The sequence below is a fragment of the Lepisma saccharinum genome, unplaced genomic scaffold (genome assembly GCF_977018435.1).
Source record: "Lepisma saccharinum unplaced genomic scaffold, izLepSacc3.1 HAP1_SCAFFOLD_449, whole genome shotgun sequence".
In the NCBI taxonomy this organism is placed as follows: Eukaryota; Metazoa; Arthropoda; class Insecta; order Zygentoma; family Lepismatidae; genus Lepisma; species Lepisma saccharinum.
Window position 1 is genome coordinate 1 of NW_028143146.1, and position 72,089 is coordinate 72,089.

The following is a 72,089-nucleotide window of genomic DNA, read 5'->3' on the forward strand; positions in this document are numbered from 1 at the left end:
GTGTGCGCTCAAATAATATAGGAGCGCTTAAATTTTTTCCAACAAAGAAGGAGGGGAACATAACTCATGTGCATAATCAATATTTTAGTGAGGAAGCTGAAATGTAACTTTATATGTCAAAATAATAGTAATTGTAACATTTATTGCATATTACTTATTTATGCTAATATACTATTGATTTTGTTTATTTCACTTCGCTTTTCTGCAACTTTGGCTAATTACGAAAATGGGGATGAGTGATGATGTGATAATATTTTATTGTTGCATGCATTATCTACTTCTCACAAATTTGATCAATTTACTTTATGTGCTCTATAATCTCTGGAGCAAGCGAAGGAAAGCAAGTGTCTGCGCAAGTGGTGACGCTAGACGGCTCCACCAATGAACAGGTGAGAGGAAATGGCATTGCGTGAGAGGGAAGACAGTCTGTCGTTACCAGTCTTCATAGCAGCGTGTACTGCTTCTTTCTACCCACTGGATTTTTATTGTTCTCTACGCCCTTAGCCAGGAATTCTTAGAAGGGGAAGGGGGGATGCAAACTTAATCCAAGAGGGGGAAAATTTTTAATATATGGTGTTGGATTGGTGAATTTAGCGGAAGGTATGTGGATACGTAACCATCCTCCCCCCCCCCCCAGTGCTATAGTCCCAACATTTTCAGAGAGTATACGCTAATTTTAGCCAAACGCTAGGGCAAGATAAAAAATGCTGTTGATGATGGAATATTAATGATGATATACACGTAATTGAATTGGCATAAATGAGGAGTAGAAGAGAAGAGGAGGCATTTTAAAAATACGAAATGCGTATTTCAATGATTGAATTAAAGCACTGGCATACATAGATATTTCTTTAGGAGGGGGCTGCTTTCTAGTAGGAACGGAATACACAATCAAATGTTCCGTAATTAAAATTTTTAACCTTCGATTTGACAGTTGTTCAATGACAGAAATGGCAATCTGGGGTCATTTATAAAGAGTTCGGTTTTTCCCTGAGTTCTTTACGGCGTTCATTTGGAAATGTCGATTTCTCATAATTTCGGACGAGTCTTACGCCAGAGAAAGTAAGGGATGCAGTGCTACATGTTATTGTGTTTTATTTTCTTGTTGATATTGCTTTTGTGAACTGCCTTTTTGTTTACTGTTAATAACTTTAATTATACTTCTAACAATACTAAAAAAGCCGGCCCCGTGGCGGAGAGGTTACCACATCGCACTACGACGCCAGGGGTTCCGGGTTCAAATCCCGGCCTGGGAATGGATGTTTCTAAGTGTCCATCCATCTATTCCATCATATCATCACTTATCCCCATATACGCAAACTCGCCAAGAGTGGCACAAAAGCGAAGTAAAATAAAACAAATCAATAAGAACAGCACTAAAAAAATTAAAACTTGAAAACAATCATCTGAAGACCGCATTGGCTACATTACGCAACAAAGTGATATTCTAGAACTGTTTGTATACCTAAAAAATGTATGTTTTGATACATTTCAACATTTGTCACTAACGATTTGCACAAACTCTTGAATTGAATTAGCCATATCTTCATTTATTTCTGAATGTTAGATAAGGTGATATTTCCCCATACATTGAAGGTTGAAAAACGGCCTAATGTGCCAACGCACCCAAAAATTTTAATTCAATCACTTAATCAATTAAACATTTATTTCCGAGGCTATAACTGATCGATGGTTGACTTTCTCGACATTATGTTCATGATCATGAGAAAGCAGAAATAGCAATTTGACAGTCATAATCTCACTGGAGTAATGGCCAAGTTACATTAAATAAGTAAATTAAACGAAAGTAGATGAAATACGCACTGTAGAAAAGGTAGATCCTAATGAATAAAGTATACCTTCGGCTACAGCCCTGTAGTGCCACCCCCTCCATCCAAGTGACAAGTAACCAGAAAGGGGTGATATCGTGAAACTCCAGCGAACGAAAGAGCCCAAGCAAGATCGAAAAAAAAAGGGTTTGATATTAACATTTATCGGACTGTCAAGGAATACAACGAAAAAGTTTAACATGAATAGGCTACTCGGAACAGGTTCTATTTCGAAATTAAATGTGTCTCCACTGAAAATCGAATCTCAATCTGAGGCATCTTGATTACAGATCGATAATGTTACTTTATATATAGCGTTAATACACATCAGCATTTTTGCACATAACTGATTAAGGGAACCCTTTATAAATCGATTTTCATAATTTTTCCCCTTTATTTTTTAGTACGTAATATTCTTACACATAAGTAAATCTAATAACAACCTGATTGATTGCAATTAAAATTGTTATTGCGTCAGCACTTAGGCTATTTAGTCCCGTTACATTATACGGGGTCTAGCCCCTTACCGTAGTCTCTGAGAACTAAAATCTTCTTTGGGCGTAAGGGGTGAACCTTCCACGTAGTACACCCAATTGTCAACCTCACTTCCACGTTGTGCACCCTGGACTGCATTTTGCAGACTAACGAGGCTCTGGCGTCTGGACCTACGGCCAATATAATCCTCTTAGGAGTGTGTGTGTGTGTTTCCTGTGATTCGTCCTTGTATATGCTGAGTGTCCAGGTAAGGATATTTTAGTCTTCAAACACGGTTTCATATTTGTTACAGTATGAGGGGTGCAAAATAGCCTAAGTGCTGACGCAGCCAAAAAATTTAAATTCAAATTAAAAGATCATCTTTCTTAGTTAAACGTTGGGGCTGTAACTCAGCGCATATATGGGCAAAACATAGAAAAACACACCCGCACTGATGATTATACTGGCCGTAGGTCCAGACGCCAGACCCTCGTTGGCCTGCAACATTACAGTTACCCGGGTGTACAGTCATGTAGAAAATACTTCCCCATACAGCCTTATTACCAATAGGCATGTGGCGGAAGTATTTATTTCCACGACTGTACTACGTGGAAGTGAGGCTGACATATGGGTGCCTTCTCAAAAGGTCAACCTTTACACCCCAAATCTAATTAGAAATCCAATAACACAATTTAAATAACAATGGTTACGTTACTTATACTTGGATGAATACTATGAAAATATGTAATGCATTCTTTTTTTGTCCTCGCTGAAATATGGGTTTCTTAGTCTAATTCAGATCCTTTTCCCTACAAAGGGAGACTCTTTCATCAGTACTGGCAATGTAGGCCTGCTGGGTATGGTTGTCTTTTTGCAAGATATTGTGTACATTATTAGAAAAGTATTATTTTGTTATTGAAATACATTTGTGTGACGTAGGACAAAGAAATAGGATCCCCGTGATTAACCAATGGTTTTATATTAAGTTTCATGGACATTTTGTATGCCTTTACATTATGAAAAAAACAAATCTTCCTTAACAGACCGGTATCCAGGAGAGGCGCCATGGGGCCATTCTAATCATAGAATTATCATGGCTGTTCGACGGTACTGCTATAAGAAAATTGAAGGAAATTTGAAATCATTGATAATTTGCGGAACATTGTACTTACTATTAGAATACTTCTGACAATTGAATCCAATCAGAGCAAGACCATTAAAATATGTACCAACTGAGGTACCGAAAATCGGGAAGCCATCCCGAAATCTGGATCTCAAGGGATTTTTCCCCCAACACTGGTATGGTATTGCGGAATCACGCACATCTTTATAAATCAACAAATCAATAAGTGTCTTTGTTACATTGCTAGAGCAATTTAGGATAAAATTGTAAAGATCAGTGAGAATATATAGTAGGAATGTATTCGATATTTTTCACAGGGGGGGGGGGGCAAAGCCAGTTCTCAGGTAGGGCAGTTGCCTCACCTACCCCTCTAGCTACGGGCCTGCCCTTCTCTGACGCGATGCACAGTTTTGCTCCACTTGCGTCATGTGATGCATTTGTGGTGTGTCTCTTTTACGATTAAAAAATATATTTTAACCAATTGCATCAAATATGAATCTTATTCTTCGCAAAGACCTGATGCGTTCTGGTGCATGAATTACTATGATACATTTATTTTTCTGTGTGTAGCCTTTTCCACATATATTCTGGCTACAAAAATCCGCTATGTCAGTGTTATATCTAAGGATAAGGCAACTGTGAATTAATTATGGAGGTGAAACAATCATGATTTTAACCAATATCGTTGTTTACGCTTTGAAACATTCCTTCCACTGCAACTGCTTACTCATGATATCCGATTACGTGTAAACATGTTGAAGGGAAAGAACGGCGCCACATATCACAGATGAAGAAGGAAGTTCAGCCACAGTGAAAGATCTCGTGGGTAATCGAGTCGAAAGCAGGTTACAATGATTTTTTTTTAATGCAAATGCCATTTTTGTCTTCGGTTCGTCCATTCGGCACTACGAACATTCAAAAGAGGCCGCTTTTATGACATTGCTTTCTGTGTTGAAACCGCGCGTGCTAGTGGTGCAAGTAACACATATTCTGACAAAAAAAAACAACAACGTGATCAGAACATCGAGCCTTCGGTTAGCAGAACCGACATTTTAATTGTTTCAAGTAGTGTTTGGCGACATATCGCCCAGACGATAATACCGCAATTTTGAAAATACTATTGTCCAGACGATATCAACTACACGATATTACGTCACGATATTTTTGCGATATATATAGTTCGAGAGGTAGACGATACCGACAAATATCGTATCGTATCCTCTGTGACTATATTTTATTGACAATATATCGGGATATCAAATTTACGATAACGTCGATTCCTAGTTTCAAGTCCAATTTATGCACAGACATTAATCGGCCGGCCTCTGCGTCGGATACGCTGTTTGTTTATTAAATTCCACGTCATTCGACGTTACGGTTTAATTATAATGACGGGGATGACTGACGAACTCAGGAACATGGTGATTGAACAAACACAATGACGAGGGTTCGAAAATGGGACCTCTGACATACTACCAGCCGCAAAATGATTTTTTAACTTATCAAGAGAAACGTCTGGTAACCCAACGGAAAGCAGGCTACAGTTTGCGGGATCCAGAAATCCTGTCCCGGTCCAAACTTCGGGAAATGATTTCCCTTCTTTCGGGATTTCCGATAGGTTAGGAATTTGAAATGATCGCGATGTAAGAATTCGGGATATATCAGAGTGTTCTTTACTGCAAGTAAGGGAAATCTAGAAATGGCATCACAATCCCAAAAAGAATATATTTGGGGACAAAATGTTCGTCGAACTCAATAATTTCAGGAGTGTCTGGAAATTCTGAACATTGCCCATCCCTAAAATTTCCTGATTTGGTTTGGAAATACGTGAAATTTTCTGTCCTGAATGTGGAATAGTTTTCCTTACCGTCTCGATCCCGTCCCGTACCAATTGGGGAAGGGAGGGAGGATCGCAGGGGAGCAGGGGAGCACTACCTGAGATGTCTGGGAACACTTAATATAATTTCAATAGTGAAATTGTTGCGTGAAAACATGGACAAGGTGTGTCTTCAAGACCCAGAGTTGGTGGTCTCTAATATTTGAGTTTTTGTTTTAAGCCCACTTTATGAACAGATAGGCTAATCGGAACTTGACCGACAGTTTTTAGTGGGATCCGAAGCATTGTGTGCCTACGCTGACTACCGAACCCGAATCACCTTCATTACAAGGACATGCCATTACCACTAAGCCATAGGGTAGGCCCTAGTCTCCGACATGAGCATCGTGAAGAAATACAAATAGACGCTGAACTGTTCATAAAAAAATTGATAGATGTGTATGGAAAGGAAGCAAGTCGAAACCAGTTTCTATCTAAATATTGGACTCAAGTCTGAACTTAGCAACAACACCACCGTATTTTCAATTCAATTTAAATTTTATGATTTGTAAAACAACGACAATAATAATAATAATAATAATAATAATAATAATAAATGTAAAGGTGATTTTGTATGACTGACGGGCAAGATATGAAATCTTACCCTGCCCCTTAGTGCTCGAAATAAAAATGCTTTGCCCAGTTTGGGGATGCTTGTAGTTGTATGGAGCAATTCTGAGAAATGCTGAAGGTGGAGGAATGCCTATGTAAATTATCCCTGTAGTGGGTGCTTTGTGAGAATTATCTTAACTGAGGATAGCATTACTGTATGTTTCCTCACTTTGAGCACTGCTGCTCCCCCTGAGGAAAAAATCTTGGGGACGGCCTTTTATGTTAATATCACAAACCATCTCATAAGAAGAAAATATCGAAGAACGCACGCAAAATGCCGGCGCTCGGGGGAGGGTAACCGTGGGTAAGGTGCCAGAATATCTAGCTGCGGGGATGATTACATATTTCATTATTGACAATGTAATTGTGATTGGAAAAAAGGAACTCGTTGGATGCATTACTGGTATTAAATATCTGAATTCAAAACACCTGAAAAAATTGTACGTGGATCGAACTCAGAAAGAAACCCATTGGAATGAAAGTGGCGACAGGTGAGCTGCATTCGCGATCTTTCGTTGCTGATCAGTTAATGTCGACAAATAAAGTCAAGGTCGACAGATTCAGGGTCGCGTGAGTGTGTGCAGCGAAACGTGAACTGCTGACCTGTCACCTATGATGTAAGCGCTCTCTTTTTGATAGGAGTGTTTGGGACTGATTACGTCAGGGAAAAGGATATCCTTACTCTAACTTAGCTGATGTGTAGGTGTGAAGTATCAACTAGCAATGAAGTTGATGGCAACCAGAATCACTTGTTGTGTGTACGTAGAGGTTCAATTATGCACACGTGTAAATACTTCATGAATTAATTATTATGGTTGATTTGGTGTTTTAAGTCCACTTTATGCACAATAAGGCTAATCGGAATTGAACCTACAGCTGAAAAGTGTGACCCGCACCACTGTGTGTGCCTCCACCGGGTATCGAACCAGGGACCCCTTGATTACAAGACAACGACCCTACCACTGCGCCATCGAGGAAGCCGAATTAAATATTATCATGAGGATTCATAACAACAACTATTTAATAGCCAACTTAATGACCCTATTTCCAAGATGTCTCAACTTACAATTTTACATTAAACAACTTCTCGAACAAGTGAATGTCGATGCTAAATTATGATGTAACACAATTCAAACAAGTTTCACATGTAGCAGTTTGCTTCTTCCTTGCTCAATGCATTCAACTTAAATTGATAATGTGTACCAGGTGGTTAACCGTGGCGGCAAACTAAGAGAGTGATGGAGAAAGTGATAAGAAAATGAGAAGCGTTTGTCTCAAGTGACGGTGGAAAGTCACGGAGAAACATATAGTTAACGTCCACTGAGACGCGGAAACAGATCTTCTGTTGTCTGCTTCTATTGAAATCAAATGGTGGAACGCCCACTACAGGGAAACACGCGGAACCGAAGCGGGAATTTCCGTACCAGAAGTCTGCAGGTTATCTTAAAGACTCACGCCCACTGACACGCCGGAAACGCGTCTGTTGCGTTCTGCTGCCGTTTACAAGCTTCTCATTAGGCGTTAAGCTTAACTCGTGTAATTACAACGGATTATTTCAAAAAATGAGTCCGTTTTCTTAGACTTTAAAAGTTAACATGGGTTCTGACAGACCCGAGTGAAATTTAATGAGCTACAGTGAGTCTAAATTGTCTTGGCGTCCCTCGGACCCACATTACCATTTGAGTTACACTTCTTGACACAAATGCCTCTGCCTTTTATACCACAGAAGTCGAGATGAGTTGAACTTTAAGTTTTGAAAGTGAAAGTAATTAGAAGATATTAACTAACTTTCTGGCATTTCTAAAGTGTAAAGTGCGTGCATCCCGTTGTAATCGAGGGATCCCGGGTTAATCTGCGTTCTCTGGTATTTAAGAGTCACAGTGAGTCAATAGTTGAATGGTGAATAAAAATAACACGATTGCAAGATCGAATTCTGTCAGACGGGAGAACGGATCACTTTTTGATGGCTTGTCCACACCAGAATCCAAAGAAAGCCAAGCACATCTGGAGTACGCCATCATACTTGCAAGGTAAAGCACTCGAAAATATAAATATGTGTCAGATGTTTAACATTTCTTTGCAAAAATGGCCATGACCATTATTTGCAGTAACAATAAGATGATAGAAATATCCTAACCCTGTTTTTCCTAGGCCTATTTGAGATTGATTGCTTGATAATAGGCTATTTTACAACGTTTTTCCACTTTTGGCTAATCGCGAGAATGAGTATGAGTGATGATTTTATGAAATTGATGAAGATACACTCACAATGATAAATCATCACAAGGACCAGAGCGTAATTCTTGCCCGGGACCCCTGGTGTCGTAACGTATTGTGGTAACCACTCCGCCACGAAGGTCCGCTTCAAGGCCTTCCGTGAATTGAAATTGGTTTATTTTGGGAATCTCGCACACAGTATAGTGTTACAAGTACAGACTTTTACAAGAAAGTTCTCTTTTGTTTGGTACAATAATACAGAATCTTTTACAAACATACTCTTATCGCATAAATTCCAAAAAATATATATACAGTGGCGTGCCAAAAATGGTTGGTGGAGGATATCATAGCCCCCTTTTGCCCAGTAAAAAGAATGTCAAAGGCAGGAAAAGGTGGCAAAATGATGGCTGACTATTAAAAAATGCACATGTCCCCCTCCCCCATTTCAGAGTTCTTGGTACGCCACTGTATGTAGAGTTAGGTAGAGTTTAGTTTTTAAACCCTCTTTATGCACATAAAGGCTTATCGAGACTGGTGACTTGCACTTTAAAGTGGAATCCGAACAACTTGTACCTCCACCTTGCATCAAATCCGGGACCCGTTGATTAGAAAGAGGTGGCATTAATACTACGCTACCCATCAAAGAAAGAAAAACTGTCCCAGACACGAACTGTTCCATTTGGAACAAAGAGGGAGAGGAGAAAGGGCAGTTCCTCTTTCCGATATGGGAGGAAGTGTGATAATTTACATTGACATTTATTTCTTAACATTTTGAAAAACATTTTCTCAAAAATGGGAGAAGACCATATTGACTTTTCATTCTCATGTGTTAGTACATACATTCAGCTACAAGATGTTATACCGAGTTTTCTCCTTCCCTTTTGCTGTTTTGAGATAACTCTAATTCTAAAGTTTCCGATTTTGCAAATCTTTTGTATTTAAAGGGTTATATCTGCTAACAGCGTCAATATCGAAGTAATTTACTATTTCAGGAATCTTGTTCTAATAGTAAGCTTCTATGTCTAGTAAACAAAATTTTGGGTAGTGTTGCTTAACCAAGATATTAAGGGCCGAAATCAGTCAAAAACTGTATTTTGGACTCTCTTTGTTGCCACATAACAATGGAAAGCAACAATGCCCCATCAAAACGCTTGAATGTATGTACTATATCAAAATAGAAGTTCAGGTTGTTGTTGCTTTCCAAAAGATATAGTACTCCGAACTTACCATGCTTCACTTTCACGAAAAATGAACTGTGATACCTTGAATTTTGACATTTTCTATACGGGAGGGAAAATTGTTTTAGGGTATGAAATTGCACAATATTCATTTCTCACGACATTCTTCAAGATATAAAAAAAGGAACAAAAAATGTAAAGTGCACCCCTGTGCTATGCACCACGCCACGAAGGCGTATAGGGGGTGTGGGGTTAGAGTCCCACACTTTCTTGGTCACGGTCGAAGGTGGGGGTGATGTGATACTGATCAGCATCACACCCCTGGCCGCCTTTACCCTCCAGAGTTTCCTCCAGGTACCCACTTTGTACGACGCTGGGTGGGCGCATTAGCGGTTTGAACAGGTGGAAAAAAATCACGTTTCTCCCTCCCCGGGGATCGAACCCGGGTCTCTCGCATGGTAAGTAAGCGAAACAAAAAATATAACTACCTCACTTTGTTCGAATTTCAAAATAATGATAAGCTGTAGTAGTTAATTAATTATGAAAAACACACAAGGGCCAGAAGCTGAATTGACATAAGTGGAAACAATTCTTAAAACAATAATGACGAAAGAAGCACAACAGTTGCTGATCTTTGTAGAGACCGCTGCCAACACTAAAGTAAATGTGGCTTTAATGTCACATTAGGATTAATGGCTTGCTTACCTGTTGTATGTCTCACTTCGAAAGTGTTCTACGCTGAATATGACATGGTTTAACAAGTAATAATGTAATATATGGGTTCGTATTCGTAACAATAAGAGTTCGGTTCATCATGGTTGGTTGGTTGATTTGTTGTTTTAAGTCCACTTTATGCACAGTAAGGCTAATTGGGACTGGACCTACAGTTTAAAGTGGGATCCGAACCACTTGTGCCTCCACCGGGTATCGATTACAAGGAGAGGACGCTACCACTGCGCCATCGGGGAGGCAATGGTTCATCATGGGTTTTCATCATGGGTTTTGAACAAGGGTGCTGCAGTGGATCCTGGCAGCGCTCCTGATTCTAAGTAAACCCAAACTCATACACGAAGAAAGCTATCGAATTAGTAACACCGAAAACGTGACCAAATTTATAATGCCAAGTTCATACTTAATGCCAGTCTTACCTACCTACAAGTTTCTTGTGAACACTTTAATACGTGTAAAATATCAGGACTATGCCATGAAAACTTGAGTGGAAAACAGCCTTCTGTTGTCTCGGCACGGTGAGGTTGTCAGTTTCAGAATGGTGTCCTTCCTTAATCCACAAAGCTACATACTTTTGGCCAGAAAAATCTTATGACTGGACCATTAATGGACAAATGATTTTTCAATCGTGTCTGTTATATAGCTAAGACTAGAGTACTTTCGACGTGGCCTTTGGCCACGTCTTGTACGCTCACATGCGTGACCTTCGGCCACGTTGTGGGCGTAATCTTATTATGCTAGTAGATGGGGCAAAATGTCTGCATGTTGTATTGGATGAAGGGAACAAGTGTATATGTTCGCTAATTTGAAAAGTTTAGAAAGTAACTTTATGTGTGTATGGGCTCTAATAAGGTACAAATATTCAAAATTGTATTGTTTAATTTCTTAATAATAAAATGAGTAAGTAATAGCCGTTTCAAGATAATTAGTTGGATGTTTTGCATAAACGAATTCATTAGCGACACTAAATTGAAAATGCAATATTTACGTCTTTTGTCATTTTCACATTTTTAAAGGTAATTGGATAATAATTGTTTTCCTTCATTCCCCTCAAATTCCTACCTTGCATCTGTAATAAATTCTGACGCTCGTATTTTGAAATTTGAAAAGTCTAGCATAATTCCCTTACAGTAGTTTTTGGAGTAAAAATAAACTTTCTTTTAAGTTCTCTAACAACGACCGTTTCCTTGGACAACATCAGGCACGGCAAACTATAAAGTATTGTGTTATTATACTCCTAAACATTTAGTTAAAACAAGCGCGATGTAGATATTCTCGCATTGAGTATAACAATGCATACGTAATTGTGTCTGGGCTGAAACTTCTTCTTGTGTAGACGCCAACCTTGTTTGAGCCACTTTTTCAAAGCCAGGAGTTGATTCATCTGTGTGTTGTAGATCTGTGAGAAATATAATGTATCTCGACAATTAAGAATTGAAGGAAACAATGTGTGCTGCAAAAAATGCCCGTGGCAACGGTTGCTAAGGACGTGAAAAAAGGGCATTTTCACCCTTAAGGAAGGGCCGATTGAGCGATTTCTTAATTTTCTCGGCCTTTTGGGACGATTTCATGGGTGGTCGTAATCGGGCATTTTTTGCCTCCGGGGCTTCCTTCATGGAGAACATTTATGTCAGTGAGTCAGTGGGATTGGGGCTATATAACGTTATATATTGGACAAGGAATACTACATATATTCTTTCAATTCCATTTTCATTTAGAAGGATAAAAAACACCCTGGCATGGATAATAACAACTTTCTTTTGCAGGGTATAAAATTTATTGCGGCGGAGAAATCCCCGGCATCCTCACCACCCCCGTTAATTCGCACACTCCGAAACTCATTTAAAAACCTTCATAAAATTCCACTCTTTTTCCCCCCTGTATAAAATTCCACTCTTTACCCCCTGTCTTAAAACATCCCCCCAACCTTCGTTTTATTACTAACACAAAATATAAAGTGTTCCCCTGTGCTTTGCACAACGCCATGAAGGCGTATACAGGGTGTGGAGTTAGGACCCCACACTTTCTTGATCATGGCCGAAGGTGGGGCTGATGTGATCAGCACCACACCCCTATCCGCCTTTACTCCACAGAGTTTCCTACAGATACCCACTTTATACGACGCTGGGTGTGTGCCGGAGCCGCTTGAACAGGTGGATAAAATCCCGGTTTCCCCGCCGGAGATCGGACCGAGTCTCTCGCATAGTAATGAGACGCTAGCTTAGCAACCGCAGCTATTATACTATCATACAGATGCCATTACTTTTATTCAATTAGCCGACCCCAGTGGCGGAGTGGTTAGCACATCGCGCTACGACGCCATGGGTCGCGGGTTTCGAATTCCGGGCCTGGACATGAATGTTTGTGAGTGTCCATTCATCCATTTCATCATATCATCACTCATTCCCATCTTTGCAAATGAGCTAACAGTGGCACAAAAAGCGAAGTAAAATAAAGCAAATCAATCAATCAATCAATGCGGCAACTTTCTAACATTCTCATGAATTTCACAGGGCCTCCCCATGGTGCAGTGGTATCGTCGTCGCCTTGTAATCAAGGGGTCCCGGGTTCGATACCCGGTGGAGGCACAAGTGGTTCGGATCCCACTTTAAACTGTACGTCCAGTCCCGATTAGCCTTACTGTGCATAAAGTGGACTTAAAAAACAACATATCAATATCATGAATTTCACCTGATTAATTTTGTGAATAGAAGGTAGCATTGGTGTTATCGAGAAGTAGGTCTGTAGGGACTTCATTCTATGTGTCCTCTTCTCTATTAGAATCGACAAAACGAAAGATGTTTAATCTTTTGTGTATTGGAATTCAATAAAGTCCCAAAACGTGTAATTTGGTGTGCGAGAGGACGCGTTGAACATAAATTTCTCTCGTCAAAATGTTCTCTTTTGGTTCCTTCCGTTAGTCAATTATCCAAACAATAAATTCCTTCTATTTGATCGGAAACTGTTGGACATTCAAATATAACATTTTGTGTACTGAAAGTTGTATTACATGATATGGTATTATAACATATTTTATGTCTCGCTCAATCTGTGTCTTCAAATGTGAGATAAAAAATTATCAAAGATATCAAAAATTAATGAGATTTCAATGGTTGCCCATGGATTGTTTGATACTAATACACAAATGGATATCGACATCCTTTACGCTGTATGCTGCTACATACTTCTATTAGGTAGGCATTGCGATTTTTCTATCTTACATAGTTTCTATGTCCAAACTAAAATGCAATAATACGTCATGTTGGTTGGTATTTTGGACATCTTTAAGTTCAACAAATCCCACAGCCATACTGCAGGGTCGAGTGTAGAGTACTGTGGGAACTACTTTCTCTCGCTCGTACTTGTTCGAGGCTCCCACGCTCGAGTGTTTACAATGGAATAACATTTTAATCTGACAATAAACGTAGACACATGTATGTAAAATAACTGTGCTTTCAGTTTCAGCCCATAACCATATGTTTCATTTTCAAATACCATATACATTTTATCAAGGAGATAATTACAATGTTTACTTACGTTTCAATTTCAATGCGTCTCTCACCTTACGATGCATATTTAAGGGTCCACTACTACAAATATATGGTTATATCACTCGTTTTTAGAGTTATTAGCTCGAGCGAAGCTGATCTCAATTCCGTACGCTATCCAGCGTCGTCCGTACGAACTATTTGGCGCTCGAGAGAAACCCTCTTCCAGCACTACTCTACTTCAAAGGTTTCACAAATTGTTAAAGCAAGGTATAGTGATATCCATTGTGCAATAAAACCCATAATTTCCTTAAGGAATTTAATTCCGTGTATATTCCATAGGATTTTTTTAATGCTAGCTCTGAAGTTAATTTACATATTATGTAGAACATTGTTAAACTATTAATATCAGAATGCACAATAAACACTTATTTAAGTGATTGAATGTTACATATATGGCATATACATAGAGCAAATACAGAATAATGTCTACCTTTCATTTTGAAATTGTACCTTTCAACAAATTATACAATATTGCTAGTTTCTTTATGTAATATTACATCTTTTCAATATCACTACGAATCATATACAGGGTGTCTCAAAAAGTCACTTAACACCCTCGGTACAAAGCCACTGCAGCGCGCAACATGAAAATGGTGATGACCAATCGTTATCAAGCCAAGAGGGTACCACATTGACACCACCCGCATGGTCGGCGGCCATCTTGATGTTCGACATCTTGAATTCAACTTCAGAATTTTAAATGGGAAGGGGGTGATATGATATATCAAATCAGGCTAGAATTTCACGAGAAATGCAATGGTGGAGGTTTTTTTTTATGGATCTTTAACAAGTAAAAAGTTATGACTGAATTTTGGTACCAATTTACTCCTTTTCGAGGTGTTAGAAAAATGCCTTAAAATTTGTTTAGCTCATCGGTAATGCATCGAGATCAAAGAGACGTCTAGGGAGAGAAGTTCGCATGCCACTGCACAAGATTTTAATCGGATACATCCATGATGAGCTGTGCATTATGAATGGTTGTCGCGAAGAATTACAGTGTGACGCTTCCATTAAATGAAAAGTCCTTCACAGTGACAAGGCTAATGTTTATGTTCATAAGGAAGTTCATAAACAGAATATTCGATGCTTTTTTATCTGATAACCCATTTTCGACAGATCAAAGCTGAATGGTTAGTGCTGGTAAGTTAATGGTGTGCCGTGCTGTGTGGAACACGACTGGTTAGTCAATTTTCTATCAACGGAACCTTAAGTGCTTAGGGCTACTTGGAATTGTTAAATAAACAGGTTTTTTCATCCTTGCTTATGGAAGAAGGTACTTTTTACAGGTTTTTTTTTCAATAGCGAGGAACACCAGAACACTATGGGAACGTTGTGAAGCAGTTTCTGTCCAACGTTAGTTATCAGATGACAAGGGTCGAATATTCAGTTTATGAACTTCCTTATGATCATAAACATTAGCCTTGTCACTGTGAAGGACTTTTCATTTAATGGAAGCGTCACACTGTAAATTGTTCGCGACAACCATTCATAATACGCAGCTCTATGTGGATGTATCCGATTAAAATCTTGTGCAATGGCATGTGAACTTTTCTCCCTAGACATCACTTTGATCTTGATGCATTATAAACAAATTTTAAGGCATTTTTCTAACACCTCGAAAAGGAGTAAATTGGTACAAGAATTCAGTCATAACTTTTTACTGGTTAAAGATACATCGAAAAAACCTTCACCATTGCATTTCTCGTGAAATTCTAGCCTGCTTTGATATATCATATCACCCCCTTCCCATTTAAAATTCTGAAGTTGAATTCAAGATGGAAGACATCAAAATGGCCGCCGACCACGTGGGTAGCGTCAATGTGGTTCCCCCTTGGCCTGATAACGATTGGTCATCACCATTTCCAAGTTGCGCGCTACAGTGGCCTTGTACCGGGAGTGTTAAATGACTTTTTGAGCCACCCTGTATATTTTCTAAAATCGACACTTCCGATACACACGTATCAATTTCTAGTAACTTCTATCATCATTCAAAGTAGAGATATTATGTAAACATTGTATGACAAGATCAGATGTAGGTAGACTATGACACTTGTAAGTAACATACACGTTTATATTTTTAAAAAATCACCTTGCGAACACAATATAAAAAGTTACAAAATTATGTGAACGGATGAATGAATATTTGCCCCAATAAATTCTGTATTTGGAGTAAGACATTTTGTAAACACACTTACATAAACTAAGCAATTGAAAACTAATTATTACCACGAGGTTTTTAGATGTTGTAGCAGTTCGTGATTATTCTTATTTCACAACATCAAGACTCACATTTTGAAGGTAAATACTTATTGTCCCAAAACATAAGTTAAAATTAAAGAAAATCTGTGACTGTGACATTCGCGTAGAACCCCATGCTGCGTTTAACTATTAATATCGGACTATAGAGCGCTCTATTGCATTGGTTGACTAATAGGATATAGTAATATTGTAATTCCCTCTTCACTTCTAGTGAATTACTTAACATTACGTACCTTACATCTCAAATTTGAAAGGGAAAACATTATTAATAGGCAGGCTTTTATTATATTTAGAAATATCTGATGAATTAACATTTAAAAAATACTAAGTTATATGAATACATGTAGCTATGAATATTTGCTTTAGAAACGCTTTACTCAAAGCAAGTTTTTTTACACACATTATAGAAATAACTAATTGCAAACAAATTAGGAATAAATTATTCCTAACAAAAGCTACAATGAGGAGTATTTTTTACTTTTTATGGCGCAGAATGGTGAATCTTATTGTACCAAAATGCACACTTATTTATCATAGCAACACAAGATATTCTTCTATGTGTTTACACAAAATTCTCTGCCATATGATATTAATTTACAGTTTCATGTTGGATTGAAGATTAATGAACTATGGACATAAAAAAGAATTTAAACATTTGTTTTAATAATTTAATATTACACTCCTATAGAAATATCGCTTGTGCGTATAGAAAGTTCTCAATTTAATGCAAAAAGAACACTAGCTTCATGTGAGAGAGAAACTCTAATAGTTTTTATTTCTTCTGCAAGAGTTCTTAACTCCTCCATTCACTGCAGTTGGTGTTGCTTGTCAATATTTAGCAATTTTCTACAATTGCAACTGCAACCATGTATGAACGTTTGCATTCAAGCACGTGATATTTGTGACAATAAATATTAAAATTAACGAAATAAAAATTTGGTGACTGCAAATATTTTTTTTCTTATCACAATTCTAACAAAGATCAGAAGTAGTTGTTCACACTCTACAAAAACAACCATTAATTATTTGCTATTTTAAAATAATTTTTCTTTCTATAATTTTAGAAAACTGTGCAATTGAGCATTATGTTATTCTCTTTCTGACTATGCGTCGGACAATATAAACATTATATTTACTCTCAATTTATTCCTTAAACTTGTGTATAAAATGCATCAATCACATGAGAGATTCATTGTTAACTGATTCTTTTAATAAAACATGAAAATACTTTCTAGTTTCTTTCAAATTCAGATTTACTTGAGAATTGTTTGAGTTTAAATTTCTTGTTCTGAGTTATTCTGGAATAAATAAAATACTTGACACCCTTCCATTCTCTATCTTTTAGGATCCCATTACTTTCTTGAATACACCTCTCACACTCATCCTTCTTGGGAATTATTTCCCTAACTAAATGCCTCTTGAAAAAGTTCGACACTACTTCTACTTCCTCTCTTGACCACCACTTCTTTTTAGATGGCTTTCTCTTCTTTTTAAAAATGTTTTCTATTTCAGGATGACTTTCAGCAAATGTATGCATATCTGTATGTTCCTCACTTGTTTCAGATAAACGTTCTTCAACGCTATTGCAAATATTGCCTTGTAGTTCCTCAAATCTTTCATTGCTGACCATATCTGTCAAATGAAAAGTGATTTTTATTAATTGTGTACATGTAAGAAAGGTAACAATTTTCTAACTGAAAATTGAATTTAAGATACCATAGGACGGGACGTGTATGATATAAAATCAACGTCAGCGTAATGAATGACTATAAATTATAAACATAATTTCATTGAAATTTCAACACATGTATTCCTGCTCCAAAAATAACAATACGCCCAGGGTTTTTTTTTTTTTTTGTTATTAGCGATAAACCCGAAATGTAACGGAGAGACGCAGCAAGTAGTATATGCACGATTTATAACAAATGTGACTGATTCACGGCTGTAATTTTGTCGCGAATTTTAGCGAAATTTACCGTTTCTGCGAACATTTTCATTTTTACGATAAAAACGAAAAAATGGCATTTTTTACAAATTTCTTTTTAAGAAATATATTCGATTTGAAGATGTTGGCTGCAAAGGAATGAGAAATCATTTGGAAAGGCACAGTAACCTGAAAGTTTATTATTTTTTATGTTGTTTTATGAATGAAAGTAAATGAGAGACAGATTGTTTTGTACATTCCACTTTTTCTAAAATATAAATATAACTGAGTAAGGCTGATTTTCAGAAGGTGAAATTTATTATTTACTATTTTTAAGCTTATTTTCCCATAAATGTTGCAAACATTAAGCCTTGTATAAATTAATAATTCATTGATTTAGTAACATTATGTATAAGTGCATGGCATTAAAAATTACCACGAAATTTTCACGAAATTACTGCCATATTTTTAACTATAAACACGATATTTCATATATTTTTCACGAAATTCTTGAAAAAATAATACAAAAAAACCAGCCCTAAATATACCCATTCCATGGGTTTATAAATTTATGTGGTAATTTGGAAAATTGTAAATCTTTCTACACTATATGAAAGGAAATATTCATTGAAGAGTACATGAATCGAGGTTTCCTAATCATCCGAAAATGGAACACTGTCGCGTGATTTAGAAGATTCAAAGGAAAAGATGAATTTGAAATTATTAGATATATTGCCTAAAAATAATCTAAATTTTTACCAATGACTTGCAAACCAAAATTATGGGAGTGTGTGCATGTGCATGTATATATATGTCTGATACAGAATAAGAATTTTGAGAAATGGTACTCTGATCATTGTATAAAGTAACGATTATTTGTAAAAACGAAAATCATTTACATATTTGATATCCCTGCATTCAACGTATAATTACTTGATATTTTGTATGTATATATTATAAATAAAAGTTGGTCTCGATTTTCATTTTAAGTAAATTATGCTACAAAGATGATAACCTCCCCCCTCGAAGTCTGAAAATAACAATAACTTTCAATTAATATTGTGAAACAGAGTCATTAACAGAATGAGACCGGTGTCAAACAGGCGAACTATGGATGAGTAGCCTAATCCGATCACGGAAGCCTGCACAGGCTGGGGGGTTCGTCGTACTGACCACACGTGACTCCCACCTCTGCTGAGAGCAAGTGGAAGTATGAACAGCAGTCGGTGAGTTGGGCAAGGCTCTCAAAGTGTTACCTATTGATTGTAACAAAGGAAAGGAATACGTATGATCAACACTCAGGTTTTCAAACATGTGTTCTTGGAATTACATTCGTGTAACGTAAGAATAGAAATAGTTCTTTTTAAGAATAGTGGCTATAGTCATTCGTTCTTTTTATCGTTGCCAAACCTGACTGAATCAATGTAATCAATGAATGTGACATCATCTAACATGTTCCGCGCCCGTGGCGAAATGGTGTACATATCGCGCTATGACGTAAGGGGTTCCAGATTCAAATCCTGGTCAATACATGAGTGTGTGTTTGTCCCGTCATCTATTTCATTCCTTTATCATCGCGATTACCCCAAGTGGCTGCAAAGTGTAGTAAAATAACCAAAATTAGCATCTAGAACTTAAAGGCATGCATAAGTTTTATGTTGTTGAAGGTACGATGATAGTAAAATAATATGGAATTGTGAGTATATTGCGAGTGGAAACTTAGTCCATGCTACAAATATAACATAAGTGAAATATATTATAAATGTGGTATTCATACCTGGGAGTTGAACATCAAGCTCGCTCAGTGATTTGCCCCTGCACTCTTCTAGTCCTCCTCTCTGATCCAATGTAAGGAGTAATTTGCTGACACTGGCGAGCTGCACAGTTGACTCTGGCAATCTGTAATATTCTCTGTGGATCTGAATATCGTGTCCCATATGTCTCGCGATTTGGTCCAGTTCACAGTCCTTCAGATTAAGCAATTGGGACATGGTTGCAATATGTTTCCTTAAACGTGTAGATCTTAATGCAGCTGGGTTCTTTGCTCCACATTCCTGAGAAAACTTTCTTAGGCAATCGTGTGCCCTCACACAACTATCTTGGGTTGAAGGAATGGCAAAGAAATACGGATTACTTTCACGGATGTTTCCAACTGTTCTAGTATGGATTAATATTTGCATGCATTCGTCAATGCCAGGTGTTAGAAATAAAGGAACGCCTCGGCCTCTCTTCCCACGTATTTCTATTCTTATTAAAGACTGACACAATTTCTTTTCCAGATCAGTTAAGCTGTTGAATACATCTTCATTAAATTTATTATTTACCCTGTGCTTAGTGTAAGTTTCTGTTAACAGTCTTTGAACTTCACCAACTCTTCTCCGATTGAATAATATGAGGTACGTTAACACAACCTGACAGAGCGAAGTCCATGTATATTCATCGGGATTGTCTTTCATCTTCTGTGTGAGGTCCTGTTTGGCCTTCTTAAGATACGACTGTAGTTTTAGCAGATCGTCTCTTAGTGGCAGCAAAACATCCGTATTCCATTTCTTTTCCTCCAAAGTTTTCAAGGCATTCCTTGAAATTTCAACATTCCATTCAGATGTCATCAAATGAAGGAAATCATCTGCATTCTCCTTCATTTGTATATCATGAGTTATTATAGCGTCGGCCTTCATTATCTTTGCCGTCTCAGATAGGGAATTGCCAATTTTCAGTGCTAAGGAGGGAGCTTTATATGTATTAGATTCTCCCTGGAAACCACAAAGAATACGTACAGCTTGAATCACACTTTTAAATTTTGCAGGTGAAATACAGTCTCGTAGTGTGATTATTGTATTGTCAAGTTTTCTAATTTCTATCAAAAACCTTCCGAGTTCTCTCATTTTGCTACTGATGGTACTGTGCATATGTTTTAGGTGACCATGGATATTGTGCAGTCGGCTTCCTAATTTGAGAATCAATTCATCATTTCGAACCACTAGAGATACTCTGTCCTGAACCATCCTACCAAGAACATTCTCCTTCAGACCTTCAGTGGCTACTGATGAAATGGGCATCAGTAGCGAAGCGCGTGCTTGGTGGCGATACTTGGAAGGTGGTCCATTTTTCGGAGCAAATTTACAAATTTTCTTGTGTCTCCAGATATTAGATTTTACAAGCAATGTGAAGCAATATTCGCATGGCAAATATTCTGGTGTTGCTAATTGGATATATGGCCTTCTATTAACAATGAGTTTTCCTTTCTTATTTTTCACAACTTCAACATTGTGAGTATAATTTCCACGGTTCCTAAGTAATGTTAAGGCTTCCTTTCGTTCCTTTGAGTTCTTAGGAAATGCAAAAGCTGCCTTGACGTCTAATTCATCTATGTGCTTTCTGTGTAGGTGCCGTGAAAGTTTTATCATTGTATCTCCACAGTAAAAACAATGTTGTCTCTTATTAAATATTCTTTTAGTTCCATTCTTTCTCGTAATATCTACTTCCAACGTGTCACTACTGGAAGACAAAGTGTCTTCTTCATTAATCCTCTTTGATCTATTACAAGTATCGCTATAACTACACTTTTTACTCTCCTTATCAGAATTAACTGACGCCAAGGCTTTATTTTTCTTAGTTGATTCAAGACAATTTTCAATTTCAGTATCAGAATTATCTGTGTCTGGAAGATATTCAGATTCTGAAGGAGTTAAGTCTATTGAAGAATCTTCCTCGACCTCGTTACTTTCCAAGACACGATTGGTTGATTGAACATGTTCTCTTCCTTGCAATTGTAAGTCATCATGAAGGGATGACCCAGCTTCGTTTGTTGTTGTATTTTCCACAGAAAGCACATCCACCACCATGTTTCCTTTCTTATATATAGCTGTTTTTCTAAATTCCGATAATTTTGGAAAGGATGGAGCTGTCTCTCTGCATGTAGATTTCTGATCATTAAAATTAAGTCTCTCTGATTTGCCTGACCTTTGCTTGATTGTTGTACACACTTCTACCTTTTTTCCGTTGTGTTTATTAGTACTGCTCTTCTTAAATTTTCCCACGGACGACGATAAATGTTTTTGTCTCAAAGATCTATTTATTTGTTGAATTTTACTTGTTTTGCGATTTTGTTGCATTCTTTCTACCATCCTTGTTTTATCCTTCTCTATTCTTGATGAAATGTTTCCAATTATATTTTTCTTTGCATATTCTTTGTTTCTATCAGAACACTTTGAGTAGTCTTCCATTTCAAACTGATTATTTGCAATAGGTATACTGTTAGAATTTGATACCTTTATATTTTCTTGCCATTCACACCACTCAGTTTCCCTTGAACATAAAATAATTGCATTTTCCACTCTGTGGTTATTAGCTAAATGTGTTACTTTGCTTTTCTCTGTCAAATCCGGTTGATAATTCGGACGTTTTACCCCATCACACGCAGTTGCTTTACAAGATTGCCTTTGTTGGTAGGAATTTTCATGTTCAGTACTAGATATTTCAGTTTTATCTTGTAAAGGAGAATTGTTCACTGTCTCCACATGTGGCAATTGCATATCTTCCAATTTTCTCTTCTTAGACGTTTGTAATGCCTCTTGAGCATTTCTGTTGATCCATTCTTCTTCTTTATCTTCATTCACAGATGGTACGTTGTTTGCATTGGATGTATATACGTCTGTTTGACATTCACGCCACTCAGTTTCCCTTGAACATGAAATAATTGCATTTTCCACTCTGTGGTTATTATCTAAATGTTTTGCTTTGCTTATCTCTGTCAAATCCGGTTGATAATTCGGACGTTTCACCTCATCACACGCAGTTGCTTTACAAGATTGCCTTTGTTGGTAAGAATTTTCAATTCCATTTACTACATGTTCAGTACTAGATATTTCAGTTCTCTCTTCTACAGGAGAATTGTTCACTGTCTGTGACATTTGTATGTTTTCGAATTTTCTCTTCTTAGATGTTTGCTTCACAGTACTTTCCAATGTCACTTGAGCATGCTGTCTGCTGGCAGAGTCTTCTTCTTCACCGTCATCCAGAGATGGTCCTGTAAAAATATTAACAATTTGTTCACCTTAGAAACTAATGAAATCAACATTTCTTGAGAAATGACTACGTCTTTCTCTTCGTAATTAATATTTCTATGCGATATTGTATAACATTATATATTATGTAAAATAGAAAACAAGCGTAACCAGAGAGGGATACCGGGAGGGTTATATTCCCCAATTTTATCAGATTTCCTTTCCGAAGAGAACTTTGTTAAATACTTAAATCAAGTTGGAGCAGCATTCACAATCTTACCGTGATGTGCTTAATGGGTACTAATCAGAACATGTTATATCCACGGTTAAACTTATAAACAGTCAGACTACTCTATTTGTATCTCTAATAAAGAGATATCGGTTAGTTTGATTGTTAAATAGAACGGATAATGGGCGGATCAATAGAGAACATTTTCACGAAAGAAGTGACTGTTCAACATGGCCTTCAGAACACAAAATTGCACGTATTACATGTTTCAGTAATTCCAGGATCTCAACGGTCAAATATATATTGATTGTTGAGTTTCAATTGTTTGACCCTCCCCTTCCCCCTTATATACGTGGACCTTCATATTATTTATGTCACTTCAGAGTAGTATTGAGTAGGTCTGCCAGTGCATCAAATTCTATTTTCATTTCCAATAATTTTTCTGACTACCATATATTTATCAATCGGTTTCGACTGTTGACTACAAAAATCAAATGGATAGCCCAATCGAGAACGTATATACTACATCAGGTGCGTATTTCCAAGATGTTTCAGTTTTTACCAAGTTTCAAATTTCTAGCTCTAATAATTCCGGTGATATCGTAATGTTAAAAATATATAGATTGTTGACTTTCGATTTATTTGCTACCACAGACAGACGGATATGTCGATTCAGATAACTTATATCGAGATGATCTATTACATTTTATTACGTAGCATTAACAGTTTCTGAGATATCGGCACGTAACGTGACTTCGATTGTCCCTCACGGAAAGACGGTGCTCGGATCGAGATGATCTATGATGCTTTTTGCTGGTATTTCTTAGGTTTATCAACCTATCAAGTTTCGTATTTGGAGCTCTGGTAATTTCTGAGATACGGCTAGTTGACACGGACTGGCAGACAGGCAGGCGGAAGAATACGCAGTGGGAAACTTCTCCTCAGCTTCACTGATTAGTACTCAAAATAAAGCACTGCTTTAAAGTGTAAAATTTGCTTTATGCAGTGACGGCGCCTGGAAAAAAGCTGTGGGTGGAGCCCCTCAGTAGAAAACCCAATTTTCTTTGGGGTTTTCATATTTCCAAAGTGAATTTTTAACCTTAATACAAGTGATATTTAGAAGTATATAAAATGCAATTTCAAGCGTAACCCCCCTCCGTCTTTGCGCCTGCTGCTTCTCTTGTCACTTTTCCCTGGCGTCGTTGTTGATTTTATGCTCCTGTACAAGTAAAATCACAGTTTAACGTATTTGTATGGAGGTCTGAATGGCAATATATTGTAAATGACCGAAAATACTATTATTTTTGCAGTGCTTGCTTTATTATTAACTTCTGTTCTTTCTTGCAAATTCGACTCGGTGGCTCAGTCGGAAGGGTGTCTGGCTGCCACGTAGGAAAGCCGGGATTTATTCCCAGCATGGGTGATTTCAGATGCGAATTTTCTAGCTAACTCCCAGCACGAGTGGCTCTGGGACTCATCCAGTTTCTCCAAGGGGTCTCGGGTTCGATTCCCGGTCGAGGCACATAGTGGTTCGGATCCCACTTTAAACTGTAGGTCCAGTCCCGATTAGCCTTACTGTGCACAAAGTGGACTTAAAACACCAACTCAATCAATCAATCATCCAGTTTCTCATTAATGGGTACCTGCGGGGAATCTGGAATCTGGTGTGATCACATCGCCTCTATTATAGCCTCCCTACAAAGGCCACAGAGGACGATGGTAAGTATGCTCAACTACGTAATTAAGTATAAAGATAAAGGATGTTAGAAAAAGAAGAGTTCTCGGAAACATGAAAAATGCTCCGTAAATCATTCAGAATCAGTGTGAAGAACTGGGAAGGGGGGGGGGGGTACAAGAGTACCTAAGAAAGAAATGTAAAGAAGCAGCCGATGAAATATCCTCGCGTTATTTTGTCTAACATTTTCCACCCACCCTACTAAACCTATTACTGTTACTTTGTCTGTTGGAATGATATGTCTCTCTGAAAACGTTTTGAGAAAATTGTTCAAAATGAGTGAAACATCGTACAATTAAATACGGTTTCGTAAAGGGAGTGGAATACACATTTCTAAACAAGTTAGTGATGATAAGATTATATAAATATGGTTCAGAACAAAATACGAAAAACGTTAACCTCCGAATATTCTAACAAAATTTGTAGAAACTACATACTTCTAGTATAAAATATTATATGGCATATTTTATTCAAACTGTATCGTCAATGTTCAAAATTGCAGTATTTGTACTAGAGGTACTTAAGGAATTAATCCCATACCGTAGCAGCGAACAGCCCCATGTCCCAGAACGAAGTTAATTTTTAACAGGTCTAGTTTTTCGTTTCTCAAAAGCAGCTGACATCCTTGAGATATTATCAATTATGACGTCACGGAAGCCTCTCACTTTTCTCAGTTACACAATTTACATCATGCTCAAACATAAAGCTAAAGCTTTGTGGTGATTCTGAACAACAGCTCATGAACGTGTTTTGATTTGGAGGGTACTAACTTCACCATTCATATAAATAGGTTCAACGTCTGTGGAACACGCATCTGTTCTTCATATCCTCCTCTGTTTTTTTTTTCTGAACCGTTGTACTTCCAACAAACAAACTAAGCCCTATTAACAAAATACGTAGGTGTGATACTTCTGTTTCATATTCTTTTTAATTTCTTCTGTAAACAAGACGTAAACCTAGAGACATTGGAAGGACTCATTCCAAATAGATTTATTGAATTAAATGTAGCACTAAATAACGGATGATCCGTCGTTTTCTTGGCTCTTAATTGCTTCAGTTTCTGCACTAAAGCTGATCGATACTGGCAAAATTAGAATTGGACTTGCAGAACAATTCACGAAACTCTTGCTGTCCGATGTGTAGGCGAATATGTAACTTAGAGGGCTTGTAGTTATTGATGTCGTTCTTTCAATTTGCGATTCACGAAAAGTATAAAAGCTGTGGCCGCTACAAATGCAGCCGTTGTTGAGTCACTTGCTCAACCCTCTTCAACTCTCCTACAACTGAACTACAAGGATGTAAACTCTGATTTTCCAAGTTATATTTTATTCTCTGTATGTAATTACACTAACGTACTACACATAACCTTGCCTCTTCCCTGGCTATCATACGCACGTCCACTATCGCGGTTAACCTAACGGTATAACTGAAAAACGTTAATTAAATCAGGTATCCAAACACATTTTAATGTTATATTCTTTTTAGATCTCGTCTAATTTTTCCAATCTATCCAATTGGAAATGGGCCCAGAACGACCTCTATGGATTCACTTGTTCCGAATTTGTATTGATTCATTTGTATCAAATTTCTAGAACTTCGTACATGAAAGAAAAACATTCAGATAGAAACTCCTTGAACAACAATTCTGCAAATTTTGTCAAAAGAAGAGAATATGATGAACAAATGCGTGCTTTTCAGATGTAGAATTAATTGTCCATATTTCTGGATGATAGTAATAAATATAACTAGTGGCTATTTATTGATCTTATTTTCTTTTTTGGAAAGTTTTGAAATTTGTTATGGAAAAAAACCTTGGAAATACCATTACGGTGTTAAACTTGTTTGGGAGGAAGGTGGGATTATCAGAAAGCTACAGAAGCTATCGCATTTTTTGATGTTAAAGGTTTGGTGCATCATGAATATCTGCATGAAGGACAAAAGATAAACCAAGACGTTTATATTGACGTCCTGAAACGTTTTGCGTCCAGCAATCCGGCCTGATTTGTGCACATCAGGGCAGTGGTTCTTATTGCGCAACAATGCAGGGCCCATACTGCTTTATCAGTCCAGGAATATCTGGCCAATCATCGTATTCCTCCTCTACCACATCACCCATATTAACCCGTACTGTCGCCGTGTGATTTCTTTTGTTTGGCCGTGTGATTGATTGATTAAGTTGGCGTTTTAAGCCCTCTTTATACACATTAAGCTAATCGGGACTGGACCTATAGTTTAAAGTGGAATCCGAACCACTATGTACCTCCACCAGGTATCGAACCCGGGATCCTTTGATTGAAAGGTGACGACGCTACCACTGCGTCATCGGGGAGGCCCGTTCCCAGTGTGAAAACGCCGCTCAAATGGAAGCGTCAAGATGAAGATATTGCAGCAATCCAAACGGCTGTGACAGATGTGCTGAGAAGCATTCCAGATGAAGCTTTCTCTGCTTGCTTCCTTGACCTCCAGAAACGGGAGCGGCTGTGCATAGATAGCCGACAAGATTTGACAAGACCTAGGACCATTAGTCCGTAAGTTGAATCAATTATTTTTTACGAGCTCAGTCCTGGAACTTTTGTGACAAAGGATGTACTACCCATATTATCAACCATCATGTTCATTAGCAATTTGTCGCAATTTGAAGTTAAAAAAAAAAACAATAGACAGAATGCAATATCTGCTGCAGCAACAGCACAATCCCATTCGTTAAAAAGCATGCTATAAAGAAGAAAAAAGAACGACAATAGTGCTTGACAATCCGCCTGTTCTTATATTTGCTAGTGACTGTACAATACTGCAAGCAAGGCAGATGAAAAGTGAAAAGAGCATTTCTTGACATGTGAAACAAAAATGACCGGTTAACATTAAAAAAAAAAAAAATGTTAGAGAAGTATTCTTCGGTGGATAGCGTAGCATTAGAACGCAGACAGGAATATCGAGAGTTTTCTGTTGCGTCTTTGTCAAGGTCAAAAATGAAAGCAATACCCAAGCAGTCAGCTGTTGTTTATAAACGTGAGACATAACCGAGAAAATTATGACAGCTTGAGATTGGTCCCTTCAGGGTTACAAGCACTTGCATTTCATCACAAAACAGCTTTATTTTTCTAAACTCTGTTTCACAAAGGAAGAGCAACGTCTACTGGAAAACATGATACTCTTCTACCCATGTATTCGGTTAAACGTTCGTTAATCAATTTTCCCAATGAGAAACTCCAATATGGACCCAATTCCTTAAAATTACGTATCCAAAAAATAGAATTGCCTTTCTATCTAGTGGAAGAAAATATTCCAATATACCTGTCAACAGGGTTTCAACGTCGAGATTCTAAATTGAAAGCAAATATTTTTAATAATTTGTGACAACCTTTCGCACTCTATGTGCCGAGTTTGTAAGCGTGCTTAAGAAAATTCGTAATGTAATTTTGAAAAGGGCTACTTTTTACAATACTATTAAAACGTTTCAAACATTTCCCTTCTTTTATTTTAATCAGCCAAAATCACATGAACTCCCTCAGCCTTTACGTTAACAAACTGCAGTTTGTACCTGCCTTATCAGCCATATTTCTTCACGGGTTATAATTTAACCTAACAGAGGTAAATCTATGCCTAGGATTTTTAACGCTTTAAAAGTATGAATATAATCAGCATAACCTTTAACTTTGACCAGTAGTTGCCCCCCCCCACCCCCCTTGCCTCCCGCATACACAATTTTGTATTATTCTCATCCTGGTCACGTTTCGACCCCAATTGTCAGGGAACTAAACGAAATTCCTTCTCTGGGTGCAACACCACTCGCTATTTCCATAGCCTCTGCAATAAAACGACAGTCATATGTCAACTTGATTAATAAAATAACCTAGGCCCAGTCGAACAAATGCTATTCAAGGATGACAACTTGATTCCAAACAAGTTTTTTTTCTGTAAATAGTTATAAGGCGCAACTGCAAATAGTCATAAGTTCTGACCCACTGAAAATTATAATTATATTAACCCAGATATGCTCGTGTTATGTGTTATTATTGCTAAAAATTAAAGAATTAATATAAAAACAGTGAAAAGAACAAGACACTTACCTATCTCCAAAATTGTAGCTTTATAGAACTGTCCGTCGATCCAGCGAACATCATGCACTTCACCAACAGACAACTTCTTATTCTTCATCTTAACTCTCGCTGCAGTACATTTGTAAATAACACCATCTTCTTTGAATCGCACTGAAATAGGCTTCATTACCTTGAAGTTCCGTTTATTATTTTGTCTCATGTTTGCAACTTCACCTATCACACACACGGCACGACTGCCCTCTCACCGAAGCAATGGACTCAATAGTGCGCGCAAAATATTTGGCGGTTTAAAAAACCCGCCTTACCTCCCACGAATTACATGTTGCCAACTACATGAACATTTAATACTCGATTTCCACAATTGACAGAGAAGAAAGTTTCTGCTGTGTTAAGACGTCAGTGTTACAACAAGCAAAAATGCATTGTTCACAATATATTTATTATATTTGTTAGTAGTACAAGGTGGCCGCGGTGCCTCAGTCGGTAACGCGTCTGACTACCATGCTAAAGGTCCCGGGTTCGATCCCCGGCCGGTTCAAATCCGGGATGGAAGCGGCCCCGGCGCCCACCCAGCGTCGAATAACATGGGTACCTGAGGGAAACCCTGGGGGGTAAAGGCGGTCAGGGGCGTGATGCTGATCACATCACCCCCACTCACGACCGGATCAAGAAAGTGTGGGGCGTTACAATCACACCCCCTATATGCCTTCATGGCATGGTGCTATGCACAGGGGAGCACTTTACCTTTACCTTTTACAAGGATTTCCCGTTGAACACCCGCGCACAGGCTGTCAAGAGTGTCCACAGCGGAGTAACGTGGTTCAACCGCACCATCGAAATTTTTGAACATATACGTAATTTTTTTCAGTTCATATATAAAGAAAAAGATGGGAAAAATATTCAGACGCTAATTTTTCATCAAATGTAGAAGTAAGGTTTCCGTTTGGCAGTGAGCATAGGTATTCGATATGACAATAAAATGTGCATGTATTTGGAGGGAGAGGGGTGAGAAATTGGGAATTCCCTACTATCTACCATTAAAAAATATTTTTTTTCTTTACGAGAGTGAATCCGGAGGATATAGTCAAGGTCCACCGGGTGGGGGGGGGGGGAAGCTGCTGCAGCCCTATTCCCAATTCATTGAGCGAAAAAAAAATCATAATAATTGGGGGACAAGACATAAAATTATGAAAATACACGTACGTGTAGAATTACCCCAAAGGAATATTTTATTTTATTATGTGTTATTCATTTTCTGCTTGATTTTGTACTAAGATTAATTAATATAAGGCCACTGGATCTGCAATAACTGAGTATTCAACTCACTTTTAGGTGTGCGTTGTCGAGTAGATATAGTCATTACTAGTAAACCAAACAAACAATGAAATAAATTAATTTTAACCATTATATCATCATGTAGCCGTATACGTCGGCGACCGTCGTCTTCTTACCACCTTCTTCTCCAAACGAATCATTATATTTCTTAACATTTTACCCTAAAAATTATCACCAATGTAAGTAAGTTGTAATAAAAGTAACTGCACCCCCAATCACCGCCACTAATTAACATAAATTACTGACTGAAATTAAATTGTATGTGTAAAATATACATAAATGTAAATATATATATATATATATATATATATATATATATATATATATATACAAATATAAATATACAAAATATAAATATAACTTTAGATTGACATTCATTTACCCTTGCCCTCCCCCTGGACGTCCATGATGATATGTACAAAGTCTTATATTCCAAGAAAATGGTCATAAAGTGTAAACAATCAGATACACTTAGCAGTCTCTTATTGAACTACGCAAGTAGTGAAATACAAAATAAAATCATCCTTGCCTCTAAAAACACAATTTGTAAACCTTTTCAATGTAACCATTGGAGGTACAAAATACATAGTACATTGTATGCCACTTCAGGACAAAACGCACATTGCACACTGACTTGAATGCAGCTGACATTCTTGGTCCAGTGTGAGCAAGAACAAGTATGCGAAAAATAAACCGTTTATCAACAATGCAAGAAAGAAGAAAAATCAACATAACTCACATTAAGCTATAGGCATTATCAAAAACCACGAACAGACCACTTTAAGAAATAAAAGAAGAAAAAATTCATAACAACAATGCTGACAAAAGAAAAAAAAGGCCGCTGATTTTTATTTTTTATAGAGGCTGCCACCAGTACAGGAAAGTATGTACATCGGCATCTCTTTCAGTGCTTGCCTGTTCCATACAATAATAATGGTTTACTTCAGTACCTAACATTCGGCGCTCAATATGATATGACATAATATGAAACTCGAAGGGTTAGTGTTTTCAGTTGTTCAGTTGATGTAGGGGGTGCGGAAGAAAATTAAGGGGTGCACAAGCACCGCCTCGCGGCCCCCTCTCTGGATTCGAACTACGTATATAAGCTTTTGTAATATAACGAAAAAACGTTTTAATACCCCCCCCCCAAAAAAAAACTTTAAAAATAACTATTGAACTACTTGTCACAGACAACCTTTGAAATATTAGTCAGTCAGTCTGATACCTGGTGAAAGCACATGGTTGTTCGGATCCCACTTTAAACTGTAGGTCCAGTCCCGATTAGCTTATGTGTGCTTAAAGTACGTTTCTTTGAATTTTGTGACAGTTCCGTCCAAGTAAAACCAAACATAGCAGACGGTGGAGGCACATGACACAGTGGTTCGGATCAAACTTTAAACTTTAGGTCCAGTCCCGATTAGCCATTCTGTGCATAAAGTGGACTTATAACAACAATTCAATTCAATTCAAACATAGCAGAAGCTTAGACTGTTGGAATCCAATCCTAGCCTTTTCCACTATATTATGGCTTAAAAATCCACTATGTCTTAGTGTTATGTCTATGGAGGAGGTAACTGTGATTACATTATGGCGGGGAAATATAATTTCAGCCGATGTTTTTCGGTTTGAACTATTCTCTCCACTGCTACCACTTGCTCATGGTATCCGATTACATGTAAACATGTTGAGGGGAATGTGAAGCACACATCAGCAGACCAGCAAGGTGAACAATCTCGTTGGGTAATCAAGTCATAAGTAGATGTCAGTTTCTTGTTTTATATATATATATCTCCGAAAACAGTGGGGCAACCACAGGAGGGCAGGGGAGGCATTGCCCCCAATCCTGGACGGAAACCAATCTAGTGGGTTAAACATTGAAGTAAAAAACGCAAAGCTAGCAAAATCTAAGAGTAGCAGGACAAAATGATACTCATGATGGAATTATTTTTCATATATTTCTTGCATTTTTTTTCCAGCACATGCAAGGGGGCAATTCTCCCCCTAGATTTTAAACTTTATGGAAATAAAAATATATTTCATAAAATTTTCTTGCAATTTGGCAAATCTTGCGATGACTAGCTACGTAAAAATGTCACGCTTCGCCACTGGTAACAAATAGTTTACATTTGTAGAATGTGATTTTCGACACAAGGAATTCATCGAAATTGATCACTTTACCCGGTAATTCATCTCTTTTTCACAGACGACTTGGGTTGTATGGCGCGACCTTTTCGAACACACTCAAATGTCAACCTCTATCCTACCCAGTATACCCTGGAAACTTTAATCTTGCAGGCGAACGAGTCTCTGGCGCCTGAAACCACACTAAAAATAATAACTTGTGGGGTGTTGTATTTTCAGTGTCTGCGTGTATTTGTTTTCGCCCTTCGTCACTTTCATCTAATCACCATTGAACCTCATCGCCGCCCTTAGCCAAAATTAGCAGAAAAGTGACTTCACATGAACAAATCAGGCGAATCAGCAACAATTTACTCTTACAAAAGTGGAGTTGCATTAGTTCATACCCCTTCCAAAGTTTAGGTGGTAGTTTCAATTTCACAGTGTTATATTGTTGGATCAAGGCAGCTATCTCCGTGAACAATAACGTTGTTTTCCGAAAGTCTTAAATGCTTCCCTCTGGCAATACACCCTCTTAAATGAAAGCATCTTCTGTGGTGATAAGATGACACCTTCCCCTTGAGTTCTTTCTGTATATATTTTTTCTTCACTGGCATAATGTTTTCGCCTTATAATGCTCTTTTAATCAAGGGTCAACGGAAGAAAATAAAATACTTTATACAGTAAGTCCTTTATATCTCACAGGCAGATTGCTTCCCTAAGGAAACCCAGAGTTATCATACAAAAGATCCCAAAGTTCCAATCTTCTGACAATTAAAACTCACAAAACTGAATTTTTAGTAACTCTTTTACTGTATCAGTGGTTAGGGACTGGAATGCACTTTCACATGAAATGAGAAAATAAATAAATAACAATAAATAAGAGACAAATAAATAAATAAATAAATAAATAAAGAAGTTCTGGGTTGAACTGCCCCCTCCCCTGGTGGATCGGACTCCACTTTAAACTTTAAACTTTAAACAGTCCCGATTAGCCTATCCGAACATAAAAGTGGATTTAAGAACAAAGAAACAAAATGTTATATTGGATACTTCGTGATATTACCTTTTTTCTTTACTTCATCTTCATCTACAGATTCTGTTGACCTTTTCGGCTGAACATCTGATGCTTCTACAGTTTAAACCATTATCATCGTGATTGGTTAGTTCTCTGACGCCCTCAAAACAAAGCTTTCCTACCAACTTCTTCTTCTTTTAATTCTACGTAAGCTCATCACAAGAAAAATCGCATGATTACGTAACTGATAGGTTAAATTTATGTGAGGAACGAAGATTTCTAAATAGAAGTAGCCACCCATTATTAATTCAATAATTCTGCAGATTTTCCCATACCCAGATAACTGTTACATCAAAATTTATACACTTCGGTCCAAAGTTGTTATTTTGTAAACCATGTAGATATTTGAAGATGACATGTAAGTAAAAATTGTAATGAAATAAAAAAAATACACTTCTGGAATTTCAATGTAGACCTAATTAAAAAGTCGAAATAATTTATTGTGTTGCTGGAGGAAGCAACGGTAAGATGGGGTTTTATTTGTTTATTTAGAGATTATTTTAATCATACGCAGGCCGGAATTTATATAGGCTATGTGAAGGCCCGGAGCTTACAACACCAAGACCCCACCCCAATCCCCTCCACAGTTTCAGTTATAACTTTTCGCCAAGCTACATGAGGTGGTTAGTTATACGTATTTCTACATTTCTTCATCACATCCGAAGTACCTCATTTTTTTCTTTATGTGGTACTTTTCCAAGCATTTTTTTCCCAGTGAAGGCCCAGAGATGCAGCCCTCAAAGTCACCTAAATCCTGACCTCATCATGATCATACCCTGCATAATTTTGCACCTCCTAACCTAGTAGCTGCTTCTAATCATAGAAGTATTCAAATGATCACAGCTTTTTTGTTTCAAAATCTCTAGTAATTCCTTTTGCTTTCTAATGATAAAGTTAAGACAGCTTTTTATGGGATGATGATATGTGAACATTTCTAGTATAGATAATATTCATGAGTAAAATATACGTGTAATGAATACCAGAATACACTTATTTATTGAAACATTCACATATCCCAAGTGGGCAAGCGGGTGGGCACAGGAATTTTTGGGTGGGCGCTCGCCCACCCGTGCCCATCCCTGTCGCCGTCCCTGAGCTAGAAAGTAATGGAACCCCTGGTCTACACACCAACCTGCGCGAAAAGGAGGTTGAGAAGGGTGGAGTGGAGCGGGCAAGATTTCGGCGCTGTTCGCCTTCTTAGCATAGGTGCCGATTTCTTCCGATATTTGCGGAGGCCCAAAGCTGAGCAGAGCATAAATACAGACTTTTTCCCTTTGCAGCGCGGGGGTGGGGGAAAGTTTTTTTTACAGTAGTAGGGACACACTTGAGAAAAATATTTAAAGAAATTGCAATTACTATTAACTCACTCTGAAAATAAAACATATATATCATGGTACATGAAACTTTATTAGCTGGACAAAAATTAACTGTATTTTGATTGCATAATTATTCAACACAATATGTAACTTTTGATTGACACTATAAAGAGATTGATCGATTACTACTATTCTTTTTGGAGTTTAATATAAATAAGAAATTCCCAGGCTGAGAATAGTGTTTTCTTTTGTGAAACATTTAAATAGTCCACAAGCCATTCTGCTGCCATCTTTCTTCGTAAGTTCAAGAGCAGAGAGAACAAGTCCCTATTACTGTATTGTCCTTGAAATTGACGAAGCAAGAGCTAGGTATCTTGTTGGGCCAAAAAGGTTTAATATTGGATGAAGGGCCTCCACAAGAAGTGGATACTATATTTTCAAAGTTTAAATCAAAATAATATACGTACCATGCGTTTTTTCCCTACATTGACTGTGTACTCGAAACATGAAATACAGAAATAGAGTAAATGCACAGGCATGCTGGACACTATAAAGACTCAGCTGGCTGATAGACTCAACATTGTTGACTTACCCATTTCAGATGAAAATCCTGCATAATTTACCGCCTCTTTGCAAAGTTCCTGTGTGCAAAAGTTTTACGATCATAAATAGAATAAATAATTCGAATTGGAAAACTTATGAAAATAAGGAACAAAAATGTTCTCACACAGAATCCTGTTATTTTATGAAATTTTCATCACCCAAACAATGCGTTGTTCCAAAATGAAACATTGGGCCCCTTACAGGTTCAGTTGCAAGCGAAGTTTTTTTTGGGGGGGCTCCCTGCTCCCCCCCCGTTTCGGCGCTCCTGCTTCTCAGTACCGGTTGGAAAACAGATACAAAATAAAACACTATTAAGCGGTTTTGCTCACCCTGAAGAGAAACAATAACTCCAACGGCTTTTTATGATTAGAGACAGTGGCGACGATTAGAGGGGGCGAGTTTTGCCTTATGCTAAACCTTATCTACAAATGGAAATATACTGTCTTCCCTCCCTCCCCAGTTTTGACACATTGCTCCCCGGTTTTGGAACCCAATCGCCGCCAATGATTAGAGGAAATAAACGAAATGTGGCTCGTATCGACTGGACAGGACCGTCGCCATCTATAGGGCAACTGCAACAACTGATGATTTTAAGAAGACTTGACCTTGAAAATATGGTAACACTGTTAAGCCTTGTTTCAATGTTTAATAAAACAGTCAAACGCTGATCATGGCAAAATTTATTGTAAAAGATACACTATAAACGTAACTTTTCCATCCTATAACAGGGTCTTCTTCAGACAAAGATTCACACCACAATTCTAGAATTTTGAGTGTGATATGTTGGAAATATATTACTATGGGTTAAATTGCTGTAGGCTTAACTGCAGTAAAACAACCTTACATTTGTGTTTTTATTATCAGTGTTGGCAATAACAATCTGTTGAATTGATTGTCTAGTTGTTAATTATGTCCCCCAAAAATGTATTCGATTTAGAATTGACTCTAGGCGTGAGCAGATCTTCTGATTAAGTTGGGCAAAGCCTTGATGAATGTTCAATTGGAGAAAGCCGGAACGGCCCCTTGCAATACCTGACAAGACGGGACGGAAAGTTTACAGATATTCACTAACCGGAAAACCGTACCGGTTCCCTCCGGTCTATTTCGAGCCTTCAAAACCGAGAATTATAGTTGATGCTTTTCGTGATCCTATAGTGGCACCGTGAATACATAACAATCTTTTTCATGTTATCCACCTTATTTGCTGAAAATGATCTTTCAACAAAATCATTAGTCAATGGTGCAAATTTGAATGCTCAAACGTTACTTGGCAAGACGTGGATGCCACAAAGACCAAATGACGCAAAAGTGAGCACGGGCCATTCGGATCAAAAGTTTGCACTTTGGACCGAGCACGTAACAGTGGCGCCAGACATTTCGGTTTGTTTGGAGCTTTCAAATAACATCATGGAATCGACAGAAAGTATTCTTCTAACACGTTAAGCCGTTAAGTCATGGAACACTTTTCGACGAAACCAAGCAAATACCTATGTGTGAGATATAAAAATTCTGAAAGCCTTAAAAAATACATAAGGACCTAACTTGTTATTTCTCTTCATCTGTAAAGGTAAGAAACATAATATTCGAGGTATGATTGTGTGTTCCTTGCAAACTGGCACGCACGATTTCACCACAGGAAGCAACATCATAAATGTTAGGTTGGCAAAACAGCCTCTCTTGAACGTTCGTAGCACTGAAACAGAGACGACGACAGGGGTGGGCCGCCCACCCAAAGATTGCTCTGCTCACCCATTTGGCCACCCGATCAAATCTAATAAACATAAACACTATGAAAATCAGAATGTGGAATTCTGGTGTTTTCCTTGTTAATATTTTGCTTTTGAATATTTTCGGTCCTTGAAATAATAACAACTTCTCATCCCATCATAACAACTTATCATCCCACCACAAGCATAGCTGTCCTTTAGTCAAATATTTGTTTAGTGAATAACTTTACGAAAGTTGGAATAAATATCCTGTTCAATTAAATTAATTTAAACTTTTCTTTCATCTTCCTTTAACTTTGTTATTGGAAAGCAAAAGAGGGCTTGAAACAAAAATTGTGATCTAATGAACTTCGATGATTAATAGGATGTAGCCAGGCGTCAGTTTGATAGAAGTAGCAAAATTATGTTCGGTATCATAAGGTCCGGATTTAAGGGTCTAAGGGCTTCAGCTCCAAGCCTCCACTGGAGAAAAAAATACTTTGAAAAGGACACATAATAAAAAGGGGATACTTGGAATATTTTAAAATTATGAAGAGTAAAACTAATCATTGGACCTAAAAGTTAAAACTGAAACTACATATAGAGGGGTAAGAAGGGTATTAAATTTTGATTCAACAGTTAGAACAGATATAGGTGTGAAAGGGAACTGTAGAATTATTGAGTCGATAAAGAGTGGCTAACTTCTTTAGAAGTTATCTTTCTACACACAAGTTCTCCCTGCCAGTTACGCATTTATGTGATTTTCTTGCGATTAACTTACATAGAATTCAAAGGAGTGAGGGGGTGAAAGGAAATATTTAGCCGGAGGCGTTAGAGACTTTAATCAGGCACGGTTAGAAGTGTTTAGATTTTACAAGCATCAGAAATTCAGGAAAAGAATTGAACAATATTTGAACATACAATTGAAGTAGAAAGAAAAAATCAAATATCTCACAGAAGAATCAGAAAACGTTTTCGGTTCTTAAAGTCCATTATAATGCTCAGATAGGCCACACTTTAAAGTGGGGGTATAATCGGTTTGCATTTTTCTTCAACTGAGATTGAACCCGGAGCTCCTTCATTACAAAACGACAGCTTATGTTATCGGAGAGAAAATATACAGACTAAACTCACAGAAACAGTGTCATTTCATCATAACAGAAGATGGGTATATTTGAGAGGAGAATTGAATTGCCTGAGGATTAAATCCTTTGTTCACTTACAGTCAAATATCTGAGACTTACAGAATACAACGTAGTTAGTAGATGCCTTGATCCAAAAATTAAATATTGTGAAATTGAAATTATTACTTCAAGTTCCAAAGTGCTATGAAGTAGTGAAATAAAATTTGTGGAAAAGTAAACTGTGTCTGATTTGATTGATGTGTCATGTTTTACGTCGCATTTCTGCTAATCCTGACTGAGGGGACGACGATTTTGTTGATTTAGTGTTTTAAGTCTACTTTATGCACAGTAAGGCTAATCGAAACTGGATTTAAAGTGGGATCCGAACAACTACGTGCCTCCACCGGCTACCGAACCCGGGACTCCTTGATTACAAGGCGACGACGCTGCCACTACACTACGGGGTAGGCCCTGAGGGGACGATGAGATTGAATGATTAGATGAAAGTGATGAAGGAAGAAATATACATCGCCTAAACACAAACACAGAGAATTATCTTGACTGTCTTTCCAGGCGCCAGACTCGTTGGCCTGCAAGAATGCAGTACTGCGCGGGAAAGATTGATTGATTGAGTTGGAGTTTTAAGTTCACTTTATGCACAGTAATGCTATTTGGGACTGGTAACGTGAGATCCGATCCACTGGGTGTGCGGGAAGGAGGATGACAATTGAGTGTTGATAAAATATACAGCCCAAGTAATCTGTGAAAAAGAGAGGAACTTACGAGTAGCTCAGATGATCAACTTTAATGAATTTCTTGTGTCCATGTTCTCCCCGATGGCCGAATGGTATCGTCGTCGCCTTGAAATCAAGGGGTCACAGGTTCCATATCCTGAAGGGATTCGGATCCCACTTTAAATTGTAGGTCCGGTCTCCAGTTGTGCATAAAGTGGACTTAAAACAAAAACTAGAACTCTTGTGTCCATATTGCTTTCTACGAAATGTATACTACTTGTTAGGCTACCTTATTTACTATGGAAGTTTCCATCGAACCGGAGACCAAGACTTCGGACTATTTTAGTGGGCGAATAGCAAATTAGTAAATAATAACTCCAATCCCTAACAGATTTTCTACGTTAATTGTTATTTTGCGGTTATTTTGTCATATGCAAAATCTACAAAGAATTGGTTATTCCACGTGCATTTAGAAAGTTTCCGTACAAGACATTGATCTTAATCCAATCGTTTAAATACATCTGTAAGTTGCAAAAATCTCGCAAACCAAGAAAAGTATTTAATAACTCTAAACCAGAAAAGAACACTCCTTTCAGTTACAAACTCATAATGTGATAAAAACTACATGTACAAGTGCATGCAATGAAATTATGAACAAAATAATGTAATTTTTCGCCACTTTCCCAGCCCGGTTACTGAATCCAGTGTGTGGCCTGTCGATGAATTTTACCTTTGAGGGACAAAACTTGATGTAAAACGAGCTTAAACCCAATTCACATTTATTTCACTATGTATGAAAGAGCGTAATTAACATGCATTGTTGCGAGATATGATTGGGGAAATCTAGCTTCACAGCATCCTTAGAGTTTCAAGTCAGAATATAGGCCTATCAAAATAATAATAATAATAATAAATAAGGGCTCTATTGAATCCTCTCACAACTGTTCTTCGTGGAGTACGAGTAAAATAATTTTACACCGCCCTTGCTAAGAAAACGCTGAACTAAAACTGACTCAGACTCGCAATGTTCGTGAACGCCCACGACAATGAAGGGTCATTGTGTATATTCAGCCGAATTTAACACCCATAGCCTTTCGAAGACGCAACTCAGCGGCTTAAAACGGTGGCAACGAAAAAAAAACACGAAATGAAAATGAAGTTGTAATTAAATATATGTGTGTGTTGAGACGTGTTGTTGTCCAGTGTTTCTTCAAGAAACTATAACTCTGGTTGTAGGCGACGTAAATTTATGGGACTTGGACAGTCATGTTAAAAAAAATGTCGTGCCCCATCTTATGATGAACCTTGAAGTGGCGAGTTTTATGAAAACTTCTTGCGGCCAAGGAGAATACAGAACATGGAGTTTAACATGTGCGCCACAATTTCCTAACTACAGGGTGGCTCAATAAGTCACTTAACACCCTCAGTACAAGGCCACTGCGGCATGGAATTTGAAATTGGCGATGACCAATCGTTATCAGGCCAAGGTAGAACCACATTGACGTTACCCACACGGTAGGCGGCCATCTTGATGTCCGCCATCTTGAATTCAACTTCAGAATTTTAAATGGGAAGGGGGTCGTGCGACATATCAAAATGGGCTAGAATTTCACGAGAAATGCAATGGTGAAGGTGTTTTCGACGTATCTTTAACCAGTAAAAAGTTATGACTGAATTCTTGTACCAATTTGCTCCTTTTCGAGGTGTTAGAAAAATGCCTTAAAATTTGTTTAGCGCTTCGGTAATGCATCGAGATCAAAGTGACGTCTATGGAGAGACGTTCGCATTCCATTGCACATTATTTTAATCGGATACATCCATGAAGAGCTGTGCATTATGAATGGTTGTCGCGAACAATTTACAGTGTGACGCTTCCATTGAATGAAAAGTCCTTCACAGTGACAAGGCTAATGTTTATGTTCATAAGGAAGTTTATAAACAGAATATTCGATGATTTTTATCTGATAACCCATTTTTGACAGATCAAAGCTGAATGGTTAGTGTTGGTAAGTTAATAGTGTGGCGTGCTGTGTGGAACACGATTGGTTAGTCAATTTTCCATCAACGGAACCTTAAATGCTTAGGGCTACTTGGATTTGTTAAATAAACAGTTTTTTTCATCCTTGCTTATGGAAGTAGGTACTTTTTACAGAGTTTTTTCAATAGGGAAGAACACCAGAACACTTATGGGAACGTTATGAACCAGTTTTTGTCCAAAGTTAGTTATCAGATGACAAGGGTCACATATTCTGTTTATAAACTGCCTTATGAACATAAACATTAGCCTTGTCACTGTGAAGGACTTTTCATTCAATGGAAGCGTCACACTGTAAATTGTTCGCGACAACCATTCATAATGCACAGCTCTTCATGGATGTATCCGATTAAAATAATGTGCAATGGAATGCGAACGTCTCTCCATAGACGTCACTTTGATCTCGATGCATTACCGAAGCGCTAAACAAATTTTAAGGCATTTTTCTAACACCTCGAAAAGGAGCAAATTGGTACAAGAATTCAGTCATAACTTTTTACTGGTTAAAGATACGTCGAAAACACCTTCACTATTGCATTTCTCGTGAAATTCTAGCCCATTTTGATATGTCGCACGACCCCCTTCCCATTTAAAATTCTGAAGTTGAATTCAAGATGGCCGCCGACCGTGTGGGTGGCGTCAATGTGGTTCCCCCTTTGCCCGATAACGATTGGTCATCACCGTTTCCATGTTGCGCGCTGCAGTGGCCTTGTACTGGGGGTGTTATATGACTTATTGAGCCACCCTGTATACAGCGTTGCACTCCTGCCATAGGCTGGTCGCCAAGGACAAGATCTGCGTGAACCCGCCCGATATCGCTTCTAAAACCGTACGCCGTATAACGCTTGCAATGCTTTTAGTGTGGTTAGGTTGCTAGCCTTAAGTTAAACAATAAACACATATTTCAAATTCAGACACATTTTACATGTAAAAAGTACCAAATAAGCACATATTTGGAAAAAGTGTCATTTTAGTAAAAAAAAAAATTGGAACACTTCGCGGCGCCCCTGTAAGCCAGCTACGGCGCCTAGGGCGCCGCGGCGCACACTTTCAAAACCACTGGTGTAGACTGTGTGAAGAGTTGCTTCAACTTCACACCAAACATCAAAGCGCAAGGTAACAATGATATTCAGCTTCATTATTTTGCAAAATCAAAACAATACCGAATAGGACGCAAATAATTTTATGGGTCAACATGATATTTTATCTTTTACAATTTTTTTCATTTAGGTTGGTTTGCCGCCGCCCCCTAGCTACGGCTCTGAACTTGATGAGACTGGACGAAAAGCAGGCATTGCGAGCAAAGCGAGCAAGAAAATTTAGCGAAATATAATTTTGCTTGCATAAAATTTGAAATCGAGGGAAATCTGCAAGTGCCCTTGGCCTTCTAGAAGGAAAATGCAAAAAATGTATGAAAACTAATTGAATCTTATCCATTTGTCTTGCTACATTTAGATTCTGCTAGCCTTGTTTGCCCCCCCCCCTTGCCTCCCACAAAATTTACATACGTCGTAGTTTGAAGGGGGCAATGCCCCCTGCCCACTTGTTATTGCGCCACTTTACATGATTGTCATCTGATCTTTCGGAGGTTTCTTTAAGTGGCGTTCCAATCAGGACTTCAACTATAGCTATTCAATACAACCACTGGATATCTGTAATCATCTACAGTATATCATACAGCCCTACTTCGAACATATGCAGAGTGCCTGTGGCATAACGGATAATATTGTAAATAGAAAAGCACAGAGAATAACTAAAAAAAAAAAAACGTTTTCACGTTCAGAAGACACAACGGCGCTTATGGAGAAACCGCACAGTCTTGCCAATACAGCGCTAGCTCATGTCGCCGGGAAATGATGACCTTCCTTCACAATGAAGGTGTTACATATTTTGTATATACAGGGAGTCCATAAAGTCCTGCAAAAAACTAAAACTCTATAACTTGAAAAGTATTAAGTTTCGTATCGTACCCAAGGTATTGGGTAAGAAGTATAAAGTCTTAGGATAGCAGGAAGCAGAGAAAGGAATGCAGAATAAGCAATTAGGCAAACGTGAGGTGAGTGTTGGGATTGTCAGGTAGTGTGGGCAGTTGGCGAGAATAGGAGAGAGAGTAAGGACTACGGATTGTGAGAGAGGAGCAAAGTGGGGAACGACTATTGGACGATGGTGTGTGACAAGAGACAAGTGATAGTTGAGAGGACAAGCTAGGAACAATCTCCATGTATTTGTAAGGCAAGTAATATCCTTTCCTTAACCAATCCATATCGGTTCAGTCACGGAGAGTATAAAACCCATATCTAATCTAAGTTAATTTCTATCGCCATTCCTTTAAAAGGTAACCTCTTGCATTTGTCACATTTAGGCCAAGCGAGTGATAACCATCTGAGAGATGAATAACAAATAACTACATCACCCAATTAAATCTAGAGGTTCTAGGTTCGATCCCAAACGCAGCATGGGAGTTGCGTTACGGTTTATTAACAAACTATATTGTGTGTACTTACAGCAAGGTTCAAAGTTTATTTCCTGCTTGTTAGGTTCATCGCCAAACCTCCAATTGTGCACCATTCACGTCCAAACACTGTTGCAGTCTTTTTGTGAAACCGAGAATTGCGTGCTGACGGTGCTCTGCTGGGATATTCAGAATCATATCTCTTATTTTTTTTTCATTTAGGATCCAGATTAGCTGGTTTCTGTGAATACACCTCGGTCTTTACATGTTCCCACAACCAATAATCGCAAGGTGTCAAGTCTGATGATCTTGCAGGCCAAGGTGTGGGCCCTCTTCGGCCAATCCATCTAACTTGAAATTGTTCGTTGAGAAACTGCCGAACTTCAAGGGCAAAATGCGGGGGCTCCCCATCTTGTTGCATGTGGACGTCATTGATGATGCCTAACCTATTAAGTTCTGGCACAGGGAATGTCCGTAGCATGTTCAGATAGTTGTTGCCATTTACCGTGTCTTCCTCGAAGAAAACTGGACCAATGATGCGGACCATTGAAATCGCACACCACACATTCACTTTGGGACTACCCCGAGTTTGCACTTCAAACTCGTGTGGATTTTCAACCCCCCATATGGGGTGGTTTCCCATATGTTGTCTGGAACTTTCTCTGCACTGAAACGCAAGATTTTAACTCTGCAAACCACAGAACACATTGTGCCTTTTCCTGGATGGACGCCATCTTAAGTCATATGATCACGTGATAACCAGTGCAAGCGTCACTGAGCAGTGTCGCCAGAACAAAACTTTAAACTTACACCCTTCTCACCCAAAAATGTGTATTGTTAAACGCAACAGCTAAAAAGTTATAGAGGTTTAGTTTTTTGCAGGACTTTATGGACTCCCTGTTATAATGATAATTATATGTAATTATTAATATTATACTGGGAACGTTACAGTTATCCTTTTTACTATGATCCATTGCGATCACTACACACGCGAGTGTAATACAAGAATATAGCACTTCAGAAATCACTTAAAAAAGTAAAAATCACTGAGCGCTCACACAACTGAAAACACTTTTTTCGAGAGAGGGAAAAAATCTAAACAGACCAAAGCAGATCTCTCACTCAAGTAAGTGGAACCTGGCACATGGGTTATATTCAAGTTGCAACCCAAACAAACAAATTAGTTATGGCCCACGTGAACTGATAAGACGTGAATGACTCAAGCAAGGCATGTCATATTTCTATCTTGAAGCCCCATATTTTGTCACGTGTTGGAAAGCCTTTCAAAGGTTAATATGGTGTCTATGAATTTATGTGTACGTTGGAAACTGAAAGGTGATCTTCATTTCAGTATTAATGTCGACAGTAATGTAAACAACACAACAATGTATTTGCGACAACACTAATGTTGCTCACAACAGCAGCATTGGAAATAATTGTCAATTATTAAATTTAAGAAATTTCAATTCTATTATAACAAACTGCATGAAGTTCATATTTTTACTGAATGGCAATAAAATAACTCGAAAACTTGGTGGTGATTAGCCGGAATGCTGCGGTGAGCCAGCTCAAGATGGCCAGACAACGTTTCCTTACTTCGCGCGCGGTTCGGGTTAAAAAGAAACTCCAAATGCATGGAAGTAATATTTCTGGGAACCTTTGAGTGGTTATAAAAAATAATTTCATTATTTTCTCCACAACTTTGTCGCTGGAAGTTTTTACTTGGAATTACAGAACAAGAAATGGCCAGCGACGACATTTTCTACTGCACGAATATAAAAAATTTCCACATACTTTATTTGAATATTTTTTAATGCAAATATGCTTTAAAGTATTGACAAATTCTGAGTACCACCATCACCTATGACAATTAAAAAACAGTGTCAATTTTTTTAATAATGAATGCTTCAATTTTACGGCATGTTTCAACGTTAGGAATGAAAACAATGTAAAAATTGTGTTTTCACAGAAAATTTGCGTTTTTAATTTATCTAAAATTATGTAAGCAAGTTACCAGTTTTTTGTGTTCACCATCGTATTCTCTACAAAATTTCCTGCAACACTGCAGGTACCGATTTTACTTAAGCTAAATTTGTAAATCCAGAAATTTCACAACAGGGCGCTCGTATATCCCATAAGAAAAGCATTGCCCATAAGAGCCCATTGTGTCTTCTGAACGTGAAAACGACTTTTTTTTTTCTAGAGTGAATACGTACTTGGAAGCTACCACGTCTTACCTGGGTAGGTGGGAAAGGTGCCATCCTAAATCCGTCCCTGGTTATATTAAAAAATCGAAAGGAATCGGGATAGTAATATTGAATTTGGTAAGATCTATCTGTGATCTAATACGACATAAAACTCTTAATGTGACCGTCCGATTGTGTATGATAATGATAACCAAGCAAGTCGAAAGTGAACGATCGGTGGTTCTTTACAAAGCAACATTGTATATTAAAATTATTATTTGTAATAAAATGTTATTCGACTTATCTTATATCTTGTTATTAGGGGATTATATTTAATATAGTTTTACGCTTTAATACATATATATACAAATATTACATGTACCATATAATTTCATTCAGCAAAATGTTCTCGAGTGGACCAGTTCATTTGACCTTTGGAGCCAATAATCATCGAGCCACTCTATACTCGATGATTGATCACAAACTATATTAAATAGAAAAGAATTTCGTGGACTGAAGCCAGAGCTGGATTTATAAGTAGGCTTAGTAGGCCACTGCCTATAGCATAACATTTTACCGGGTGGCAATTTCGAAGAGCGTTTGTGTCTCTAGCCGTCAAGGAAAATATATTTTGAATGTGTGATTACCACTCTTCAGGAAAAGGATAGTTTGCCCTTTAATCTCTAGAGTAGCCAAAGTTTCAAATCCACCACTGATTGAAGCTAGTGCAATTTGAGTCTTATGGGTTATCTAATATATGCTTAGATCTGTCTGACTGTCTGTAAATGTGAATGAAAAACTGTACATTATAATTACCATATTTTGTGGCGTGAAATACAGTACAGTAGAGCGTCGATTATCCGAAGTAATTGGGGGACATGGGTGTTCGGAAAACTGGTTTGTTCGGATAATCGAACTGTACATGTTTATTTGCCAAAAAGAAGTACTGTACAGTAAATTTATTCATAAAAACAGGCATCTCTTTAAGTATTACAAAGTAACGTACAAAGGCAACTTTAGTAGGAATATATAGTATGTGGTACAGTTTATTAAACAAAAATATGTACATATTACATACGCATTTTGCATGAACAATACACACAGTACACAAAATTAACGTTTAAAAAAATCCTTTATTTTGGTCAGCAGCGCCTTATGAAGGCCCCATTAGAAGCAATGTTCCGCCAGCGGTGGCTCAGTGCGGCGACTACTGTGGGAAACTTGGTTTGGGAGTGAGGGGGATGAGGGTGGGAGAGTAACAGGTGCGAGCGAGTACACAGTTCGGTTAAGCGGTCGTTCGGTTGACCGACGTTCGGATAATCGACGCTCTACTGTATGTAACATTCTTATTCGTACACACGGATTTTCAAAGAAAATGCTTTAATATCTGAAAGGAAATGCACTCTTTTGAAATTGTTTCTTTACAATTCAATAACTAACATCATTAGGAACATAAAATCTTGCCCAAATTCTGTATAACCAATGACAATAATAAATTAAATGAAACTAAAAGAGAAACATGCCATTTTTTGTACAACTTTTCTATTCGTACACTTAATAATATAAAAGAAATAAACTATTCAGAGCAAATTGACTGACAGTTCAAATACTTTGATGCGTATCCTTTGGCTTTAATTACTGCTTGACACCTGGTTCTTCATAGAATTAACCAGTTTCCGATATGTTTCAGAGCTTATTTTATTCCAGTCGGCTTGCACAACAGTTTTCAACTCTTGTTTGGACTTGACGCCTGCTTTATGGACTCGCCTCTTCAAAATTGCCCATAAATGCTCAATGGGATTTAAGTCTGGACTTTCAGCTGGTGTTTATAGTAGTTTGGGCACATTCCATATTAGCCAATTCATGTTAACTCGCGCCTTATGCTTACTGTCATTGTCTTGTTGGAATCTGTAGATAGGCGGCATGTCCATTATTTGGGCACTCTGCTTTACATTGTTCTTCAATATGTCCAAATAGACATATTAATGATACCATTAATAAACTGGATGGTACCAACACCTCTGGACGATGTACAGCTCCAAATCATTAATGACCCACCACCGTGTTTAACTGTTGGAACTGTGTTAATGTGATCATTGTCTTTATTTTATTTTCTCCAGACCCTATTTATCCCATCTGACCCGTATATATTAATCTTGGACTCGTCTGACCATATTACACTATCCCAAAATTCCTGGTCTTTGGGATATGCTCTTTCGCGAATGAAAGTCTATTCCTGCGATTCACCTTATTTACATACGGCCTCTTTCGTGGTATTCTGGCATGATATCCATGCTTCCACACGGCACGTCGGACAGTTTGATCCGACATCATCTTGCCAGCAACATTTTCTACTAACGGTCGTAACTGAGGAACATTTAGTCAGGGTTTCTTTCTCGCACTCTTTTTAAAATAAAGCGTTCATCACGTTTATTCAACCGTCTCTCTTTTTGGTTTTCTCGGCACATTCTGTGTTGAACCTTCCTCTCTAAATTTATTTACTATGAATTGAACTGTGGAGTGTGATTTATTGACTGTTTGTCCAATTTTTCTTAACGAATGACCTCTAAGGGCCAAATATAAAATAACATCCTTCAGATCGGAACTAAGTTCCTTTACCTTGCCCATTTCGAACACGCTGAGAGATAGACGATAGGCCTACAACAATACCTATGCCAGCATTCCGCTTGACGGGGAGCGCGCCTGCATGTTCAAACTTGTTACGAAGTTGCAAACTGCACGAAATCGCCCGAATAGCGGCGCCGCTGTATGCGAGGAAGATTGAAACTCTTGCCTGTACGAATAACAATGTTGCATGAAACAGCGTGTTTTTCTCTTTTCACACAAATTATACGGTCTGTTTATACACTTTGAACATACATTTTTATTGAGATTTGTTGGTGAAACCTTCATTAACATTAATTTCCAGGTACATATGAAAATGATTATATTTACTAGTAGATATGACATTTTTTCCTGGGAAATTCTATGTGTACGAATAACAATGTTACATACTGTACCACTTACATAACAGTTTGATTCACCAACATTTATAAAATTTTGTTTCCAATATAAAATATCTTAATTGTCCAGTTTGTTAAGAAGAACTTCAACTATTGATTTCTGTAGAATATATAGTATAATAAAAATAAGAAATATAATAATTCACTGAATACATTCACAGAAATGTAATGAATTGCACATGCGTCATTCTACCACAAAAAATTACATTCTCAAGGGTAGAGGAGATAGGATATTGAATGTGGATCGTAACATAAAGAGATCTGATGACATGAAATCGAAAACCATCACCTTTTCTACTGCATTCGATATAGAACCAAAACACAATTACATTTCACCCCTTCTAAGGTCAAATGGAAAATACCCGGAATTTGTTTTCTAAACATATGAAGTCACGTATGCGGTCACGAAGACGACGTGGGCAACCCAATGCTTGCCGAATGAAAGCAGTGTGCTAAGTTATGTTTCTGAAAGAGACAAAACAATATCCTGTCTGTAAACCACATCGAACCAACGAAAACAAGGGGCAACCGGGGCGGTGTCCTGGGGCCCCACGAGGGAAAATGAGCCCCGAAAGGCCGGAAGACTGTAATGGATTATACTAACTTGTATTTCGTTTTAACTGGGCCATTGGAACAAATTATTCTCAAGGCCGGTGGTTTCGTGTAATTGCACGTCTGCAGTAATAAGTCAACGATTTCCCACTATGCTAAGGAATGAATGATAGCGGGGTAAAATTATGCAAAGAACACAATTAAGCTAGGATTGCAACGGTGGTGGGAAAATCAGTGCACTTACAAAAAATAACCCAACAACTTGCACCTTAAGCCCCTAGCGTATGCAGGATTTTCTTGGAGGGGGTCGAATTGCAAAACTCGTTGGATAAAAAGCGAGATATGCTATAAAATATTTCATAATTACTACCTTTATCCTTCATTTTAAAAGTTATTCAAAGACAAAAATGTTAACCCTTAACCGACACACCTAAAAAACGTTACACTTAAAAGACACCTAGGTCCCTGTGACCCAGCTTTTTATTTTATTTTTCATGTACATAAAAAACTGGAAATGCACAATATTTGTTCATGCTGCCTTTAAATGTGTTTATTGGTAGTTGAAACAACAGACTGTTCATATGATAAAAAATATATTCACACCGTAACAATGTATTTTGATAAATATATTTATATCATGACAAAATATGCGTGTATAGAAATGAGTGTACATGAGGAAGTATCTTCGTCATTCTCTCCAATCTTCAAATGTGAGATGCCCTAATGTGCCAGTAATTAAATACTAATTATATTTCTTATGAACATAGAAATAAGAAAAATAACAGAACTACAGTTTGGCGCTGGTATAGTACCATTCTCACTTTTCAAAACAATTTATGCAAGGTTTTTACCATAAAAGGAACTAGATTTGTCAGTCTCCCATGCAACATGGTTTTATATCGCGGAGGTCGACAATCATAAACCTTGCCGAATTTGCACATTTTGTAGCTTATGAATTAGACGAAAGGAGACAGGTAGATGTATTCTATGCTGACCTGGCAAAGGCGTTCGATTCGGTAAATCATGACATTTTACTTCAGAAGCTATCGTATTTTAATATTTTCAAAAAGGGTAATTATGCTGGTAAAATCTTACCTAATGGACCGAAAACAATTTGTCAATTACAGAGGATTCAAATCTCGGGAATACCCTATTCCTTCCGGGCCCACTCCTTACTTACATCCCGAAAATTACTACGAAATCGCGTTGCCTTATATTTGCGAACGATGTAAAAATATTTAGAACAATTTGCTCTGACGAAGACAGCCTTGACTTGCAAGCAGACGTAAATAGATTACTACAATGGAGCGAAAATAATAGACATTCATTTAATCTTTATAAATGTCAGGTAATGGCTATAACAAACGCTCAAAAAATAATAAACTTCCAGTATCATGAAAGGAAAACAAATAGCTAAGGTAACTACATTCACGGATCTTGGTGTCACATATGACGCAAATCTATGTCTACAAAAGCATATGCATCATATCGTTAACCAAGCGTATAAGAAATTAGGTTTCATAAAATGATGTGGGGAAAATCTGAAGAGTACATCAATATTAATAACTTGGTATGTCTCCGTAGTACGCTCACTCGTAGAATATGCATCGGTAATATGGCAGCTCTTGGACAAAAAAAAAACAGATGAGGGAAATAGAGGTGATTCAGTCCAAATTCTTGAGGTATCTAAAGTACAAAGAATACAAAGTGTACCCTAAATTCACTCCATACTCTGAGCTTGTATCGCACTTTAACATTAAAAAATTTGAACGAAGGTTTAATCTTAATTTGATGAGCACGCTATATAGTATCGTATGTAATTATATCTGATATTGGAAAATGGGTAAAAATTATAATGATGTGGTAGAAAATGATCCGAACGTTGATATAAACAGCCTGTCACTTCAATCATTCAAAGGAGCCCTACTGGCCCAGTGGAGAAAGGAGTGAGGGTTTCGTCTGTATAGTAATTAGTGAAACAATTTATGTTATGCACAAATATAATGCACAGATATATGTAATGCACAAAATGTATGTATGCCTCAATGGAACAATGTTATGTGGCATCGTTTGTTTAATAAATAAATAAATAAATATTCAGCTCCTTCTACATATTCTTCTACATTGGCAGATTCACCTCCAGTACTATCTTTCTCTAAGCTTTCCCCTGTACCTCATTCATGTTCACTATCAGCACCACTGATATTCGTCAATATCTGTTAGGGGATCATTCAAGATTGAAAGGATGTCTTCGTTCACTATCCTCGATTTAGCTTAGTCGATGTAAAGTAACACTAACGACACACCTGGGTCTTCGGGACCCAATGATAATTTATTTTGTCACACTTAGTACCCTCACAACGTTAACCACTCCACTGGAGTAAGACATGCTGTGAGTAAGAGGAAATGAAATATTTCCGCAGCATTTGTCTCAAGTGACGGTGGAAACTTCAAGTTAAACACCCACTGAGACGCGGCAACAGTAAGCAACAGAACTTCTGTTGTCTGCTTCCACTACAGGGAAACACACGGAATTTCCATGCCAGAAGTCTGCATGTTATCTTAAAGGTTATCGCACGCTGAGACGCCAGAAACGCGTCTGTTGCGTTCTGTTGCAGCGTTTAACAACGTCTCAGTGGGCGTTAAGCTTAACGCGTGAATTACAACCGGCTACTTCCAAAAACGAATCCGTTATCTTAGACGTTGAAAGGTAACGAGGGGTCCGACAGACCCGAGTGAAACTTAATTTGTCGACCATTTTGTGATACAAACTGCCATGGCAATCACCCTATGCTAGGTGCTTGCACTTTAGACGTATTTCTACGCTCTCTCGTGTGCGTCTAATTGAGTTACACTTCTTGACACAAATATCACTGACTTGTATTCCACAGAAGTCGAGATTTGTTGAACTTTAAGTTTTGAAAGTGAAAGTAATTAGAAAATATTAACTAACTCTCTGGCATTCCTAAAGCGGAAAGTGCTAGCGTCCCCTTGTAATCGAGAGATCCCGGGTTCGAAACTGATTGAGGCACATAATGGTTCAGATCACAGTTTAAACTGTAGGCCCAGTCCCGGCTAGCCATACTGTGCATAGAGTGGACTTAAAACACAAACTCGAACTTAAACTCTAAAGTGGAAAGTTTATTGTCACAGCAACCTAAACTTTTTATCCGTTCCTACAATGGGTAAGATTAATTCAGGTTTCTCCATTGTTACCAGTTTCCTTATAAGCATCTTATTTATTGCCATTTCATCTTCGTCTTGGCCTTTCTATAAGTTTCCTACAATTAGGTTTCCCAACCAGGATTCTGTAAGTTTTCTTTCTTCTCCCATTCGTGCTTTATGACCTGCCCACCGAAATCGTCTTTATTTAATAATTAATAACATCTGGTGATGAATATCGATTATCAAATTCATTATTTTTTACCCTTCTTCATTTTTCCTATTTCCGACATACGACTCGCACAAGACCCTGAATGAAAAAGAGGAGGTCAACTGAGCAACACATGAACATTTAAAAATCCTTGGTGGGAACAGTTGTTTGGCAAAAAGCACGACAAATAACGTTTTCATTTGTTTCAACCGCAGACACTGGCACAGTTCCTCTGTAAGACTTAATCCAACTCATTACTATGAGCAAGAAATTTCAATCGTGCACAATAACGTTTTGTGTGAACAACAAATCACACAGCATTTCACAGTGATAGTCGCTCCTGCGGCATACAAACATATTTTTTAGAAAATAATTTTTGGCATTATATGTTTCTGAATAGTGTTTCATATATTTACATTCCATATATAGTATTTTATAGACTGAGCCTTACACTTAACTTTTGTAGTCAACAATCATAACTAATTTATATATTACCTACGTGTAAAACGCAGATTTTCAGTTCTGAGATGGATGGTCATTGTATGTTTTAAGTCCACTTTATCCTCATATTCGGCGTTTGTTGAAAGCTCTTTCTGTTTCAATGTACACACTCTGCGTTTACAATAGACTTTCCCAGCTATATTTTCTGTTGCGTATTCTTTCGTTATTCTAACAGGCTTCTGTTTATGTTTCCTGATTCGTGTCTTTCGCTCTTGCTGCTTTCTGGTTTCCCATTAATTCCAGCCACCCTTCCTCCCCCGTTGACAATTTTCTTCAAGACTCCTTCAACAAAATAAACAAGCAAATCGTTAACTGGAATATCCTAATATAACAAAAGTCTGAATGGAATACATGTACTTACCCTACATATTTTTTTAAATATTTAAACAAGTATACAAAATTCGAACAAGTGTTCCCCGAGCCTGTGGCCGAGTGGTTAGCACATCGCGCTGCGACGCCAAGGGTCCCGGGTTCGAATCACGGTCGGGCTTGGTTGTTTGTGAATGTCCATTCATCAATTTCATCATTTCATCACTCATCCCCATCTTCGCAAATTAGCCAAGAGGCACAAAACGCGAAGTAAAATAAACTAAATCAAATCAAAATCAAATCGAACAAGTGTTCTCGGGTTACCAGTCAGGTTAAATTGGAGTTGGCTTCCAACGTTTCGAGGTCATACATTGGATAGCAATGCTAAGTTTCAGATTGGCACAGAATTTCCATAGTAAGGGGGGATCGAACTTTGAAGTTCGGGGAGGGGCAATCAATATTTAGCGCTTTAGCATAAAATTCGTATGACAATCATTATTTAGACACCATACCATTTGATGATCGTATGGTATAAAATGGACTTTACTCTGGATTATTCGCTAAGCGGCATTGCGGTGGGTGTCATAGCCATCCGCCTCTCTTCCTTCTCTCCTAAAACAAACATCTGATGCATGAAAATGTAGTGAAGTAAAATAGAGCACCGCCTACTAAATAAGAAGTCCAGTGAATTCCTTATATTACGTTACTTTTCTGCCACTTTAGGATAATGAAGGTAGAGAGATGGTTTGGCATAGCATCAGGTACGGGGGCGCCACGAGCTCAGAGACAACAAAGCGGGTGCTGAAGAGGCAGGAAGAGAACAATTTGAAAGGATTAAAGGTCGCGCCACCGTGTGAAAATATTTACTCTTTATTAAATTAGTATTATTGCCAGTTCTTAATTAATTAATGCCCTAATTATTTTCTTGCTCGATTCGCTTGCAGTGCTTCGCACAGTGTACAACAGCGGATTGAAGAAAAAGGGGATAGAGCGCTAAAAGTCACATCTAAAAAAAAAAAGTACAATTTTTACGGTTCACATTATGTGATATTATATACGAAAAGATTATTGTAGTTCTTGTCTTACCATTTACATGATATTGAACCACTTTTCCACCCCATTTCTTAGTGATGCACCCTTTTCGTTTTTGGCGCCCATGAGCAAGTGGAGAATAATTTGGGAAAGAGTAAATAGCACGGCATCCTTTGAAAGTATTGACGCAAAATTAAATTAATGTAATATTCTTGTAAGTGAGCAAATAAATAGATATAAAAATTTTCCCGCTATCTTCGCTCGCAATTATCCCTGTTTGGGTCTTGATAAGATGATTGTGAAGGATTATACTGTAGCTACATTACGATTTGATTTCCTTTTTGTTATTTAGCGTCGCTTTTCTTTCACTTTGGGCTGATCGCGACGATGAGAATGAGTGATAATATGATAAAATTGATGAAGGAACACTCACAAATAACACTCATGCACAGCCCGAAATTCAAACCCGTGGTCCCTGGCGTCGTAGCGCGCTGTGCTAATCACACCGCCACGAAGGTCGGCGGCTACATTGCCAGACACGACCAATATTCTTGGTGTTGATTGAATGTTTTAGTAAATTTTCAGGAGATGATGCCGTAGTTCATTAGGTGAATCACTTTCTAAACAGCTCAAAAATTGCTTTTGCAACAGGAAAACGGGCCATCACACAAATCGAGCGTCCCAAAGGCAAAATTGCACTAATTTTGCTTCGAATTTATTCCCCATCCAGCCTATTCACAGGACTTGGCCCATGCGATTTCTTCCTGCAGGTGCACCATTTTAACGAAGTAGTTCTATTAAAAATACTACTGTATTGTCTGTTCTGTGTGCTGTCATAATTGTACTTAATATACTACATACTAACGCATTGTAAAGAAGCCGATACAACAGGAAAATATGTAATGTAAGATGTGCATACCAAACTTGTCGCAGAAAGTGAATTGTACACGTGAGATACAATCCAGATTTGTTTTACTTTGAAATACTCTAAGCCTAAGAGGAGAATTTGTTGCAGGAGGCAACAAATTCTATTTTCACTATCTACGGCTCTGTGTATGAAACGATAATTGAATCAGTCATACGAACAAACAAGTTTTGGTTAAGACAACTGCAGCATGAATATTTGGTTTGCCCCACTGGTGTACGCAGGGTACGAGTTGGGGGAGATGATGGTGCTGCAGCTCCACAATTAGCTATGAATTTTTGAGAAAATATGAAATTCTGAAATTTTGAGAAAATCAATTTTTTCAAATGAAAGCACTAAAAAACTCTGGAAAGGGCAAAATGATAAAAGCAAACTCCCCTTAAAACGACCTCCCGATATTTGTCTTTGAACAACTTTAAAAAGGAAGGCAAAAAATAATATTTATGAAATATTTTATATCCCGTCTTCTCCCAGAACATAGTGAAGCAGCTATGTAATATCTATCTACCTTTACAATTCCGGCCGCCTCCGAAAAGGAAAATCATGCATATGCAAGTGGTGTGCCCAGTTAGATTTTTCTATCTTATCATTCAGTTGTGGGCTTTTTAACATATATTCCCCGTCCGAAAACACGGCATACACATAATTTATTTTCTGACATTTCAAATTATCTAAGAAATCAATGTGCTAGCTTTCTGCGTGTCGAATATACATACATTTTAAGATATAACTATCGACCACTTGACAGGCTATTGCATCCAAATTAAAACCAGTTACTATATTTATCAATATAATATTGGGGGGTTATGATGATCGAATTTAGTTATGAATTTTGGACTATTATCCTTATGCTTGCTGCCTTGAAATTCTTTATTTGGGAGACTGCGTTCAGGACCTTGAGGGGGATGAACATTCCTGGTGTAGGGAATCATAGTCCCTCTTTGGCCCAGTAAAAAGAATGTCTAAAGCAGGAAATGGTGGCAAAAAGATGGCTAACGAAAGTTCTTGGTATGTCACTGTATGTAGAGTTCGGTAGAGTTTTATTTTTAAACCCACTTTATGCACATAAATGCTTTTCGGGGGGACTGTGGTCTTGTAGTTTAAAGTGGAATCCGAACAACTTGTACCTCCACCTTGCATTAAACCCGGAGCCCTTTGATTACAAAGAGGTCGCATTACCACTACTCTACTCATCAAAGAAAGAAAAACTGAAACTCTTCCACAACTTTTCAAGACAGGAACTGTTCCATTTGGAACATAGAAGGGTAGGAGAAAGGTCTGTTCCTCTTTCTGATAGCGAAGGAAGTGTGATAATTTACATTGACATTTCTTAACATTTTAATGTTTTCCCCTCAAAAATAGGACGAGGCTCCAATGATTTTTTATTTCCATGTGTTAGTATGTACAGCGTAAGTTTAAATGATGTTCCCGATTTCAGTGTCTATTTATTTCATTGTAATGATACGTAAAATGACTGATATTACACACACAGATTGATAAACTCAAAATATTTTTCCTGGCGTATTATAAATGTTCTCCGTGTGATCCAAGTGTTACACGATACACATCTAGTCTATAATCAAGTTCCTGCCACACTCTTCCTAGCATGTCAGGGTCCACGTCGGCTATGGCTGCAGTGATGCGCTCACGCAATTCCACCAATGTTGTAGCATTTTCTAATTGACTTGCCACAAATCTTGTTTGGAAATGTCGCTGAACGAGAATAAAGAACGCTTTCTATTGTCCAGTGGTACCCATTTTTCTCACTGCTACTAAACTGCCTTCTGGTGGCCTTCAGCGCAACTACAAGTCTTCAATCGAAAGAAAAAGAACTTTTTGAGATTGTATTCCATAAAAAAATTACTTATGCAAGAAAAGCTCATTACCTTTCGTATAAGAAATGAACGAAATCGGGAACATCATTTTGACTTCCGCTGTATATTCAGCTACAATAAGGTATACCAAGTTTTACTCTTCCCTTTTGCTGTTTTGAGAAAAGCCTAATTCTAAAGTTGCGGATTTCGAAATAATTTAATATTTAAAGGGTTATATCTACTAACAGCGTCAATATCCAAGTAATGTGCTATTTCAGTGAGTGCTAATAGTGAGCTTTTATGCCGAGTAAAAAAATGGGTAGTGTTGTTTAATCAAGATATTACAAGCCGAAATAAGTAAAAATACAGTGGAAACTTGTATTTTGGGCCCTCTTTATTGCCGCATAACAATGGAAAGCAACAATACCCCATAAGACAATTGAATCTATACAAGCAAGCAGTCTTATACTAACAACATATTTTTAAGAGGTATAGATAGAACCTCAGGATTGCATGTTTAAGGCCAGTGGTGGCGATTGGGTTCCAAAACCCTGGGGGTTTGGCGGTGCAAGGAAAATTTACTTTCTCTTGGTAGACAAGGCTTACCATTAAGAGGCCATAGTGAGAAGGCAAATAAAAAAAAAAAAAGAAGAGGAGTATCTATCCCTTAAATCGTCGCCACTATTTAAGGCTGCCATTTTATTTAGAACGTGAAATCGGAACATTCTTTACAACACGACTCCTCTGTTTCCAAGCATTAATATTGTGTGCTGCAACCATCTGAGTATGTGTGTTTGCCCATTTCTTCTCATCAGGCATCAAAACAGCTGTGGTATCTGCGAGTGTTTTTACGAAGCTGTTACACATGCACGGAATGGTCAATCCACTCGACAATGCGAGATTCTAACTGTGGGCTGCGAACTGAACGCAGGCAGTTCTCGAATATTTCTATCTGATTCGAACCAGAACACCACTAATGCGTCTTGTCCTCCCATGTTTGTAGCTCTCATAAAAGCCGAAACCCAACAAATTCTGCATATTCAGGCACTCGCAAGTGTTCATAATTGTGATTGATTCATTGATCTGCTTTATTTTACTTCGCCTTTTGTGCCACTTTTGGCTAATTTGCGGAGATTGGGATGAGTGATGATATTATGAAATTGATGAATAGACACTCAAAAAACATACATGTCCAGGCCGGGATTTGAACCCGGTATCCCTGGCCTCGTAGCGCGATGTGATAACCACTCCTCCACGAGGGGCGGCTGTTTAAAGATGCTTATCACAGCTTCCTCAGTCTTGTCATATATCGTCACGAAACAAAGGACGTTTTCTCGAATATAGCCAGATCGAGAAACAATTAATGCACAGTTCCCAACACATCTAATGTTTCGTCTCTCAATGTGATCAAATGGTTGTCTACAGTGCGTGCCCAATGGAGGGTTGGTGGGGTCATAACCCCCTTTGACAAAGTATTCCTTAAAAGAAAAGAACGTCAAAGACAGACAAATATGTCAAAATGAGGACTGACCACCAAAAATAGTATTCATAACTCCTCTCCCTTCCGAAAATTCTGGGGATACCACTCTTTATCTCGGACACATTATTTATAATGAACTCACCAGAAGTTTTTATCATTTCGTATTGGAGACTTAAGTAAGATCGTTCTTCCCGCAGGTTTGTATATGATCCTTTAGGGTGTTGTCTTCGCACCTAACCTTAACAAAGCCCTAATTTTCCATCCTTGTGACTTGGATCTTCAAGACTTTAGAAGATTGATTGAACTGCTTTATTTTACTTCGTTTTTTGTGCCACTTTTGGCTAATTTGCGAATATGGGGATAAGTGACGATATTATGAAATTGATGAATGGACACTCAAAAACATCCATGCCCAGGCCAGGATTCGAAACCGGAACCCCTGGCATCGTAGCGCGATGTTGCAACATCCTCCAGTTGGACACCAGTCGTCACAAAGTTAGTCCGCTACTCCATTTGTCGGGAACATTAGACTCTTAGTAACTCATCAAGGCTTGCTGGGTAACAAGAATAACAAAGCCAATATCTGAAATATCACCATCTGTTGTAGGTTCACACATGCATATGCATTTTTCTATTATATAAGGTTACAAACCGCATACACGGAATTTGGTCCGGGCACAACTAAATCATCACTCAGAACTTTGTTTTTCAATTTAATTTTCAGTTGATTTGTGCAGTTTATTTCTTTCTTAATAAACTGCTCCAATACCCGGTATTGCTGGATTATTAACTTTAGAGAAGGAGACCTTCGATCTCTTCGACTCTCGACCTGAACTAGCACTACACTGAGGCTCTGGAAGTTCCGCTGTCGTCATTGTGTCCTTCTTTGGACCCCAACTGGAACTAGAAGCAGACTTCGTTACTTTTAATTTTCAAATCACTATATCTTATAAAGCCACCAATGGACACTGACTGATCACTAATCGACTGTATGAATTGTCACACGTACCTCTGAGGTCTCATTAACCGATTCTATTGTACAGATCAACCGGGAAATTGAATATTCTCATATTCTAGAACGTTCAGCAGGAAAACGATTCGATAATATAGCCAGTAGTAGTTCGACTCCTCCTCTTATTCAAGAACGTTCCCTCTCGCGCTTTCCAGAGATTAAAAATTACAACGAATCGTCCTACTTGTGGCGATAGAGTCCAGCGCAGATAATTCTGCCGTGCGATGCGCGAAACAACTAAAGAAGCAGTGTTGCTAATGGAGCAGATAGAAAAATCGCTGCAGTGCGCCGATGCACAGCTGTTACGTACAACAATAAAATTTGAGAATTCAGGTCTATCTAACGTTGAGTTTTAGACGCCATTCATTATATCAGGACTAGGATTATTAATATGTACTAACAAGTGGCTTTGTATGTAGCTACATACATATGGACTAAAAATTCGCAAAATATGAACTAACACATAAGTAAAATTACGAAAATTTCTGCAAAGAAGACTTCTTCATACGATTCCTTATTTGAGTGATTTCAAACAAAATAAAAAAATATATATATTATTTTTCATTGCATTAATGCACTGGTGGCGTTCTAACTGTTCACTCCCAAAACCCGTATACACTGGTATGGAACTGCAACGGCAGATAATAACATGCCAACGTGTTAAACCGCTACAATTGCACCATAACACTCCTCCTCAAGCAGCATTATTATTTCCTCTTTGAGATCGGCGACAGTCGGTTGCCTTTGTTGTACATTTACAAAGGATGCCGGCTTCCACAACAATAACAAGTACACACACTGCCACTAGATGATAAGCTGAGCGGCTTTTTCTTTTGTTATGAACTAGGGCCGGCGCTAGTCATTTTGCCTCCCTGGGAGGTGGCGGCAGATGCCGCTCTATTTCGAGCCCCCCCCCCCCGGTCATTACGCAGCAACGGAAAATTGAAAATCAATATATTCCTAACTAAAACATCAAAATATAAAATAAATAATGAGACTTCTTATGCTATTTCAATACTATTCAGCGCAAAAGAATATCTTGCTCGATCACAGTTTTCAATAGGCTTATTTTTTTCTTCTCTTCAAATTTTGTCGCTCTGGGCGATGGCACGGTTCGCCCTCCCCTTCCGCCGGCCCTGCTATGAACTTGGTCACACATCAAAGCATGGCAATTTTAACACAGAAAACAATATGTATCGCATTAAGCAGCAAAAATTACAGCCTCCTCTATGCAATTTCTACAAGAACACGTGCCGGAGCCAGAGTTGAAATGATGTTGGAGCCACATAATTTATTTATTTTGAATAATTCCAAAATTATGAAATATGAACAATTTGTTGCTGCTGTTCGCTGCTCTCTTGCCAAAATGCTTTATTGGGATGCTAACACCATGACTGGCTTCCTCCTTCATGAACTCGTGCACGTTGCTTAGAATTTCCCGAGCTTGGCTATGCAAGGTTTTTGATTTCAACTTCGACAGAACTGGAGGCATTATGGAATTTAACGTTCATTAGCAAACACACACTTTTACATACACACACACAATACACGCGCACAACGTCAAACCGGTCAAATACTTAGTATAAAATAAAAATATGGTGCTTCCAATCTAACAAAACTCACCGCCACTTTACCTGCCTTTCCCCTTCCGTGACAGAAATAGTGCTTCTTTAATACAGTTGGCAACACTAGTTACTAGCTAGCCAATGAACATGCACTGCATAAAAGAAGCAACCACTACGCCGTGCTATATTGCCACATTACCATCCCTGCCGAACGGTGGGAACCGCGAGCTGGAGCCCTATTCAATTTTTTTCAATGATGTTTGCGCGAGTGTGTCCAGGAATGGAATGACAATATGGCAACAATAGCGAAGGTTTTCGAGCAGGGTAGAACACGTGATGCTAAGAGAGAGGGAGACGAAACGAAAATTCGTTTCTACGCAACGGCAAATTTATGTGTGATGCACTCTACCTTTGTTGTGCAGCTTCCAAATGCTGACAAGTCTTTCCATAGTGCTCAAGTTCGCTGCGACAACACCGAGAGCGCAAGAAAAGTTTACGTGCAATATTATGAACAACAGGGTTATAGAACATTCTTCGTCGTGCCTTGATAATTATTTCTCTCTTTAAGTCATCGTTCCATTATTCAAAAAGACAAAAACCTATTTTTTTCAAAAGTAAATTGAAAAATTTCCGATCCCCACCTTGGATACGTGCTATTAACAATAAGAGGGTTATAGAGCATTCTCTGTCTTGTCTCGATAATCATAACTCTCAAATTATGATCACATTATTCAAGAAACTAAAAGCCTCATTTTATCTAGTGTAAACAGAAAATTTTCGGGGGGTCTCGAGCCCCCAAAGCCCTCCCCCCTTGGATACGTGCCTGATGTCAGATTAAGATCGATGACTTGCCTGTTGTATGCAGTAAAACCGATCTCATTTCAAAACCTTTCTACGCTGAATATGACATGGTTTAACAAGTTCAACAAGGGATGCTGGACGGCGTGAGGAAGAAAATGAAGGGGTGATGAAGCACCCTTCCCCACCTCCTGGCGGCCCCCCTGATTCTAAGTAAACCCAAACTCATACACGAAAATAGTTATCGAACTACTAACACCGAAAACGTTACCAACTGTATATTGCCAAGTTCATACTTAATGCCAATCTTACGTACCTACAAGTTTCTTCTGAACAATTTAATAAGTGTAAAATATCAACACTATGCCACGAAAATTTGAGTTTCTGTTGTGTCGGCACGGTGAGGTTGTCAGTTTCGTGCATGCTTTGGGGCAACGAAATCTTATGACTGGACAAATGATTTTTCAATTGTGTGTGTTACATAGTTAAGACATGGAATAATATATCCTTTCAATTCCATTTTTCTTTAAAGGGATAAAAACATTTGTGGCAGGGATAAAAATAATTTTCTTTTGCAGGGGATAACATTGGCGGGGAAATCACCGGCACCCCCTTCGCTTAATTCGCACACTGCTTAACTCATTTAATTAATAACCTTCCTAAAGTACCACTCTTTTTCCTCTCTGTCTTAACACATTTTCCGTAACCTTCGTTTCATTACTAACATAAAAAGTAAAGTGTTCCCCTGTGCTTTGCACCAAGCTATGAAGGCGTATACGGGGTGTGGAGTTAGGGCCCCACACTTTCTTGATCACGGCCGAAGGTGGAGCCGCCTTCATCTCCCAGATTATCCTCCACGTACCCACTTTATATGACGCTGGGCGGGCGCCAGAGCCGCTTGAACAGGTGGAAAAAATCACGGCTCTCTCGCATGGTAGTCAGACGCTAGCTGAGCTACCGCGGCTTTTATTACTAACAATGCAGATGCCATTAATTTAATTCAATTACTAGCAAGTAAGATCTTACAACCAAGTTCGTTTCTAGAACGCCGGAACAATCTTGGTCCACTATATCCATGAGACGTTAACTACATTTAGCTCTAGTGCCTTGTACATACATATAATTGAAATCATCAATAAAGAAGGTGGAAGAGAAAAACGGGGGAACCGAAATTCCGCTGATCTGACGCCCTTGTTTATTTTAAAGGTAGCAGGGCACTAAGCACCTACCCCTGAACGTATGCGGGTGTCGGTTTCAGGGGTTCCCCCTTTTTCTTTCCTTATCTGTTTATTACTGAGGGAAATGCAGGGCTTGAAGCTGAACACTAGTTGTGGAAGCATTCCCTCTCATCCCGCGCTGCGGCGACCTATTGAAAGAATACGCTGCATTCTTTATGGAACCAAAACACAATTATAGTCCACCCCTTCCAAGGTCAAGTGGAAACCACCTGCATTTGTTTTCTAAACATATGAAGTCACGTACGCGGTCACGAAGACGACGTGGGCGACCCAATGCTTTCCGAATCAAGTTATGTTTATTCCGTACTGAAAGAGTCAAACAATACCCAGTCTGTAGGCCACATCGAACCAACGGAAAGCGACGTAAAATAACGAAGAAATAACATACCACAAAGAGCATATAGATATATCACATATTTAATAATAATAATAATAATAATAATAATAGGTAAAATGTAAAGTTTCCCGCGCATATAGCACCGTGCATGAGGAAAATTCAGGGAAGCCAAAAGGTACTATTTTTTTTTGAGTCGGTGAGCTTCAAATAATAATAACAATAATAATAATAATAAACGTCTGTTTGTAATGAACGACACAAACTGCAACGAAACTTTGTATCAAGATACTTTGAGAGTTACTTACAGACATGTACTTAATTTTACATTCATGTAAACAATGTATGTTTCATAATTCCCGGGTCTCTTTGGTTATTCCTAGAACACCCTTGTTTATGAGATGGGGGCCTAGTGTTGTGTAGGCCCACCAGATCAAAACAAACATTGGAGGAGCAAGGGAGTTTGTGCTTTCTTCATAGCATTGCTAGCGACGTCTGCCCTGTCACGAATTCACAGCTCTCATAAACAAATGAGTGTGAAATAATGTGTAACTTTAAAGACAAGAGAAGAATTCGCACGAAACCTAGTGGTGTACAAAGATGGGTAAAGTAAGGTTGAACCCGCATTATTTTATTTTTTGAGAAATAAGCTTGAAATGATAGTGAGGAAACAACAACACCAAAAAAAGAGAGGTTTGGCAGAAATATTGACCTGCTTTCCTGATGATACATACCACATTTCATTTAGCATAACAAAGGGCTTCCAGCCATTGGATGTAACCGTCACTTAACCTTACATCCATGCATACACCTACCTATATGTACATATGTATGTATGTATGTACGTAAATATATTTATGCATATTCACTACTTACCCATTTTTGACATTTGCAACGCTCTGTAGAAACTAAATATTCAGAGCTTAATCTTCGAAACTCAACAAACAATAGATGTACAATTTGCCAGTAAGACATTTACTATTGAGTGCATAGGTGTGGGGGGGGGGGGGAGCGGGAACAAAATAGAAAACTTACAACTCTGCTAAGATGGTAATTACTGTAAATTTAGAGCTTTTAGGCAGATTTTCTTACAGTCGCTGTATACCTTTGAGGACTAGAGTGATAATTCATTTGAGTAAAATTGGGTCAAGGTCTTCGGTAAGGCGGGAGGAAAATGGATTTTCGCTATTTCGCGCGATTACAAAATGCTGTAAGTTGAGAGATGTTTAGTTTTTCTTTCGGCGAAGTGACGAACTTGATTCATTGATTGATTTGGTGTTTAAGTCCACTTTATGCACAATAAGGCTAATCGGGACTGGACATACAGTTTAAAGTGGGATCCAAACTATTATGTGCCTCTACTGGGTAGAAGTGGCGAACTTGTTTCAACAAGTTAAACTTACTCTAACCTCTGGCGTAACTACTCTAACCTCTGGCGATATCTTGAATTGTACAAACATTGCCACAACAATAGAAACAGTGCTTTCATGTCGCATAAATATCTACACATTCAGTTGCTTGCTATAAACGAGTGGTATAAGCTACTATTTTAAACAGTGGATCTACAAGCTGATGGTCGATTTGCTGACTGGATTGGTTTTCGTAGACACACCCGCATAATGTCGTTCGAAGCTGTGCTTCAGAACAACTCAGGGCATTTATTAAATGCCTTGATACCCATGGAGAACATGATAAGCTGCAACCCTAGCTCCAACTTGTTCAAACACAAATCTAGAACATATTTTAAAAACGAAGATTAATTGTTTCTCAATGAAACTACTCGTTACGACCCTGTTGATTTAAATTTTACAACTTTGTTCACTACAATGATAACAAACAATTCAGGATTTGAGGAATACAAGGGTGGAGGAGCGGCACCTCACGGTCGTACACATGATTGACACATGCGTACATGATCATACCTTAGCCTACAAGAAAAATTGTCATTTAACCAACTTTTACCTCAAGTATGCATTTTGTATGCGATATTTAATGGGAATAAAATTTGACTATTCCTAAAAAAATATTTCGGTCCCCCCTTTTTCTTCTATCTTTCTCGGCGACACTGTAATGTTGACTGAAGCTCTTTGATATTTTCAAAATAAAATGTTTCCTCTATTCGGAGGAACGTTGTTGTCCATACCTTACTTTCTTCTGTTTTGTTATTTTACGTCCTTTTTTTACCTCTCGAGGTTAATCACAATACAATAAGGATGAAGGATGAATTGATGAGACAGATGACGGAACAAACACACATCGATTACCCAAGATTCCAACCTAGGATCAGTGTGTGAAAGTGCAACCCCCCTCTTTGAAAGGTTAGCCCCCAGTCCCTGGTTTCTATCCGGCCCTCGGGATTACTTCGTGCTTTAGGCCTAATCCTTCAAATCTCTTCTTTCACCTCACCCTGGGTGCCAAGCGAGCAGATTATATTTGAGCCGGAAATACGAAAGGGGGGTTTCACATAACAATTTATATTTTTAGTCCCTGGTTCGTTACGCATGTACATCAAGTGAATAAACAACTGGTTTAAAATGGACAGTACTGTAGTTCTTAGAGTTAATTCAGCAAATCATAACATTTCTAGTAGGGCCTCCTCGATGGCGCAGTGGTAGCGTCGTCGCCTTGTAATCAAGGGGTCCCGGGTTCGATATCCGGTGGAGGTACATAGTGGTTCGGATCCCACTTTAAACTGTATGTCCAGTCCCGATTAGCCTTACTGTGCATAAAGTGGGCTTAAAACACCAAATCAACAACAACAGCAACAACATTTCTAGTAGGATTATATTGTTTATTATACGTTGTTATATATACACACATATTTACATATCGTTTCCATGTGTGTCTGCATACACCAAATTAACAGAGCTCTAAATCAACATAATTGCGCACCTATGGCTTACACCATCGGCACTTCCTTTACCTCAGAGTTAGCAAAACTATCTCTGCGGGCCTACCCTCAGCTGAAATGATATTCCGTTCATTACAAATGCGTTTCCTTACGCCTTTACTCTTTATTTTGGGCATCAATTATTCAATACGGAAATATCCAAATATTCAAAACTTTTCTAAAGGGGACTTGGGACAGCAAACAGGGCTTGGCTTACACCAAATGCTACATTCTTATAATAGTCTAGCCACCAAAAGTGGACTAAACTCGAGGAGACATTCCTCGTCGTCGAAAGATGGGGAAACACTGTTTTCTATAAAAGCCCAATTGGCTTTTTTATAGTCTGGGTAAACGTCTGTGGACGTGGACCACGTAGCGTTGGAAAATTCCACTGTAACACTCATTGGAAAGACATCTCCCCCAATGGGGTGATAAAAACAGGGGAATCTAATATCCAGTAAAGCACAATCCAATGAGCACATACACTTACATCCAGTAATAACATAAAAGTACACACCTGAAAAACATATTACTTTACCCTACACCTTGTAGCTGGCCAGCAATTAATTAACATATTTCCAAAACCAGTAATGCTCAATCCGACCATTACAAGTGCTCCGAGGTTTTTCTTGGCTATGACATTTATGGTACGAAGGTTTCATACAAAAGATACAAATAACAAGTACGTACAGGAGACAAGCAAGTTGCTTGAAGCAACAGAGGGTTTCGTACCAAAGCAACAAAATGCAAGGGATACAACACCTGGATCTTCTTTGTAATCTTCAAAACAGCATTCACTGCAGGTGAACGGTGCAACTAGACTATAGAAAAAACGAACCTTTCCGAGAGTCACCCAATCTACAGGCAACTGAGCTGCTTATTTCGTCGCCCCGGTGTGGTTTCTTAATGTTCGTTTCAAACGACACTTGTTTCTTGTTTACTTATTCTTCTGAAATCTGCTTTGGCCTGAATCTTCCTTAATGCATCAAAATATCTGCTTTCGAAAATTTTAATGAGCACGTTTTAAGAACATCTCAACGACCAGAATGAGTGATGATTAGACGAAATTGATTAAGTGATACTCAGAAAGAATACTCATGCCCCTGGCGCTGACCACTCCGACGGTTAGTATATTTCATTTTACATAGAACTTTAAATAATATTTTTCTTCCATGTGCAGCAAGTTGTACCACAGTTATGTACGGAATTTGGCAACTTCGACATTACCGTTAACGAAACAAATAGTTGATGAAGGTACGATGAATAAAAACGAACTATAAAGATCACATTTTATGTATTTTCCGTCCATAATTATAATACATGAATAAAGTTAACCCACAGTTTTAAATTTTCACATGCAAATTTGCTTCATTATTCGGCCTGGTTGATTAGAGGATAACAGCAGTGTACGTAAAAATGATCAAGCATAGCGTTATGGACCTCAGGTTGAAATTCTAAGTAAAGCATGCACGTGCGAAAATCCCTCCACTTATTTCATGAGTTCATGATTCATGCTTATGTCACGTCGTAGATATGTAAAAAGAAGTTAGAGCGGTGTTTACAGTGTAACTGCGAATGCTCTATGCTATGGGTACTAATCAGAAAGTAGTATATCCATAGTTGAACTCACACTGACAGACAAACAATTTTATCGACATGTCAATTATTCCATAATACTAGATTTAAGACTACTTTCAATCCAATTTGCAATTATTTCAGAGCAATCGACAGGTATATGTTGTCAAATTGTTTACCCTCACTTACAAACAGACAAACCATTTGAGAACATTTTGCCGAGAGAAGTTGCCATAGGCATAACTTGCCGGGAGCAAGGGCGGGCAACCGCCCCCCCCCCAAAAAAAAAATAATCAGGTGTTGAGTGAAAGAGAGGTATATTCCACACATAAAATGTCAGAGACAGAAAATAGTTCAGAACTCAATGTGCTGTCAGGAATGTGTGAATATAAGAACACTAATCATAAGTTTCAACTCAGAACTTTCTTGTGTGTGAGGAACAACATTTACGAGAACATTTTCCAAATTTGAAATGAATTGTTCATAACATTATTGACAACCTCCGTGAGTTCAGGATGCTGTGAGAATTCTTTCTTGCCCTCGAAGGCTCAGGACCAATACACTGTATACTCAAAACTACTGGGCACCAAATACTTCGCCTTATTGCTGTTTTGTAGGTATATTTAAGAAACGAATGATATTAATAGGTCCAAAATTATAAATAAATTTTACTCGGACGCAACTCGTCAAGAAAGGAAACTGAAGCTTCATTAGATTTTTGATTGATTTGGTGTTTTAAGTCCACTTTATGCACAGTAAGACTAATCGGGACTGGACCAACAATTTAAAGTGGGATCCGAACCACTTTGTACCTCCACCGTGTATCGAACCCGGGACCCCTTGATTACAAGGCGAGGACGCTACCACTGCGCCATCGGGGAGGCCTCTGAAGCTTCATTAGAACTAGAAGCTTCACTCATACTTGTGTGCTATATGTGGTATGTGGCGGATCGGATTTATATGTTATATAAAGATCGAAATAGGCTATGCATAAAAACACCTTCGAAATTGTATTATGGTCTATATATGTTTATGACCTCACGGATACTCTTGGGGATGCCACGTCTCACATGATTACAAATACTGAAGGAATTCCCGTCTAAAGCCCACATTTCTTGCGTGGCTGGGTACCATTATTTTTCAACATAGATAGCCCAAACTACTGTATTTCTATCACTTGTATTTGAAGAATGTATATCGTTTACAGAGGAGGAATTGATGAGTTACTGGGCTCATTTATAGTTTTCTTTTGCATTAATAGAACCATGATGCACTAGAGGTATTTACTGCTCAACATGAGTGAGAAAACGTGCTGCAAACAAATTGTAAAATAACACGACGCGTTTTACACGCTAAAAAATAGTTTAAGTATACTGTGCTAGATGAAACTAAATTCAATCAAACAACCTCACATCGGACTGCATACTTTGCACACCATGGCACAGATTTTTCAAAGGCCTGAAATTCTGGCCAAAGCACATGACCTGTTTTCTTGAAAAATATTATTATTTAATGAGGATACAGAGGTAAAAAAATGATGATAAATAATTCAGAATCACCCCTTCCCCTCTCCAGGTACACTTTGGACGTCATCGTATATACATGGTTGAGCTCTGATTCTTGTTCTTTAAAAAATGGCAGAAATACAAAGAGCGAACTATCGTGCCCTCTCACAGAAAAGACTACAAAATTTAGAAAGAGAACTACATTGGTTAAATGTCCAATTTATAAAGTAGGTATTGTCCAGGTTTTCAGGGCTTTGGAAATACTGTGTGGTCCTTACGGCATGGAGGAAGTCCTGCTCTTCACGACCACCGGAAATTACATGAAATCGTGGAAGATATATGCATGTGAAAATTTCCATACAAGTCGATATTTCTCTACGGCTCAAGTGCTGGGACGTGCACAGTGGATAGCAGAAAGTCAACGAATCTGAAAAGTTTCATGCTTTGTGACGTATAAATTATCTTGTTAAGTTGTTGTTCTAACCTGGCTTCATACACTAATACGATAATCGGGACTGGACCTACAGTTTAAAGTGGAATCCGAATCACTATGGGCCTCCACCAGGTATCGAACCTGGGTCCCTTGATTACAGTTTAAAGAATATTGACAACAATTGTATTTGTAAATTCCCACGTGAGTAACCAAATGTTACTTTAAGTATCAAAAATATTAAATTGAATATTTAAATGCGGACAGTTTGCAATATATTAAATAATTCTGGCATCAGCGAAAGTGCATGATCATCATCTATTCACTGTTGAAACAGTTTGACCTTAACTCCTTCAATATTAAAATTTCTAACATGTACCATTTGAAACAAGTATTTTCAGGTGGGGAAGGCCACCTTAAAACAAGCCCCCCAAGGACTAATATTTGCAATCAGAAAGAAGAATGCTCTTTTATCTCCTAAGTTTAAATTAAGTATAACAACAAAAGTTTGCTGTGTGTTTAAAATTTCTATTCGGCTTGTTAATTTTCCAATAAATAATTAATGGTTTTAAAAGTTTAATTAAAAATTGATTTTATATTAATGTAACTTTATAATTTTACAAATACAGTAGTTATGGGATGAAAAAAAATCGATCCTGCCCCCCCCCCCCAAGTTAGGTCCCAAGTTACGCCCATGGAAGTTGCTATTTAACATATCTATCAAATTACAAATTTCAATTTATAGCTCGAACAGTTTCGGTCACGTCACAACTTTAAAATTCAGGGTGATTCGAAAGTCGAAAGAGAAACACCCATATAATTTCTACAGATATTATAAACCGTGAATGCAATCACGTGCAGTATGTAGTCTATGTGTCCATACCTTACTTTCTTCTCCTGTTTTGTTATTTTACGATATTTTTTTACCTCTCTAGGTTAATCGCAACACAATGAGAATGAATTGTTGAAAGTGGATAGAAAGTTTTTTCTTTTTTTCTCAAATGGGAATAGGCAAATGACATATCAAATTCATATAAAATTTTCTGAAAAATTGAATGGTGAAATCTGGTTTTAAGATATCTGTATTACTTTCGAAGTTACGGGGTGTCAAAAAGTACCGACGTATAAACAGGCAAAAACATGGAACCACCCAATTTCATGACAACGCATAACGTTAAACCAATAATATCATTATCATTATGTCTTGGACTAAAGAGTGCAACAAGAATACCCGCTCCAACTTTAAATCCGCTTATTTTTTTTAATTGGAAAGGGGATCATGTGTCATACCGAAATAACGTGAAATTTTCTGAAATATCACATTTTGAAATCCTTTTTAAGGGATTTTTATTCGTTTTTGAGTGTCTGCATAATATAAAATTACGTACTTAATCATGGTTCTCCTGAACTCGAGAACTGTCAAAGATGTTTGATGTGTTACTTATCCCTATTCCCATTTGAATAAAGGTTAAATCAAATATGTCGAATCCAATATGGCGGACGGGGTATCTAACATGCCTCAGAGATGAAGCACTTTATCTCCTAATACCGCATATGGCTACATTAAGAGTCGATGTTTCAACTCGAACAGAAAATGTAAATTTTCAATAAAACTTCAAAAAAGCGAACTTCTAGTCTTTATATCGAAAATTAACAGACTATAACTGGGTAAATCTATGCGATATTGAGGATGTCAATACACTAACTAATAAGTTTTATGATATTTTATATAATATTTTGAATGACTGCGTACCACTGAAACGCATCAAGGTACCTAAATATCCTGTGTGGTTCAATGGTGACATTATTAGGAAAATAATTATATCATTACAAAAAGTGGGAAAAAGGTAATTGCAACGCAGAGTATCATGAAGAGAAATACAAGAATCTTAGGAAAGAGATAAGGAAAAGGCTAACAGCAGCGTACAAAGCGTACATCCGTGAGACGGAGGAAAACATAGGGATAGATGTAAATAATGTATGGACTTATATTAGAAATAAAAAGAAGGATTCAGGTAGTAATACGTTTGAATACAACAATGAAATCTTACACAATGGGCACGATATTGTAAATGCATTTATTACCTACTTTCTATCGGTGTACAAAGATGCTTCACAGTACTCTATAGTTGAATCAGATAAGTGCGAAATCGGAGTGCTTTCCGAACTCGATATGTCGCATATCGAATTGAATGATATCGAGGAAGCAATTAAAATATTGAAAGCCAAAAAAGCAGTTAGGA

General features: G+C 38.0%; 1 protein-coding gene across 1 annotated transcript; it reads right to left on the reverse strand.

The window, feature by feature from the left end:
* Positions 1-13,842: 13,842 nt before the first annotated feature.
* LOC145982840 (uncharacterized) lies at positions 13,843-28,900 on the reverse strand. The gene is made up of 3 exons (XM_083116201.1): positions 28,813-28,900; positions 19,550-22,828; positions 13,843-17,480 (listed from the first exon to the last, which is right to left on the reverse strand). The coding sequence occupies exons 1-3, from the start codon at positions 28,898-28,900 to the stop codon at positions 17,080-17,082; spliced, it is 3,768 nt and encodes a 1,255-aa protein (XP_082972327.1). The 3' UTR covers positions 13,843-17,079.
* Between the last annotated feature and the right edge of the window lie 43,189 nt (positions 28,901-72,089).

Coding starts and splice junctions, on each gene's coding strand:
- LOC145982840 (XM_083116201.1), bottom strand. CDS start 28,900: ATGAAGAATAAGAAGTTGTCTGTTGGTGAAGTGCATGATGTTCGCTGG. Junction 22,829..28,812: donor AGCTACAATTTTGGAGATAG/GTAAGTGTCTTG, acceptor TTAGTTTCTAAG/GTGAACAAATTGTTAATATT. Junction 17,481..19,549: donor GCTTGATGTTCAACTCCCAG/GTATGAATACCA, acceptor TTCATTTGACAG/ATATGGTCAGCAATGAAAGA.